Below are 72,089 nucleotides of genomic sequence, written 5' to 3'. Positions count from 1 at the left end.
GTCTCCGCTCCTCAGATCGAGGAGATCTCCATTATCACAACCGGGTTTTCTACGCTCACCCGAATAACGTTTACACCTCACAATATTGGTTTTCAACGCTCACCGATCAACGTTCACAATCTCACAATGTAACTACACTCCACACCCTCTAAGTGTTGGTCTCTAGCCCGTGTCCTTCCTCAAGTACTCGGAATTACCACCTCTCTCTAGGCTTTACTACCGACCCCACTCCTCTTGGAAGCAACCCCGTCTCTCACCACACACTCCTCTCAGTGTACTAATGTAATTCAAAATGAATCTCACAATAAGCACAATACAACAAATGATTGTTCTCTAATATGGATGAGAGCATAATGTAAACTCACACTTAATGATACACTCCCCACAACCCAAATTATACTATGTATGAAAATACTAGAAGCTCAATGGTTGTGTGTGTAAGCAAAAAGTAAAAATAAACAATTAAACTCATTATTGTAATCTAGCTTATGGAAATTAGAATCAAAATAATACATAGCTAGAATTGAGTTTAAGGAAACTTATTTATAGATCAAGAGAGAGAGAGAGAGAGAGAGAGAGAGAGAGAGAGAGAGAGAGAGAGAGAGAGAAGAGTAAGGAAACTTATTTATAGATCAAGAGAGAGAGAGAGAGAGAGAGAGAGAGAGAGAGAGAGGAGAGAGAGAGAGAGAGAGAGAGAGAGAGAGAGAGAGAGAGAGAAGAGTTGAATGCTCAAACACCAATGATGATCTTCCTCAAACTTTTGTGAAATTGTCTCCACAAAACAAACTCTCAAATGCTTAAAAGCTTTTTAAACAAACTTAAACCAAAACTCAACCCCTTGTTAAAACACCCTTAAACTAGTTTAAAACATTTCTCTTAAGTGATCATGAAAGATGATACCCACTCAAAACTTCAGCAAAACCCCAAGGAAATGACCAAAAGCCCTCACAAAAACGAATATGGAAAATAGACGTTACTATGCAACGGACACTTTATCGGTCGACTCATAAAAATCATGGGTCGACTTATAACCTAGCCATTATAGGCTAAAAACAGCTTATGGGTCGACTCATAAAATTCATGAGTCGACTCATCAAATTCATAAGTCAACTCATCATGCATGGGTCGACTCATGCAGTCATGTGTTGACTCATCAGAAACAAAACATACTTTCCAGCACAGTTTATGAGTCGACTTATGATAGGCATGAGTCGACTCAACCTGTCTAGGTCAACTCATGATGTTATGAGTTGACTCATCAAAAACAAAATGTAAACTACACAACAGTTTATGAGTCGACTCAACACTGTTCATGAGTTGACTCAAGACATGCACACAGCCTGTTTTAAACAGTACATGTCAACATAAAACAGGGTTTAAAATATCAAATAAATTTTAAAAAAATATAAAACTTTAGAAAATGATTGTAGACATGATAATACACATGTTACAAAAACTGGTTTTCAAAAAGCACCTCCCAAATGTGAAAACTCTTCATTTTTCAAAATAGTCCAAAACATGAAAGTACAAAACACATGTTTTTGATATTTTAGCTAAATCATATTTTAAAACTTTACAAAATGATTTTATAGACTTAATAAAGGATGTATATAGTGAAAGTTAAGTCTATAAACTAAAAACACAATACTTTTGAAAATACAATAGAATATGAAACAAATGAGATGTGTATAAATAAAATTCTTATTTCATATCTATAATACCAAAACATGTGTATATATATATATATATATATATATATATATATTATATATATATATATATATAAACCAATAAAATGTGTGTGTATGTAATTGAGATTAAAGTACTAACACACATAATATAAAACCTAAAACTAGATATACCCAAGCATGTGATCTTCAATGAAGCTCTTCTTGGTACACTTTGCGGATGAAGCTTAAACTTGGATCTTCAACTTGAATTGCATTGCATCACTCCACTATCCCACCAACCTCCATTTAATATGATCCTTGTGGCGCAATCCATCCATCCTCCAACATATTGTTTGTCTATAATGAATACAAAACACAAACACTAGACAAACAGTATTAGATGTAAATTGTTTTTTAAACATCATCAAAACAAAGAGGCTAACACAAAGAGGGGATCATTTTCAATATGAAAGAAAAGTAGGAATCCACGTCAGGTAGAAATCAACTTTACCTTTAGCCGCTGCAATAGATTCCGTAACTCTAACACTTGTACCAACTTCCTTCAATTTCTCTAAAAGTGCATGAAGCACAGAAATGATTAAAGGTGGTACAAATTCTAAATCATTTAACTCTTTGAATTGCCACCTGAATAAGTTAGTATCTATATTAGATATACTTGTGCTGGAGGCTGTTGGAGTGAATTTTGCAGTAGGATCGAGTTGGACCCCAGTATCCATGTTAGCCTTAGTATCTAGGGGCTCTTCACTTATGGCTTCATGCATTTGTTGAGTGAAGCCTGGCTCTTCAGAATGAACCAGCCCAGGAGAAGTTGGTTCATATGGGAGCTCACCCTCTTCGAGAACCCCTATGAATGAAAATTACGGGATGTTGTGAGTGAGCTTAAAGATGAAATGTTAGAAGCAACATAAGGGCGAAGTATTACCTCCTTCTTCCAGTGGGATGTCGCCGATCTCCGCTTCTTCAAATAAGGGCAGTGGAGTGCGAGACCTATGCACGACTTTCTTGATTCTCTTCATAGGTCGAGGTTCTTCAGAAGTGATAGGATTTTCCTATCGAAACTTGGTGCGCAACTCTACCTTAGGAGAACTTTGAATTGGGGCTTGAGCTAAAGGTCTGGATCTCTTTCTACCAACAAGCTTGGTTTTAGCGGGCTCTTCCTCTTCTTCCTCATCCCTACTCGGAACTTCCACTGTTATGCGGTGGGGATGTGTGAGAATAACTTTCTCCCTTGGCTTCTTTGGAGCTTCCGGAGACTTGGGCTAGTCGGAACGACGAGTTCTATGGGTGACGGGCGAGCTTGTACCCCCTCCTGGGAAGAAAGAAGGTAGGATACGCATCATAGCTTCCTCTTCATCGTCCCTTGCCTTTGTTCCTTTTCCCCCCAGCTTCACCTTCTTCTTCGGATGGCCAAGATACATCCGTGGAGAGTTCCTCTTCACCCTCTTCAGGATCAACGAATTTCTTCCCTTTGCCATAGGATTCGGCAGGTTTATTTCCTTTCCTAGAAAGTATAGCCTCTCGAACGACTTCAGTGGTGAGCCTTGCTACTCTTTTTTCCTCTAGCTCCAAGATTCTCTTCGTCTTAGTAGGTGCATTAGCGGCTATGAGCCACCTACAACATAAGAAGGTTATCTATAACTGAGGTTCTGAAGCAGGGAGATTAAATTTGGTGCCTGTGCAACCAGCTATGCTCCAAAACCATGCATGAGCTCCATCAATACGTCCTCCATGAACCCTCAATCTCCTATTCGGATTCTCGATATACAGTTGATCATATAAAAATTGTCGGGTGAACCGATAAAGGAAATAAGGCTCGATGCTGCAAGTGTTCTTGCCCTGGAAGATAAGATAGCCGGGGCGGATGTTCATCAGCCAACGAAAGCATCCCACATCTAAGATAGTCTTGCTTTTCCCGGGCTCATCCTCATCAACGAACAGCTCATTATAATGGCCAAAAAACTAAGGGAAGCACTTGACGAATTCCCAACATTTGTGAATTCTGAATTGCTGAGTCACCTCATACAATTGACGGGCTTCACACTTGAACTCCTCCAATGTTTTCAATAAAGGAACGTTCAAATCCGCAAATCCGACAGCCATCATCAAATCAGGTCGGTGGAGGACGAGCCACGCCATTAGATAAGTGTGTGGCAACTCAATCGTGGAAGTGGGGATGTCACTTGAATGCTTCCTTCCCTCCTATGTAAAGCTGGTGACGAAGTGCCTCAATCTACTGTGAATGACGACGATCATTGCGGGAAGTAAGGAGAGCTTGTACCTAACCACTAGCTCGATAGCTGGAAACAAAACTTTGATCAGCAGCGCTTCAGAGAGTTAGTGTGACACTATGCACTTCTTGAGCCATATGGCTAAGTATCCCGCCAAAAGAGTTGCCGGTTGGATTTGCCTTTTAGCATGCCACAGAAAAGTCTCAAACTTGGTACCTTTGGGAAACTTGTCTTCAGCCATGTGAGTGGTATAAGATTGAGCTTCTATTTTCTCTATCAACTTATTGATCACAAATGGGGTCAGAGGACTCAACTCGCAAACTTCATTGCCTGAATGATCTTCGTGGTGTTTGAATAAATAATCGGCAAATTGCTTCAGGCTGAGTTGAGGGAACTTCTTCTTAGCTTTCACATCTATACCTACTATGGCGATTTGATAGTGACAAGTTAGTTCCCACAATATGTCATATCGGGCGGAGCCAACCATCATCATCTGACTTAATTGTCGGTTGGTAGGGAAGTACCCCTGATAGGGTATATCCCTCGTTGGCAGTTTGGATACCTTCATCATCTCATGAAGGGGGAGGCCTAACTCTCCATTCTTGGTAAGGAAAGTGTTGGTATCCGGGTTGTAGATCTCAAGCAGTACGAAGAAATGGTTCACACTTATGGGGAGACCGTTCATGCTAGCTCGGATGGGGATATATAACCCTTCTCACTCAACTCCTGGCCCCATCAACCAAGTACATAACTCGTCATCCTTGTCCACCACTTATCGGCCGACAGCCATAGCACCGATAGCTCTTGATAGGCAACTCCCTGCCTAACCTTGCGAGGTGGTTCTTGACGGTGTTGGCCTTAATCATCAATTCATTCAGAGGCACTTCATCTTGTCCCAACACACTGGGATGAAGGCCGTGAATAAAGGCTCAATCACTGGAGCCCAAAGTCTTGCTCTGGCTAATAAACCCACAATGTACCCACTCCTGGTCCTCAGTTAAACGCCAGGACATCTCCCGTGTCATGGCAAAATTCCTCAAATGAGTCAAGGAGCAATGGTGCGGAATCATAGGAAGGAATATGAAAGCCAAGTCGTAATTGTTCAACCGCTGCTCCGAGCCACAAGCAAGGACATCGGGATCCTCAACGGAGTCGCCTAACATATAATTGGGCTTCCATAAAGGCTGAGTTGTGTCAGGATCCTTAGTAAGTGGCTCATTCGTAATCAGCCGTCATAATGTATGATGACTCCCCTCTCACACAAGCTTAGGAATTGCCTCTAGCCCGTTTATATCGAATTGAGGAGCCTCATCAATAATGGGCGTTTCATCAAAGGAGGTGTGTTGGGTCCTTTTGTTTTAATGATGATTTACAAACAATTTACTTCTAATGTTGTTTTATTAGTATTTGTATTTTGTATTTATTCTAGGCAAACAATATGTTGGAAGATGGATGGAATCGAGCATTCACGATCATATCAAATGGAGGTTGGCGGAATAGTGGAGTGAAGCAATGTAATTCATGTTGAAGATCCAAGTTCAGGCTTCATCCGCAAGTTTACCAAGTCAAGCTATATTGAAGACCTTCAAGCTTGGGTATATAGTTTATAGTGTTTGTAGTATAGGTTTATACTTATGTGTTAATACTTTAAGCTCATATTAATCACACACACGTATTTGTTCATTTTATCAAAATATAGGTGTTTTTGTGAAAACATTGTTTTATTAGTTTATAGACTTTAATATCAGTTTATGCATACTTTATTAAGTCTATAAATTCAGTTTACAAAGTCTTAAAAGTTTGTTTAAATCAATATGTCAAAAACATGTATGTTTAGTTTCATGTTTTTGGACATTTTTTACAAAATGATGATATTTTACAAGGTGATTTTTGAAAACCAGTTTTTGTAATATTTGTATTATCATGTCTACAATCATTTCTCAAAGTTTTATAATTTTTAGAATTTGTTTGCTATTTTTAAAGACAATTTGAAAATCAGGTTTCTACTTTAAACAGACAGTATACTTGTTATCAGTCGACTAGTCCGTCGACTGATGAAATCAGTCAACCGATCAGTAGACTGATGAAAGTGCCTGCAGTTGCCAAATGTTTCTGTTTTGTTTTGGTCGACTAACCAGTCGACTGATGATCCATCAGTCGACTGATAAAGGTCGTCAGTTGACTGATGCGCTGGAAAATACCTACAATGGTTAGCTCATCAGTCGACTGATGAAACCTGTCAATTGACTGATGGCCTGTAATGACTATATTTCCAGCCTTGGTTATTTTATCATTTTTGCTGGTTTTGCTTGGGTTTTGTGCCTTGGTTCTTGATCCTATATATACTCCTTGCCCTCTAACATTCTAAAGTAACCAAGAGAATTGTTTAAAACAAGTTTAAGGGTGTTTTGTGTTTGTTTAAAAGAGTGTTTAAGAGTTTTATTTGTGAAGCAATTTTCACAAGAGCTTGAGGAAGATCATCAATTGTGTTTGAGCATCCAACTCTTCTCCCTCTCTCTCTTGATCTATAGAGAAGTTTTTCTTAAACTCAATTCTAGCATTTTATATGTTTGATCTTAATTTCGTAAGCTAGGTTTCATATTGAGTTTAATTATTTTTTATTAAATCTTTTTGTTCACACACAACCATTGAGCTTATTGTATTTACATTCATAGTATAATTTGGGTTGTGAGTTTGTGACTTAGAGTGTGAGCTTACATAGAGTTCTTATCCTTTGTAGAGAACAAACTTTGTTGTATTCGTGCTTAATTGTGAGGTTCACTTTGTATTACACTAGTACACCAAGAGGAGTGTGTGGTGAGAGACGGGGTCGTCCCAAGAGGAGTGGGGTAGGTGGTAATACCTAGAGAGAGGTTGTAATTCCTAACACTTGAGGGAGACATGGGCTAAAGACCAACACTTAAATTGGTAGTTAGTGTAATTACATTATGAGTGATTGTAAAGTTTTCGGTGAACTAGAAAACTGAGTGTGAGGTGTAAACGTTATTCGGGTGAGCGTAGAAAACACAGTTTTGATAGTGGAGATTTCCTCGAGGTGAGGAGCGGAGACATAGGTCGTAGGGACCAAACTCCGTGATTATACCGTTTGTTTGCGTTTGTCATTGGCGTTCCTTTATATTCGTGCTTATTATTTATATCACATTTGTCAATTACTTGTTGTTTATATTGCCCTATCACTTTAGTAGTTTGTTTAGCCTTGTGTTACTTATATATATCCTTGCTCATATCTTGTTGAATATAATTCTTGCTAGGATATATTGTTAGTTAGTTTTAAATTGGCATAAATCGGATTAGATTGGCATAAACCCTATTCACCCCCTCTAGGGTTCCTTCCTAGTGGCATTAGGGGTCTTTCAAGGTGTAGGCGTCAGAAGTTACCTATAGGTTTTCGCACGCAGCTCGAGATGAAGAGAAGTTGATGAACACTATTATCAGAGTCAAAGAGGTCCATTCAATGCTATAAAGAAGAAAGGAAGTGCACGAAGAAAGTCGGCGAAGCATACGAGTCAAAGAAACATGCGAAACGGCGAAACGATGGAGAAACGACACAACCAGAGCTGTGTTTCTCACATAGAGTGCGAAACACACATGTGTGTTTTGCACTATGTGCAAAACACACCAAAGTGTTTTGCACACATGTGCGAAACACTCATGTGTGTTTCGCACCCCTGTGAAACACACAACACTGTTTCACCCGTTCAGCCTCCCGACGACATGTTTTTCGATAGATTTGCAGGATTCGTTCATTCTACAACCTCCCTTACTACCTTGGGGTTATCTTTAAATGTGATAAAGCCATTATTAACTAAAGATAAGGCCAAATTACAAATTCTTATCCAAAAACACGACAACCTAAGCTTATAAATACACCCCTAGGGCCCCTATACACAGGGAAATCAGGAATTTTGAGCTTTGAACCGAGTTGCTGACCTTGTGAGAGAAGAGCCATGAAATTCAGATCTAAAGGCGAGTTTTTGGTGAGTCATTAAGCATAAAGAAGAACCTTTGGAGAGATCTGCACGTTGTCACCTGTCCCCTTTAGATCATAATGTCATTTTGATCTTGAAAAGGGTATTTATCATGTATCATTGAGATATTTACTTCCATTCTTGTGTCTATAAGGGAACATGAATGATTGTTAGACCTGGGGGGGGGGGGGGGGGTGATTAGGGTCTTATGCTAATCTAATCTGATTTTATGCCAATTGAAACTTATTAACAAATATATTCTTGCAAGTTAGATATACAACTAGTTATGAGCAAGAATATACAACGTGAACAAAGGAATATATCCTAGCAATGAGATATACTATGAGATATATATGCAAAGATATGAAACAAACATAAGGGTAAACAATTTGAAACAAGATAGTGGGCAAACTAAATAAAGAGACAAAGGCGATGTGAGCAATGAGCACAAATAAGAATAAACGCTAAAGCACACTCAAACACAATCAAGTAATCACGGAGTTCGGACCTTCTGTCCTACGTCTCCGCTCCCCACTCCCGGGAAGAAATCCACTATCACAACCGAGTTTTCTACATTCACCCGAATAACGTTTACACCTCACACTAGGTTTTCTAGTTTACCGAAAACTCTATAATCATCACTCTTGCAATCCCACTCTACACCCTCTCAAGTGTTGGAACTAGACGTGTCTCCCTCAAGTGCTCGGATACAACCTCTACCTAGGTTCGTCAACCGATGCCACTCCTCTTGGGACGATCCCCGACACTCGCCACTGTCACGCCCCGTTTCCCAAAATACTCGGAAATCGGGACGTGAACAAGCCCGCGACGTATTAGATTGAGAAGAAATATACAATATCATTATTTTTCTCTTTTCTTTTCTTCTCAATCCAATACGCTAAGCGTCTAGAAATAAGTACAATGTGAAGTCACAGGTCCCCGATCACACATAGCAAGAATACAATGAACAGTTCAGAATGGAAAAGATACATATCACAAATGAATATCATCCAAGACATAATATTCGGGTCAAACATGCCCTTATACAAATATGAACAAATGAATACTGAAAAGATACAAAATACACTGATCAATAGAAATGGAAGGTAGTACAAAAGAAAACGGAGGACCAATAACTAAGCTTCAGCTTCTTCTGCTCCGTCTGCAAGGCACTCCTGCTGAGAATCTTCTGGCTCCTGGAGATCTCCTAGCTGAACTTGTTCTTCTCCTAAGTCTGACGTACACCAGAGAAAACAGGTGTACGTCAGGTGCATGGCGCACGACAAGACCCGACCCCACAAAACAAAAAGAGTGAACAAAAACCCAATGCGAAAACGAAATAACAACAGAAATGATAAAGAAACATGCAACGGAAATCCAATAAAATCAATCAAGTAACAAGACGATCATAAGAATCCGTAAATCAACCGGGTAACGAAATCATGCAGCTAGCGATCAAAATAATCATCCAAGTAACATGTTCATACACTAGATGGAATTAATACTTAAAAATCTACAACTCGAGACGTAGTACGTCGAGCGAAATAATCCAAACAAGGAAACCCTCATGTATATACCATGTGTCTCGAATTGTAAATAATTAAATATTAATCCCGATCTATGTACGAAAAGGAGTATAACCGGCCTACATCTCACAAGAATCATACTTAGCCAAGAATCGAGGTCAGGTAACTAACTATCTCATCACTCATCTCAAATAATCAACAATCTCAATATCCCTGCTCCTCAGACCCACCCCAGGCCGAAACAAGACGCTGCGCTGAGCCTCGGAAAACAATCAATAATCACAATATCACATCACCTCAGACTCACCCCAGGCCAGAAACAAGACACTGGCGCGAGCCTGAAAACAATCAATAATCTCGATAACACCGCACACCATCAGACCCACCCCAGGCCGACACAAGGCGCTGGCGCGAGCCTGGAAAATACATCAACAATCTCATATCCCAACTCCTCGGACCCACCCGGTGACTACACAAACTTCACCAGCGCGAGCCCGGAATATACATCAACAATCACAACCGCTCACACGGACCAAGACTTCTCATCCCAATTCTCGTAATTCCAGGTCACTACACACGGTGTTCTAGATCCTAACTGTGTCATACGGGTCACTATAGTCATAAACTCCTAATGATTCTCAATCATAACATGGAGCAATCAATCAATGCAACTAATCATGTGTAATAATATCATAATATTTCAGATAATCAAAATAATTATATAAATCATAAACAACAGCTACATAATCAGAAAATAATCTTTTTCTAAATTTAATTCATTTTAAATATTTCGGCTTAACAATTAATCTAAACTAATTCATTTTCCAAAATAATTTTTTTTAAATTATTATAATTATCTAAAAATGATTCTTTGCCGAACTAAATTCTTTTAATTCCTTATAATTATTCTGAAAATATCATTTATCACATATCCATTATGTAAATCAATATTGTTCACCAAACAACCCACGCAGATAAATACGACACAATTAAACTATGCCAATAAATTCATAAAAAATGTAAATAATTAAACTACGAAACAGGAGAGCGGGATCTTGCACATAAATAATCTGCAACAAATATAAGAACTGGAACGAAACTAAACAAGGATCAGGATCTTGCCTACGCGTCGAACAGATCGACGTTAGCGGTGCGGGGCTGGTTCGATGGGGCTGTCGATGAGGAGGAAGGGTTCTGTGGGTGGTTGCCGCGCGAGGAGGGAGCGTTCGACGGCGTCGTCGAGCTGCTCGGGTTGGCGTGGAGAAGAGGATCGCAGCGCATGCTGTTGTGGTCGATGCGGATCTAGACTGAAGGAGCAGAGGCGGGTTGGGGAGGAGCAGCGGCAAGAGGGTGGTGGCGCTAGTTAAGAGGCGCGGCGACTGGAGGTCGCTGCTGGGGCCGACGGTGAAGGGGGAACAGAGAGGGGTTGCTGAGGCGCGGGCAGCGGCGACGGCCAGCGGCGGTGCTCAGCGGGCGATGGCGCGAGCGTGGAGGAGGGCAAGGTGGCGTTCAGGGGTCCGGGCGGTGATATAGGCGGTGGTTCAGTGGACGGCAGATGGTGGTTAAGAGGGCGGAGGAGGAGCACGGCGAACTTGGGCCGTCGGGGCTCAGGCGAGGTTGAGGGAGCTGGGGGTTGAGCGGCGGGCGGAGGCAGGTCGTCGGCAGCTTTGGGGGTGTAGCGGGTGGCGTATGGCGAGGTACGGGTCTGATGGAGTTGCGGCGATGATGGCTGACACGGAACAGGGCGGCGAAGGGGAGCGTGGTCGAGGAGAGGCGGCCGGTGGTGGTTTGGGTGGTTGGCGGGCAGTGGGTTCGGGAAGGAGAAAAACGTAGGAAGAGCAGAGGCGTCAGCGGGTGGATGATGAACAGGAGAACGAAAATGAAAGAAATATATATATAGAGAGAGAGGGGTTTGGGTTAGGGTTAATTAAGTTAAAACGAAAATACTTAAAAATAAATAACTACTGGTGTTTAAAAATTCAAATTAAGTATGGGATAATTATCTACAATTAAAAACGTACATGTTGTGCTAATACAATAGTTGATACGAAATAGTCGAAATATACCCATATTGTATAATTAAACAAAAATAATTAATAATAAAAATATATTTACTTATTTTTAAAATCAAATAATTATTGGATAATTATCCACATAGAAAAACGTACTAGTTATACTAATATGATAGATAATATATAACAGTAGAAATAATACAATAAATTATACCAAAAACACGTAATTAATAATACAATGTATTATATGAAATAATTTGTAATAATATTAATAATACAATATATTATTTAAAATATTACGTAATAGTATTGGTAACACAACGGATTAATTCCAGAAATATTTACCACACAAAATAAATTTATAAATTTCAAAATCATTTAAATAAATATATAATCAGATTTTTAAATCATAGAAAATTATAGAAAATCGAGAAAAATACAAATACTCTTTTAAAAATCATAATTAAATATTTTAAAATGCTAAAAATTATTTTAACTAGTATCAAAATTCATGGTCCTTACAGCCACACACTTCTCTCGGTGTACAAGTGTATTACAAAGTGAATCTCACAATAAGCACAATACAATAAATGATTGTTCTCTAATATGGATGAGAACACAATGAAAGCACAACTCAATGTTACAATCTCTCACCAACCCAAATATACTATGTATGTAAATACTAAAAGCTCAATGTGGGTGTGTGTAACAATGAGTGAAATTAAATCTAAACTCAATATAAAACTAGCTTTAACAAGAATATGAAAATCAATAATAAAATTACTAGAGAAAAGAGTTAGAAAACTTCTCTATAAACACAAAGAGAGAATGATGAAATATTAAAGATGAACTCCTCAACAACTGATGTAAGCTCCTCTTTGTAAAAACAAACCCCAAACTTAAAACAAACTAAAACAGGCTTAAACCCTTGTTAAACTTTTGTTTAAAAACTTCTTAGATGATGTCTGGTAGAAGGGGTTTGAGGGGTTTATATAGGAAGAGAAACCAACAGCAAAAACCCCAAAGGAAAAGACCAAAAAGCCCAAGAATCAGAAATCAGATTCTGTATAAAAATAACCGTTGGGGTGAACGGTGGTCGACCGTGAAATTCTCGCGGTCGACCGCGAGCCACTTTCGAGCCTGAGAAATTTACAGAAAGTTAGACGGTCGATCGTGACGGTCGACCATGGGAATTTTCGAGCTGACGGTCGACCGTGGCGGTCGACCGCGAAAGTTGCTGATGTCTCCGCATGGAAAATCAAAGGCGCGGTCGACCATGGCGGTCGACCGTAAACTGACATATGGGAAAACAGGTTTGAAAATTAATTTTTCTGATTTTAAAACCCTGTTTAAAAATATCAAATAAATTCCAAAAAATATAAAACTTTGGAGAATGATTATAGACATGATAATAAACATGCTACAAAGACAAGTTTTCAAAAAGGACCTCCCAAATAAAAAATATCATTATTTTACAAAATAGTCCAAAACATGAAAATGTAAACATATGAATTTTGCTAAACCATGTTTTGAAACAATACAAAATGATTTTGTAGACTTAATAGAAGATGTAAACTATTGTTATGAAGTCTATAAATAATGAATATAGTATTTTATCAAAATACACATATAATACACTAAAACATGATTTCATAGAACTAAATAAAATTGATATTGATGAAATCATATAAATGCATATAAGTATGAAACAAAAATATGTTTTCCAATTGTATTCAATTGTTTCATAGTAAAACTTGAAACCTATCAAACCAAAACATATATGTATATATATAACTATATATATACAAAACCAAAACGTGTATGTGTGTATATGATTGAGCTTAAAGTACTAACACACATAATATAAACCTAAACTAAATATACACAAGCTTGTGATCTTCAACGAAGCTCTATCTTGGTACACTCGTTGATGAAGCTTGAACTTGAATCTTTAACGTGAATTGCAAGGCTTCAACCACTATTCTACCAACCTCCATTTGATATGATCGTTATGACACAATCCATCCAACCTCTAACATATTGTTTGCCTAGAATAAATATAAAACACAAACACTAGATAAATAATATTAGATGTAAATTGTTTGTAAATCATCATCAAAATAAGAAGGCCAACAATGATAAGCCTTCTTCACGATCAACCGGATTTGATTTTTAGCGGTCCACAGATCAACGAGTCCTCGGCACAAGCAAAGATTCCACGCAAGTAGCGATCGATGAACGATCCTACATGTGTTTCTAGGAAGTCTACTTTTATTTGTGTAAGAAAAGTCTTATAAAAAGGCTCCTTCTTGTTGAATCTGTAATTTATAAACAATTGTAATGGATTCTATCATGAAAAAGATTTCTGACGCAAACATGTGGGCGACCACAATGGGAGCCAACAGCTTCTCTATCGAGGTTGTCGTGTCGCAACCAGGAATCAAGATCCCGGTTGATGTAGAGTCGAGTATGAGTTCGACCAACAAAAGTTCGAGGAATACGTCTCATCCTCCTCCTCTAGATCCTCCTCCTCTCGCAAGTGTAGGAAGATCTCTTCTTTCAAAAAGGTTCGATGGTCTTTAGATCTTAAGACCCAGGGCGATAACTCTCGCCCAATCATTGTTGATGGTTCCTCTCACAATGCCCCTCTAGCATCCAATGAAGCTGGATCCGTGGCTCCTATTAACTCCTTTTTAGTTAAGGAGTTATCCGCTGAAGGCGCACCAGTTTTGATGAAGAGGGCTCGTCAGAGGCAACGCCAACATCTCACACGTTAGTTCGACAAGACCTTGGAGTAGGTTGACGAACTCTGCTATCATGCAAATCTAGAATTTAGGAGGCGTCAAGCGAATAAGCCGCCACCACAACGAGCAATTGACTCCTGTTAGCCCTTTTGTTTTGATGATGATTTACAAACACCATTATTAGTGCTAATTGGTTATTAAGATATATTGTAGATTACAATTCATTATCACCATTGATGGAGGAGTGGATGGAATATGAGCTACAACGATAATATCTAAGGAGGTGGAGGCAAAGTGATGAAGTAAAGCTTTCAAAGATCACTACATACATGAGAAGCTTCATCAACATAGAAGCAAATATCAAGACTTAAGCCATGTATTTATATGTAAGAGATATTTATAATTTTATTTTCTCTTTAGTACTTAATGTAGGCAAGCTGTTTGTTAATTACATTTGAAGCTCTTGGTATAACACATTTACACAGTTTCAATACTTGTATTTTGATATTTTTGCTAAAATAGTGATTTTCACAAATACAAGACCTTTTTGCAAAATTCCTTGTCAAACAAGTTTGTTATTATGTTTATAAACTATTTCCAAAGTTTCACATTTTTTAGAATTATTTACTATTTTTAAAAGACATTTAAAACTCATTTTCAAAACCTATACTGGCTGAAAAACTGTTATCAGTCGACTGATGCTTGAGATCAGTCAACTGATGAAACCCGCTAGAATTTTAAAAAGTTTTTGTTTCTTATTTGGTCGACTGACTAGTCGACTGATGATCTAATTAGTCGACTAATACATGAGATCAGTTGACTGATAAAATATGTCAGAATTGCCAAAAGTTTTTGCTTCTTATTTAGTCGACTAATAATCTCATCAGTCGACTGATGATCCTGTCAGTCAACTGATGAGCTAAAAATTACTTGTAACGGTCAGCTTATCAGTCAACTGATAAAACCTGTCAGTCGACTGATAAGCCTCTAACGGCTAGTTTTATACAGAATCATGTTTCTCGGTTTTTGGGGGATTTTGTCTATTTCTTTGGGGCTTGGCTGTCATCTTCACTTCTTATAAATACCCACTAACCCTGTTAACTTCAGTAACAAAGCAAGCATTGAAAAATCTCTTGAGTTTGTGTCTATTGTTCAAAAGAGCTTCAACTTTCATTTATTTTCACACCTTAAAATCTCACATCCCAAGCTTCACTTGCAATCTCTTCCCCTTGCCACTGGGCTGCTGTAAGAGAGAGCTTTTCTTTCATTTGTAACTATTGTGAGCTTGATCTCATGGAGATCTATTGTGTGGTTGTGAGATCTTAGTGGAGATCATTGTGTAGAGAAGTTCCGGCTTCCAAACCGGGTGTGTTAGTGGATTTTTCCTTGAGAGTGGAGAGCGGGGACGTAGGTCGGAGGACCGAACCTCGTGAACATACCGTGTGTCATCAATTGGCTAACTATTTCTAATCCCTACTCTCTTTTATTGTTATTGCTTGTCATATTTGTTTATAGTTTGTTGGAAAATCTTTTAATTGCATATTCATTATCCATAAACCCTATTCACCCCCTAGGGCCTTTCAATTGGTATCAGAGCAAGGTCTCTGCTATTTGTTAGGCTTAAACCCCTTAGAGAAAATATCTAAATGGAGGCTTCAATTAATATGCATATGCTAGAATGACAATCCAGCACTAGGCCACCCCTTTTCACCGGTAGCAACTTTGCCTATTGGAAAGCTAGGATGAGAATTTATTTACAGTGCATTGACCTTGATATCCTAGACATTGTGGAGAAAAAATATGTCAAGAAGCCTAGTAGTGAAATGACCGAGGGTGAGAGGAACTTAGCTAACCTTAATATTAAGGCCATGAATGCACTAATTTGTGGTCTTACCCCCAATGAATATAAGAGAGCTTCTACGTGTGCAACCGCACATGAAATTTGAGAGAAGTTATACATCACTCATGAAGGAACCCCCCAAGTAAAGGAGTCCAAGATGAGTGGACTCATGCATGATTATGAACTTTTTAAAATGCTTCCAAATGAATCTATCGATTCTATTTTTTCTCGATTCACAAACATCATAAATGAATTACATGGTCTTGACAAGGTTTTGGAGAATCAAGAGATGAATTACAAAATTCTTCGCTCTTTGATGCCGGCTTGGGAACCTAAAGCCACGGCCATCGAAGAAGCTCATGTCCTCTCAACTCTCACTCTTGATGGACTTATTGGCAAGCTCAAGGTCCATGAAAAGATGATCAAGGAGAAGGAAGAAGCAACCCCAAAAGCAACCAAGGAGCCACCCCAAAAATCAAAGTCTATTGCGCTCAAGAGAGCAATTGATGATTCATTCTCCTCGGATAGTGAAGTTGATGTCTCTAGAGAAGTGGCACACCTCTCTAGAAGGACATCAAAATTAATCAAAATGAATAAAACTTTTAAGAATCGATCTAACAACAAATTTCCTTCTTGTATAGGTAATGCTTTGAATGCAACAAACCGGGACACTTAGCCAAGGATTGTCCCAAGATTAAGGAGAAGTATTTGAATTACAAGAAGAAGAAGGTTATGTATGCCGGTTGGGATGAATCCGAACTAAGCGATTCGGATAGCGATGATGAGGGCGCCAAGATTGCTCTTCATGACTCAAAACATTTGTTTCATGGCTCATGAAGATGAGGTACAATCCGAAACCAAAAGTAAATCTCTTTATATGCAATGTGAACTAGAAGAGCTTTAAAAGAATTAAAATTTGAATTTAAAAGATTAGGAAAAGAATATTCCTCATTCAAAAAATTACTTGTTTCTTGTGACTCGAAGTTTGAGCAACTAAAATCCTCTCTTGCTCTAAAAAAAGAAATGATAGGAGATCTAGACTTTGAAAACAAACAACTAAGGTCTAAAATTGAGAGATTAGAAATTAAAAAGAATAGAAATAAATCTAATCATGCTTATTCTAGTCATCATCATGTTGATAGAAAATGGTATCATCAATCTCATGCTCCTTCATACAAGAAAAGGTTTTTGTGCACATATTGCATGAAATATGGTCATATCTCTACTCATTGTATGATAAAAAATAACATTGATCATTATGAGTTAATGTGGGTACCTAAGGGTACTAAAAATACTAACATCCAAGGACCCAAAGTTTGGGTATCTAAAGGTTCTATAACTTCTTCATATGTAGAAAGCGTCTCGCACAAGACGTAAGGAGTTGTGGTACCTTGATAGTGGTTGCTCATATCACATGACGGGCAACAAGGAACTATTTGCAACCCTATCAAGGATTAAAAGAGGCAATGTCTCATTTGGTGGTGATGAGAAAGGTAAAATTATAGGTATTGATAATATTGGTAAGATACCTTCTCCCATAATTAAGGATGTTTATTTTGTTAAAGGACTAAATCCCAATCTTCTTAGCATTAGTTAATTAAGTGACAAAGGCTTTGATATTTCTTTTAAACCGGATAAATGTATTGTTAGTATGAACAATAAAATCATTTTTGTTGCTTTTAGAAGATCTAATGTTTATATTTTTGAGATGAATGAGCTAATAGATCAAGATGTAAAGTGCCTTGCCGCGGTGGATGGGGATCCTTGGATTTGGCACAAGAGACTTGGACATGCTAACATGGAGTTAATATCTAAGCTATTCAAGAAGAACTTAGTAAGAGGGCTACCAAATTTAACCTATATTAAGGATTCTTCTTGTGAGGAATGTGCTAAAGGTAAACAAACTAAGAATTCCTTCAAATCCACAAATGAGGTATCCACTTCTAAAGCTTTATAATTATTGCATCTTGATCTCTTTGGACCCTTGCGTGTTGCCTCTCTAGGAGGTAAACACTATATTTTTATCATTGTTGATGATTTCTCACGTTTTACATGGGTAATTTTTCTTGCAAATAAAGATGAATGTTTTGAAGAATTTTCTCACTTTGTAAAAAAAATTAAAAATAAAAAAGATTTAAAAGTTGTTAAAATTAGGAGTGATCATGGTGGTGAATTTCAAAATAAATGCTTTAATGATTTTTGTGCTCATCGTGGTGTAACACATGTGTTTTTTGCTCCTAGAACACCCCAACAAAATGGTGTTGTTGAATGGAAAAATAGAACCATACAAGAGATGGCATGCACAATGATAAACTCTTTTGTATTGCCAAAATATTTTTGGGCCGAAGCCGTCAATACGGCTTGCCATGTTTTAAATCGTTTTTTGATTAGACCTACTTTCAAGAAAACTCCTTATGAACTCTTTTTTGGCAAAACTCCACATATTAGATATTTTCGTATTTTTGGTTGTAAATGTTTTATCTTAAATACTAAAGACCACCATGATAAGTTTGACTCAAAAATTAATGTTGACATATTTTTGGGATATGCACCTAGAAGTAAGGCTTATAGGGTTTTCAACAAGCGAACACTCGTTGTTGAAGAGTCTATAAATGTTACTTTTGATGAATCTGATATTTGTTTGCAAGATGGTTTGCCTAGGGATGATGATGATGATATTGAGGGAGGAATGGAGCTCTTGCAGCTAAATGAAAAACCCTCAACGGAAGCACCAAATTATGGGGAAAGCAAAAATGAACAAAATCAAGAAGAACTCCCCAAGGCTTGGAATTTTCACCGGATCATCCCAAGGACCAAATTATAGGAAATCCATCCAAAGGGGTTTTGACTCGGTCAAAAGCTATGAGTGAATGTGGTAATGTAGCCTTTTATCCTAAATAGTACCTAAACAAATTGATGATGCTTTAAAAGATGAGTTTTGGGTTTTAGCTATGCATGAAGAATTGAATAATTTTCAAAGAAATAATGTTTGGAAATTAGTTCCTAGACCAAATAATACTTCTATTATTAGAACTAAATGGGTTTTTAGAAATAATCTTGATGAGTTTGGCATAGTTACTAGGAATAAAGCTCGTTTAGTTGCCCAATGATACAATCAAGACTATGATGAAATTTTTGCACCGGTTACAAGATTGGAATCCATTAGGATGTTTTTACCCTTTGCTAGTTCCAAAAATTTTAAATTATTTCAAATGGATGTCAAAAGTGCTTTCTTAAATGATTTTATAGAAGAAGAAGTTTATGTTGAGCAACCCTCCGGCTTTATTGATTCTTCTTTCCTAAATCATGTATACCGGGTTCAAAAAGCTTTATATGGGTTAAAACAAGCTCCTAGAGCATGGTATGCTCGCCTCTCAAGTTTTTTTATTGAACATGGTTTTACAAAAGGAACAATTGATAATACTCTCTTTGTAAGAAAATGGTAAAATGATTTCATTTTAGTTCAAATTTATGTGGATGATATTATTTTTGGTGTCACTAATGAATCTTTGTGCAAGGACTTTTCTAAAGTAATGCAAGATAAATTTGAGATGAACATGATGGGAGAGCTCTCCTTCTTTCTCGGCCTCCAAGTTAAACAATCCAATGATAGAATTTTCGTATCACAAAGCAAATATGCTCGGGAGTTGGTGAAAAAATTCGGGATGGAAAGCTCTAAACATGCCCCAACTCCAATGAACACTACCATCAAGTTGGATGTGAATGATAGTGGTGAAAAGGTAGACCAAAAGCAATATCAAGTTATGATAGGTAGTCTCCTTTATCTAACCGTTAGAAGGCCGGATATCATGTTTAGTGTTTGTGCATGTGCACGTTTTCAAGCTTCTCCTAAAAAGTCTCATTTGATTACGGTTAAAAGAATTATTGATACAGGTGTATCTTCTCTTTGAAACTTAGCGATCCTCATGGGAGCTTGAGGATAGATGATTCTTATGATAGCATGAGAATAGAGGTGTCAAACAGTACAGGGGAACGTAGGTTGGAGCGAGGAACGAGGCAGAGAATCAAAGATTCAAAGAATCCAGATTTCAGCCTGTGAGTCGACTCATACGTGTACAAGAGTCGACTCATCAGGATGAGTCGACTCATGCCTGTCATGAGTCGACTCATGAAATGCAGCCGTTTTGTCAAAAGTTTCTGCTCGGTCGACTCATCAGTTTATGAGTCGACTCATCAGTCATGAGTCGACTCATATACAGTTTTGAGTCGACTCAAGAAATCAAGTCCTGTTAACAAAAGTTTCTGACCAGTCGACTCATCAGTTATGAGTGGACTAATATGAGGTCATGAGTCGACTCATAACTGTTCATGAGTCGACTCATCGGAGATTTTCAGATTCGTTAAGGACTCTATTTACGCATTTTCCTGTTTGGGTTGGGCTTGGTTATTTATCACTTTGCCACCCTCATTTGTACACCTATATAAAGGATTATTTTAGGGTTTAAAACAATCAGAGAGAGAGTTCAGTCAAGAGAGATTAAATTGTAATTGAGATTTGGAGAGTCTATTCTTCAATTCTAGAGTGAGATTGTGAGAGAATGTAAAGTGCATACTCATAATCTAGAGAAGGTATTTTCCTTCACCCAAAACCTGAGTTATTCTTGTATTCTTATTATTTTCTCCTCAACCCACCTTTGATAATTCTGCGATCAAAGGTGCTCGCACGGCAACTCGTATCAAGTTAGTATCAGAGCGATCAGATCCTGCGAAGGGGGTACCCTGTGTATGGTCCTGACTCGATCGTAATACAAGAAGCTTGGCGAGGTCCTTATTTCATTAGTAGAGGTCTAGAAGATAAGGAGGGAGAAGATGTCTGAAGCAGATAACTCAGCAAGACTTGACGCTATGGAGAAGCAGATCGAGACAATCAGGACTACTCTTACTCAGCTCGTGGGTCTCATCAATGGAGGGGACAAAAAGTAGGAATCTTCTTTGAAGTGTAAGAAAAAACTTGTTGAGTCCGATGAAGAACACGAGAAATCAGATTCAGAAGAAGAGGCCGAGGTTATTAAGTCTGCTTCATATACAGGAGGTAAGAATTATTACCAAAACTTGAAGATTGATTTCAAAGTGGAGATCCTTGTTTATGATGGGAGTGTTAATGTGGAGAAGCTCGATGATTAGATTGAGCGTATGGAGATGTACTTCACTCTCTACGGATATTCATCCAAGGAGAAGATCGTGTTCGCGGCATTGAAGCTTTCGGGGCACGCGTTGACGTGGTGGAAGTCCTATTGCAAACAGGAAAAGAAGGCAGCATCATGGAACAAATTCAAGGAGCTACTGAGGAAGCAGTTCTATCCTGTGGGGTTCCTCGAAGAGCGTTGGTACAAGTAGTACGGCTTGCGCCAAAGATTCAATCAGACCATTCAAGAGTACACGAAGGAGTTCCAGCAGCAGGCGATGGTTCTAAACATCGCAACAGATGAATACTCCATTTTTATGAAATACATGGTGGGTCTGAATGATTATATCCGGAAGAAGATGAAGCTGTTCACAGTCGAGACGATTGCAGAGGCGGGCGTGAAGGCAATTGCTATTGAGGGTAAACAGAAGAAGGGCAACGAAACGAAGGGTGATTCCAAACAGTCGGGAGGCAAGTCTAGTGGCTCTCAACATAAGGAAGAGAAGAAGAAGGGTGATTCGGGGAAGGCAGGATTGACATGCAATCACTGCAAGCAGACATGGCACGTGGTTGATCGTTGCTGGGAGAAGTACCCCCATCTGAAGCCGAAAGGGTTGAAGAAGAAAGAGGAGAAGAAAGCATACGTGATGGCGCAGGGTCCGAATGAGGTTCCCGGGATGACAGAGCCCAACAGTAGCCTCAACTTTATGGCGGGAAAAAAGGCCGCGAAAGAAGACTACGACCCGAGGGAGCAGCTCTTTGTTTTGAAGTTGCAGGTCAAAACCAGCTTGGTAGATACCATTGTAGATACAGGGAGTCAGAAGAACCTGATATCTGAAGCATTAGTACAGAAGCTGGGATTGAAGACAGTGAAGTATCCGAAGCCCTATCCATTAGGGTGGATTCAGAAGGAAGCGGGATTGAGTGTGGTGAACCAGTGTACGTTCAGATTTGCACTCCATGAGTCGTATATTGATGAGGTCACATGCGACGTGGTTTCGTTGGATGTTTGCCAAGTTATTTTGGGCAATCCTTACTTGTGGGATAGAAACGCGGTATATGATTGGCGGGCCCAAAAGTATACGTTCACCAAGGATGGCGCACAATTCATTTTTCGTTCGGAATCTCTTTCGCAGGAGACGAGTTTGGTGACAGTGACTCAGGCTAAGAGGTTGGTGAATGTGGGCAGGAAGTTCGTTATGTTGTTCATTCGGCCTTATGAAGAGCAGCTGAGTAGGATATGCTTGTCCACCTTGAGCAAGCTTCAGTGGGGAGATCTTGACAGTTTGAAGGCCAAGCATGCAGACTTGTTTTTGAAAATCATGGGACTACCACCACGGTGAAGTGTAGAGCATGAGATTATGTTGATCGGCGAGAGTTCCTTGCCAAACATAGGCCTATACCGCACATTAGTACAGGAGTCCGAGGAGATCAAGAAATAAGTTCAGGAGCTCTTAGAGATGGGAGTGATAGTGCCGAGTTGTTCACCTTGTGGGTCGCCAGTGTTATTGGTGCCCAAAAAGGATGGAGGCTGGCGCATGTGCGTAGATTACCGGGTGCTCAACAAGATAACGATCAAGAATTGTTACCCACTACCACGGATCGATGATCTTATGGACCAGTTAGAGGGAGCAAGGTTCTTCACGAAGTTGGATCTAAAGTCTGGCTATCATCAGGTAAGGATTCGGGAGGAAGACACTTGGAAGACGACGTTCAAGACCAAACAGGGCCTGCTCGAGTGGTTGGTGATGTCGTTTGGGTTATGCAATGCTCCAGCGATTTTTATGAGGCTCATGAATGATTTGTTGCGACCTTTCATAGAGGATTTTGTGATTGTGTACATTGATGATATTTTGGTGTACAGCAGGACCTAGGAGGAGCATCTTGTTCATGTGGAGAAGGTATTTAGAGTGTTGCAGGACGGACAGCTGAAGCTCAATGGGAAGAAGTGTGAGTTTGGGAAGGGCGAGTTGGTGTATCTCGGGTTCATCGTGGGGAATGTCCAGCAGAAGATAGATCCGGGTAAGGTGGCGGTGATCACGAAGTGACCGACGCCGAAGACAGTGACTGAGGTGAGAAGCTTCATGGGGGCTTGCCAGTATTTGCGCAAGTTCATTCTATATTTTTCAACTTATACGGCACCGTTATATGGCCTCACAAAGGCTAAGGTTCAGTTTGAGTGGGGAAAGATGCATGAGGAGGCCTTTCAGTTGCTGAAAAGTAAGATCTGAGAGGCACCGGTGTTAGCTTTGCCGAATTTGCAGCGGACTTTCGAGGTCGAGACCGACGCGTCTAGTTATGCGATGGGCGCGGTGTTGATTCAGGATGGGAAGCCAGTGGAATACCATTCTGAGATGTTTACAGGTGCTATTGCGAACTACCCGATCTATGACAAGGAGTTCTATGCACTTTATCAGGCGATTAAGCATTGGAGGGTGTACTTGTTGGGGAAGAAGGTGGTTGTGCACTCGGATCACAAGCCGTTGGAGTTCTTACATGCCCAGACGAAGCTACAGTAGGCGCGACACATGAAGTGGATGTCTTATTTGATGGCTTTCAAAATCATTATTAGGTACAAGAAGGGGGGGACAAACAAGTTGGCCGATATATTATCTCATCCGCCGGTAAGGGCTTTATTGGTGGCGACACGTATTTAGCCCTTGGTTCCTTTGGAGTATGTACAACTATACGCATCCAGTAGAGACTTCGGTAGTGTGTTCGAGCAGGCGAAGGCTGGTCAAAGGGGGGAGTATGCACTTGGAGAAGATGGCTTGTTGTATCGGGGGACATCACTATGCATTCCGGAGGATGGTGATACGTTGCAGTGGAACAGGGAAGCAAATACCTCGGGTGTGCAAGGGCATTTTGGAATTCAGAAGACGCTTCTCAATCTACGACGACATGTGTTTTGGCCACGGATGCTGATGATGTGACCAAGTATGTTGGAGGGTGTAAGTTATGCTGTATTTCGACGCCTTCTAACAGGAAGAGGGGATTGTACCTACCACTACCGGTTCCTTCTAGGCCGTGGGAGAGCATATCTATGGATTTTCTAGGAGGGTTGCCGACTACCAAGCGCGAGCATGACTATTTGTACGTTGTGGTGGACCGGTTCAGTAAGATGGTGATTTTGATTCCTTGTAAGAAGACCGTGACGGGAGCGGGTGTAGCACAGTTATTCCTTGAGCATGTGTGGAAGCACTTTGGGTTGCCGAGTTCGATTATTTCGGATCGGGATAGCCGCTTTCTCGGACAATTTTGGGATTCTTTGTGGAGTCTGATGGACACTAGATTGAAGAAGAGCACGACCTTTCATCCACAAACAGACGGGCAAATGAAGGTAGTAACCGGAATATGGTACATATGTTGCGGGGGTATAATTCCAGGCATCCCAAGACTTAGGATGAGAGCTTACCATATTTACAGTTTGCTTTTAATCGGGCGATTCATGGATCTTCGGGAAAGTCACCGTTTGAGACTTGTTATGGATTCTTACCGCCGAATCTGTTTGATCTCGTGTTTTCGAGTGAAGCTACGACGGACGGTAAGGAGGGGAATGAAAGACAACGTGCTCAGCAATTTCTGGAGAAGATTGCACATATTCATGCCTCGGTTGAAGCACAATTAAAGAAGTCACAAACAAAGTACAATGCGAAGCATGATCAACATCGGGTTCCTTATAACTTTAGCATGGGCGATATGGTGTGGCTGAAATTGAGTAAGGAGAGGCTAAAGGGAGAAGGGAAGAAGTTGAAACCGATACGTTATGGTCCATTTCAGATTCTCGATCAGATTGGCGATAACGCTTTCAAGCTCGATTTACCACCTTACTTAGGCTTGTATTCGGTGATCAATGCCGAGTACTTGAAGTTGTTTGAGCCTCCATTGCTGGATGATGAAGGTGATGACAAGGTGATCTTGCCGCATGTTGATGACTTGTGATTTGATAGAGAGGATCCGCTAAAGGAATATTGCAGTTTGGAGCGAAAGACGACCACGATGAGACGGGGGATGAAGGAGTCATTTCTCATTGGACATCAAGGTCAAGTTCCTAGCAAGGCTAAGTGGTTCAACAAGGAAGGAGGAGCTCGCGAGTTTCCTTACCTGAAGTTCTAACTTGAACGAGACTTTAAGTTCCTAAAGGGGGGACCCATGATACGGGTGTATCTTCTCTTCGGAACTTAGCGATCCTCATGGGAGCTTGAGGATAGATGATTTTCATGATAGCATGAGAATAGAGATGTCAAACAGTACAGAGGAACGCAGGTTGGAGAGAGGAGCGAGGTAGAGAATCGAAGATTCGAAGAATCCAGATTTTAGCTTGTGAGTCGACTCATACATGTACATGAGTCGACTCATCAGGATGAGTCGACTCATGCCTATTATGAGTTGACTCATGAAATGCAGCCATTTTGTCAAAAGTTTCTGCTCGGTCGACTCATCAGTTTATGAGTCGACTCATCAGTCATGAGTCGACTCATATATAGTTTTGAGTCGACTCAAGAAATCAAGTCCTGTTAGCAAAAGTTTCTGACCAGTCGACTCATCAGTTATGAGTCGACTCATATGAGGTCATGAGTCGACTCATAACTGTTCATGAGTCGACTCATCGGAGATTTCCAGATTCGTTAAGGACTCTATTTACGTGTTTTCCTATTTGGGTTGGGCTTGGTTATTTACCACTTTGCCACCCTCATTTGTACACCTATATAAGGGATTGTTTTAGGGTTTAAAACAATTAGAGAGAGAGAGTTTAGTCAAGAGAGATTAAATTGTAATTGAGATTTGGAGAGTCTGTTCTTTAATTCTAGAGTGAGATTATGAGAGATTGTAAACTGCATACTCATAATCTAGAGAAGGTATTTTTCTTCGCCCAAAACCTGAGTTATTCTTGTATTCTTATTGTTTTCTTCTCAATCCACCTTTGATAATTCCGCGATCGAAGGTGCTCGCACGAAAACTCGTATCAATTATCAAATATATTAATGGCACCTTAGATCTTGGCTTATTTTACCCCAAAATACATCTTTTGATCTTTATGGTTATTGTGATGCCGACTTTGCCGGTTGTAGGGTGGACCGCAAGAGTACGAGTGGTACTTGTCAATTTTTACGTAACTCCCTTGTATCTTGGGCATCCAAGAAACAAAATTGTGTTGTCTTATCCACTACGGAAGTGGAATACATTACCGCCGGCTTATGTTGTGCATAACTTTTGTGGATGAAACAAAATTTAGTTGATTTTGGCTTGCATTTTCATGACACAAAATTTTTTTGTGACAATACTAGTGTTATCAATATTTCAAAAAATTCCGTTTTGCATTCTAGAACCAAATATATAGATGTACGGCATCACTTCTTGCGTGACCATGTTGAACGGAAAGATGTTTCTCTTATCAATATTGACACAAAATCTCAATTAGTGGACATCTTTATCAAACCCCTTTGTGAAGTTGATTTTTTCCGAAATGAATATTCAGGCACGTGCATTCTTTAAAAAAAAATTATATTTTTGCCTATTTTTTCTTGCTATGATTCTTCGCCTTACAATTGTCATATCTATTCTTTTCTTGATCCACAATGTCATACCATGCTTAAGCACACATGGGTACCAAGAGGAGTGTAGAGGTGAGATATCGGGGTCAATTCCAAGAGGAGTGGGGTCGGTAGTAAAGCCTAGTGAGATGTAGTAATTCTGAATACTTGAGGAATGTGACACGGGTAGGCCAACACTTGAGGTGTATTGTGTGAGTTTTAGCATGCATATTGTATTTTTTTACCCCATTTTTGATGGTGACAAAGGGGAAGAGAAATCTCCTCATTTATGCACATAGTTAGGGGGAGCCTTATAGATAAGGAGAGCAACTATCTATAAGCCAAATAATCAATTTTATTTGCTCTTGAATAATGGTTGTTTATCATCATTAAAAAGAGGTAGATTGTTAGCCATTTTGTTTTGATGATGATTTACAAACACCATTGTTGGTGCTAATTGGTTATTAAGCTATATTGTAGATTATAATTCATTAGCACCATTGATAGAGGAGTGGATGGAATATGGACTACAACGACAATATCTAAGGTGGTGGAGGCAAAGTGATGAAGTAAAGCTTTCAAAGAGCACTACATACATGAGAAGCTTCATCAACATAGAAGCAAATATCAAGACTCAAGCCATGTACTTATATGTGAGATAGATTTGCTATTTTATTTTCTCTCTAGTACTTAATGTAGGCAAGTTGTTTGTTGATTACATTTGAAGATTTTGGGATAACACACTTACATAATTTCAATACTCGTATATTGATATTTTTGCTAAAACAATGATTTTCACAAATACGAGAACCTTTTTACAAAATTCCTTTTCAAACAAGGTTGTCATTATGTTTATAAACTATTTCCAAAGTTTCACATTTTTTAGAATTTATTTACTATTATTAAAAGATATTTGAAACTCATTTTCAAAACCTATACTGGCTGAAAAACTGTTATCGGTCGACTGATGCTTGAGATTAGTTGACTGATGAAACCCGTCAGAATCTTAAAAAGTTTCTGTTTCTTATTTGGTCGACTGACCAATCGACTGATGATCTCATCAGTCAACTAATACATGAGATCAATCGACTGATGAAACATGCCAGACTTGCCAAAAGTTTATGCTTCTTATTTCGTTGACTGACCAGTCAACTGATGATCTCATCAGTTGACTGATGATCTTGTCAGTCGACTGATGAGCTAAAAATTACCTGTAACAGTCAGCTCATCAGTTGACTGATGAAACCCGTCAGTCGATTGATAAGCCTCTAACAGCTAGTTTTGTACAGAATCATGTTTCTCGGTTGTTGGGGATTTTGTCTGTTTCTTTGGGGCTTGGCTTTCATCTTCACTTGTTATAAATATCTACCAACCCCATTAACTTTAGTAACAAAGCAAGCATTGAAAAAGCTCTTGAGTTTGTGTTTATTGTTCAAAAGAGCTTCAACTTTCATTTATTTTCACACCTTAAAATGTCACATCCCAAGCTTCACTTACAATCTCTTCCCCTTGCCATAGGAGTGCTGTAAGAGAGAGATTTTCTTTCATTTGTAACTATTGTGAGCTTGATCTCGTGGAGATCTACTATGTGGTTGTGAGATCTCAGTGGAGATCATTGTGTAGAAAAATTTCGGCTTCCAAACCGGGTGTGTTAGTGGATTTCTCCTCAAGAGTGGGAAGCGGGGACGTAGGTCGGATGACCGAACCTCGTGAACATACCGTGTGCCATCAATTGGCTAACTATTTCTAATCCCTACTCTCTTTTATTGTTATTGCTTGTCATATTTGTTTATGGTTTGTTGGAAATCTTTTAATTGCATATTCATTATCTATAAACCCTATTCATCCCCCTCTAGGGCCTTTCAACTCCTCCTCCAAACCATCAACCAACAAATAGGTTTGTGTCAAAAAGACTCGTTCAACTCTCAAGGAGCGCATCCAGAAGCGTCACGTACTTCTCGCGCATGTACGGATTCTTGTACAGAAGGCACAAGAATAACATATGGAAGAGGTGGTCAAAGAACCACCAAAATTGCACCAAGTATGGGTACAAAGGCCAAAACAACGCTGAAATCAACTCAGAAAATCGCTGAGACAACTCATGCAGGCCGAGACAACCTGAACTATCTCGCACCTGGGCGAGGTAGCACAGACTATCTCGCACCTAGCTAAGATAGTACAGACTCTCTCACGCAGACTAAGATCCCTGTAGGTGTCTCCTCGCTTTCGTCGGCCTCCATTCCCGCTCCATCTACTCCCGTACCTTCAGCATTGATTTGTCCAAATTCAAGGTTACAATGGCGGATCACCTTTGTCCTCTATATAAAGATTTAGGTGAAGCTCTTGTTAAAGAACACTTTGGTCCGGTGAATAAATCCCGAGTGACTCTTCAGACTGGGGGTTTGATAATCACATTTTTATTATAATTTTATACCCTCATTATCTATTTTATATGAATAAATATACCACTAATAATTGTTTTTATCTTTAAATGCAGGTTAATGAAGAATAAATAATATACCACTAATAATTGTTTTTATCTTTAAATGCAGGTTAATGAAGAATAAATCCCAAAAATCCCATTTCTCAACAAATGCCCTTGAGTAAATGAAGAAATGAAGCAAAAAAGAAATCAAGAAGCCCATTGGAAAATCAATTTGTTAATTTATCCAAAAGCCCAAAACCAAAACAATGAAGCATGAAGAAATGAAGCAAAGCTCAAAGGGAAATCAAGAAGCCCAATGGAAATTCAAAAAGCTAAACCAAAAGCCCAAGCCCAAAGAACAAAAGCTAGCTTCGGACAACAACCAGAAGAAGGTCCACATTGATGCCAGCACCAATGGGGACATCGATGCCAGCATCGAAGCCCGTATCGATGCCAGCATCGATACCCATATCGATGCTGGTATCGATACTGACGTACAGTTTGTTACGAATTAAGGGCTAAAATTTGTTATTTTTGGATAAGATTTCAATCCAATGGCTCTCATTCACTGATGTTTACTATAAATAGGGATAGAGAGTGAGGGGTTAGAGGTGTGAAAATTTTTGTAACTCCATTTGGAGAGGAGGGTTACTCTTAATTGAGAAGGCGTTCCAAATTTGTAACTTTTGTTACAATTAATAAAAAAATTTCTCCACTTTAAAATTTTCTTTTCTCCTCTTTGTTGAATTATGAAGATGGAGATGAAGAGCAATTTGAATGTTTGCATTTCTTTTATTTTTCTCTTTTATTTCTTTTTAGTAATTTTTTTATTGCTTATTAGTTAGATTTACATTCATGCTTGTAGTGTAGATTTATTTTCTTATCTTTTCATTTCTTTTTGCACTTTAATTTGTAGAGTAGATTTGTTTTCATGCATTTAATTTTTTTAGTCCTCTAGAAAAAAAATAAAAAGAAAATCCTAACTCACTTTCATAGGAATCGCGGTTGTATTTAGCGTATACAACAGGGTCGTATACGTCCTCCCAACAAATCGATTCATATAACCGCCTGCTTAGGGGTGTGTGTGGAAGACCAAGAGCCTGTTAAGGTCCCACGCTCATGAAGGTGTGGTTCCAAATGTGGGACTCCTGAGAACGCCAACAAGGTGTTATCTCTCCAGAAGAAAACATGTCTGTCAGACGATAATGTTATACCTAAAGATTCAAACCAACACCCGATGGGTTACTCAAGCCACAACACCGATGAGTTGTACTATCGGGCTGGGGGTACACACAAATCTTGAAAGAGAAGTATCACAGAATCAGACTCTCACTATCCTTGTGAGAGGATTATCAGGTTAGTATTATCAAAGTGTAGCTGCCCCAAGACCGCTCTACGGAGGGTCTCGGTATTCAAAAGGAACTCCACTGAAGTGCCCAAATCTAAGTCAAGACGCTTTCACAAAATAATATCAGTCGATCAGGATGATGAACTCCCAGAAGTCACCATCAACATGGCCGATAAAGGAAAGTCAACATGGCGTTCCAGTCCCGATCCTTTTCCAGGGGCGTCCCAGCGTCTCACATGGCTATAGTCGGGAACTATCAGACCCAGGCCAAATAGAGGACAATCCTTAGATGATAAAGTGTCAGACGCTTGTTCTGCGGTTGCTTCTGATAATATAGTATCTAGCGTGGGACAAACTCGAGAAGCGTTCATAGTCACTACTGAACAAATGGCTCGACTGCTTCAAGAAGCCTTAGCCAAGAAGAAAGAAGAATTTAAAGCCAAAATGGAGTTGACCATGCAACGCATGAGGGTGTTACATGAACAATAGCTTCAAGCCTTATTAAATCAGCTCATTAAGTCTAGTCATCGCAACACTAGCAATCACGTAGATAGCGACTTAGAAATGGAGGAAAATCACAACGCTGATACCCCCCTCAACAACAAAAATTCTAGGAGTGGTCCCATCAATAATAATAACACTAGGGGTGGTCCAGTTGAGCCTCCTCAACATCCTCAGCAACCCCTAAATGAAAATGCGGGCGAGGATTAGAAGATGAAGGACCTCGAGAGCAAAATCAATGCCTTGATATTTGCTCAGGAGGTGAAGAAGACCGGCATCCTGTGTCCATACCCGAGAGAGTGGAAGTCAATTTCATATTTGATGAAGTTCAATCTAATTAACTTCACACTGTTCAATGGGAGAGGCTCACCTACTTAGCACCTGATTTATTTCAAGTCCCACCTGGGCGTGATCTCTAGCAATGAACCTCTGATGGTCCGATCAATCGTTGGAACCCTTCCTTGAGCCGCCTTCGATTGGTACCGCCATCTCAAGGTGGTGAGTGTCAACAGTTAGGATGACATGGAAAGCCTGTTTCTCACCAAGTGTTGATCGGAATGCTCTTTGATGAGAAGCAGAAAGACATAGAGTAGGTAAATAACTTCGTCAAACGCTTCCGAAATCAGGTAATGAATTGCCGAGATCCGAACACAGAGGAGTTCATTCTCCAGAATTATCATTATAATCTCTCCTTAGATGTGCTAGAAACCATGGGAGTAGCACCATCCAAAAGTTGGAAAGAGTTGAAGGTACACAGCGAACAAGCTAAACGATTCCTAAAAAGGAAGAAGGCGGAGAGAGGCCAACCGGCGGCACATCCTCCGAAGCAAAACTTTATTCCTCATGGTAGAGGTAAGGCACGAGCAACTGCGTTAGACTTAAATCAAACATTCCAACTGTAACCACAATAGCAAGCGCCACAACAGTCACCGTCTCAATGGCAACAACGTCCTCAAAGGCAGCAGAAGACTTCTGAACCAAAGTTCCCAAAGGAGTACTCCTTCAAGGAAGATGAAGTTCCTGCTATTTTCAAATACCTTTTGGATAACAACAAAATAAAGTTGCCTCCAGTCACTGGCCATGAGGAAGCCAAGAGGACGACGGATCCAAGATATTATGCATTCCATAGTTGGGTCCATCATCCCACTAAGATGTGCTACACCCCCAAGGAAAAGATCCAAGCCTTGATTGACGTCGGGATTATCAATGTAAAGCAGCCTAAGGAAAAGAAGGTGGGTACAAATGCAGTAACTATCATCTTCGGCTCTATCACCTTAACATGGTTCCAACCATAATCCGTATCGAAAGTGGAAATGAAGACCGTCAATGATGACCCTTATGGACAATGCCAGAAAGGGCTTGTGCCGCATACGGTCTCTAATGGCGAAATTCTTTGGGTCCATCCAGATATGCTTGAAGATGAACAGTAGGCGGGATCCTCTTCTAAAAAGAAGTCCAAGGGTAAAGGCAAATCGTGTTGCCCCGCCTCAGCAATCCCAGAGAAAGATGTGTTGGCCTCTTTATTTTGATGATGTTTAACAAATAATTTACCACTAATGTTGTTTGTCTAGTGTTTGTGCTTATCTATTTTAGACAAACAACATGTTGGAGGATGGATGGAATTGCGCATTCACGATCATATCTAATGGAGGTTGGCAAAATTGTGGAGTGAAGCCTACGCAATTTAAAGTTAAAGATTCAAGTTCAAGCTTCAACCGCAAGTGTACCAAGTCAAGCTTATTGAAGATCAAGATTGCTTGGGTAACATTTAGTTTAGGTGTTATATTATGTGTGTTGGTACTTTAAGCTCAATATAATATGCACACACATTTTATTGGTTTCTTTGTATATATATATATATATATATATATATAGTTATATTTATATACATAAGTTAAGTTTTGGTTTCTATGTATATCAAGTCGTATATATACATACATGTTTTAGTTTCCAAGTATATATAAATATGAAATTACATCCTTTATATTTATTTTTTTGGTTTTTCAAGTTTAAATATGAAACAATTAAATATAATTAGAAAATACATTTTTGTTTCATGTTTATTCAAGTTTAAATATGAAACAATTAAATATAATTAGAAAATACATTTTTGTTTCATGTTTATATGCTTATATATGATTTTATCAATATCAAGTTTGTTTATATGCTTATATATGATTTTATCAATATCAAGTTTATATTTAATGAAATCATATTTATTATTTTTAAAATGTTTGCAAAAATATGCAATTTTGTGAAAATATTGTATTCTCAATTTTTGGACTTAACAATAATTATATACATCTTTTATTAAGTCTACAAAACCATTTTGTATTATTTCAAAACATGGTAAAGCTAAAATGTCAAAACTCATGTGTTTATATTTTCATGTTTTGGACTATTTTGTAAAAAGATAATATTTTTCATTTGAGAGGTCCTTTTTGAAAACCAGTCTTTGTAGCATGTTTATTATCATGTCTACATCATTTCCCAAAGTTTTATATTTTTTGGAATTTGTTTGATATATTTAAATAGGGTTTTAAAATCAAAAAAATAGTTTTTCAAACCTGTCATATTGCATATATCCGTTTGCGATCGATCTCCACGGTCGACCGCCCCTAAATCCAAAGACTCAGCATGTCTTTTGATGGCTCATAGTTGACCGTAACGGTCGATCAGATGCAGTCCAGAGAGTTTTACGGTTGACCGTCACGGTCGACCGTCTGTTGTCCAGAGCCGTATTTAGTTTTTGTTGTTGTTCACGGTCGACCGTGAAATTCCCACGGTCGACCGCCAATCGCCCAACGGCTATATTTGTACAGAATCAGATTTCTGATTCTTTGGGCTTTTTGGTCTTTAGTTTGGGGATTTGGCTGTTGTTTTCTCTTCCTATATAAACCCCTCAAACCCCAACTACCAGATAACCAAGAAAGTTTTTTAAAACAAGTTTAGTTTGGTTTTAAAGTTTTTTTAGTGTTTGTTTAAAAGAGTTTTGTTTGTGAAGAAGTTTTTCACAAGTGGAGGAGATCATCTATATTCCTTGGGCTTCATTTTAATCCATCTCTCCATCTTGTTTCTCAGAGAAGAATTTCTAAACTCAATATTAGCTTTGTATTAATTCTTTGTTGTTTATCATTTTTATTAAGCTAGGGTTTACATTGAGTTTATGATTAATTTTCTCATTGCTTACACACACAACCATTGAGCTTATTGTAGTTGCATACATTGTATAATTGGGTTGTGGGGAGTTGTAACAATTGAGAGTGAGCTTAATTAAGTTCTCATCTAGGGAACAACTATTGTTGTATTCGTGCTTAATTGTGACTCACTTTGTAATACACTTGTACACCGAGAAAAGTGTGTGGTGTGAGTCGGGGATCGTCCCAAGAGGAGTGGGGTAGGTAATATACCTAGAGAGAGGTTGTAATTCCTAACACTTGAGGGAGACATGTCTGTGACCAACACTTGATAATGACACATGAGATCCCACAATGTGTGGTAAATGTCGGGAGAGGCTCTCTTTATTTGATTCAGTTATCGGCCGAGAGGAAAATACTCTTGATATGGATGATCACTCATAGGCAGTCCCAAAACATTCTGAATCTCATGAAGGGCCATCCCTAGCTCTCCATGATGAGTCAAAAAGGTGTTAGTGTTGGGATTGTAAAGCTCCAACAATGCCAGGAAATAGTACAAGCTAATCGACAATCCATACATGCTGGCACGTATCAGAGTATATAATACATTATTCTTCAGCTCATCACTCCAACACCTTAAGAGCTTAAACTATGTAGACTCCAGCTAACGTATGAGTATAAACTGTGTCAACGCCAGTCAACACATTAATAATTTTGCTGAAATAGGGCTCAGGAAAAATTCTAGGTCAGAGGATAATTTTGGGGAGTTCAATCGTGATTCAGATACAAAATCTTAACAAAGATAACCAGTTCAACATCTATTCAATGACACAAGCTAATTCAGATATCAAAACACCAGTTTCAGTTCAAGATTTTGAGAACAGTCAAATGATAAATGCAGCACCGGAAGAATTTCAGACTATTTGATAAAATACTTAATAGACTAAAAGCTGGAGAATACAACAAATTGAAGGTTGGGCTTATCTTATCCAAAGTATTCCAGACTCCTCTATAAAAGAACGAGGCTGAAATACTTTGGAGGGGGTATCTGTAGGCGTCAAAAGTTACCTATTAGTTCCCGCATGCAGCTCGAGACGAAGAGAAGGTGATGAACACTATTATCCAAGTCAAAGAGGACCATCCAATGCTGTAAAGAAGCAAGGAAGCACACGAAGTAAGTCAGCGAAGCATACGAGTCAAAGAAAGGCGCAAAGCAGCGAAACGACGGAGAAACAACACAACCAAAGCTGTGTTTCGCACACAGAGTATGAAACACACCTAGGTGTTTTGCACTATGTATGAACCACACCAAAGTGTTTCAAACACATGTGTGAAACACTCATGTGTGTTTCGTACCCCTACAAAACACACAACACTGTTTCGCCAGTTCAGCCTCCCGACAACGCGTTTTTCGATAGATTTGCGGGATTTATTCATTCTACAGCCTCCCTAACTACCTTGGGTTATCTTTAAATGTGGTAAACCTATTATTAACTGAAGATAAGGCCAAATCATGAATTCTTATCTAAATACATGACATCCTAAGCCTTTAAACACACCCCTAGGGCCCCTATACACAGGGGGATCGAGAATTTCGAGCTTTGAGATGAGTTGCTGACCTTCTGAGAGGAGAGCCATGAATTTCAGATCTAAAGGCAAGTTCTTGGTGAGTCCTTAAGCATAAAGAAGAACCTTTGGTGAGATCTGCACCCTGTCACTTGTTCCTGTAAGATCATACTGTTGTTTTAATCTTGAGAAGGGTATTTATCTCGTATCATTGAGATATTTAACTCCATTCTTGTTTCTATAAGGGAATGAGAATGATAAGCCTTCTTCACAATCAACCGGATCTGATTTTTGGCGGTCCACAGACCAATGAGTCCCCAGCACATGCAAAGATTCCATGCAAGCAGCGATCGATAAATGATCCTACATGTGTTTCTAGGAAGTCCTCATTTATTTGTGTATGAAAAGTCTTGTAAAAAGGCCCCTTCTTGTTGAATCTATAATTGATAAACAATTGTAATGGATTCCGTAATAAAAAAGATTTTCGACATAAATAGGAGGCATACGCAATGTCGCTCTGACCACTCACTGCATGAGGAGAAAACGACGTCGGTGGGAAATCTACTGCGACGAACAAAAGGGGGATTGTTAGACGCAGTTGAAGAATAATCCTAAGGCAAAAGAAGGAGTTAAAACTTATCTCGCAAACATTTGCAAGACAAGGGCACTGTCCTACAGCTTTCGAGACAACCACAACTATGTCGTATATGCGAGACAGTGTACATTGTCTAAGAAACTACAAGGTAGTGCACCCTGCCTTGTAAGTTACGAGATAGTGTAAAACTATCTTCTTTGTCGTTGAGCATGTTTTGGCCAAGCAAAACACGCCTATAAAGCGTCGATCCCTACAAACGAGGATACCAGCTCTTCTCGAATGCCTCGTGAAGGAGAACAAATGAGGAAACCTAGTCAAAATCTTAACTTTTGAATTGACAAAAGCATAAAAGCCTACCTCCAAAGGATGAAGTCGTCGTCTCCTCTTTCTCAGATGATTAGGTAGCAGATCTACCCTTGGTTGCCCTTGATCTCTTTGGAGACATGATGAAAAGAGGGTTTTGAGAGATAATTCAAAACAAAACTCAAAGAAACCCGAAATCAAGAGGGCAAAAGTCAGTTTATGATCAAGGATTAAAGGGAATTGAGTATGAGTGAGAAGGAACAAGGAGAAAGAGATGAAATTGTTGAAAGAGGTTTCAAAACCCTAGAGAAGATATTTTCCTTTTAAGATCAAAGATTAGGTAGAAGAAAGGAAGGGGTTTTGTTAACTCTTTTTATAGGGTTATGCAGTGAATTTGAATTCAGGGAGGCAGCTAAAAGATAGCCAAAAAAACTCCAAACATCCCAGACTTAAACCCCCCGACCTAACTATCTTTCTTCATGTGAGACAGATGACACTGTCTCGCACATGCAAGACAGTGTAAGCTGTATCGCACACACGAGACAGTTCAGATTGTCTCACACAAAGGATCAACCAGTGAGCGTCTGATGCATTCTCAGCTTGTCTCCGGAGCATTTACTAAACTCCAATGAGTATACGAGTATAATTGCTTCTCTGTTAACCTTTGACTAGTATACAAGGTTAAACTACTCCCTATCCTCCGAATAGTATATGAGGTTAAACTGCTCCATATACCCCGATGAGTATACGAGTATAAAACTGCTTCTCCATGCTCCAATGCCTTAAGAGCTTAAATTGTGTAGACTCTGGCTCCGTATGAGTATAAACTGTGTTTACACAACAATAGAAGTCAGCGTCAGGCTATACACCAGTAGTTACTCTAAGATTTGGCTCAAGATGGTTCTATTCCAAAATTACCCCTAGGAGTTCAACTGCAAATCAGCTACGAGGTCCTCACAAAGGTCATCAATTCAATGTCAACTCAATGACATGAGCAAGTTCAAATATCAACAAGTTAGCTCTAGTTCCTGATTTCAACAAATTGTCAGCAACATCGCAATACTAGAAGTCAAGAAACTGAAGCCGTTTATGGGTCCTTCTACATAGTCTAACGTTAGGCAAAAGCAGGGCTTATCTTGTCCAAAGTATTTTAGACTACTCGATAAAATACTGAGGAGTCCAAAAACATTGAAGATGGTATCTGTAGGCATAAAAAATTACCTATAGGTCCCAAACACAGCTCAAGACGGAGAGAAGACGAAGAACGTTATCATGTAGGCCTGAGGATATCATACAATAATAAAAGGAAGCAAAGAAGAACACAAAACAATGCGACAGAAGGACTTGGAGCTGTCTCACAGTTGGTGAGATAGTATCCACTGTCTCGCCAACTACGAGACAACCTCTCATGTTTTCTTACAGTTTTGTGACTTTTTACGGGGACCATGTGGCTCCATAACTATTGGGAAATGTTCATTGACGTTAATGGACAGTTATAGCCGTGAAATATGCCCACTAATCACAAAAATTATGGCATTTAACACAATTTAAGTAGTGGGACAGTGGTTACAAACTGGCTGGACCAACCTCATTTAGACGAGAAAGTGTACACTATCTCGCCCAAAGCAGATAACCATCACAAGTTGTTTCAGCTTCTTTTTGATGGTTACGACTTCCAAAGGCTATAAATGCCTATCTACACACTTTTTCACGGTAGCAAGCATTGGCAAGAGAGCAGATAGCAGAAAGAATCTAACTTTTGGTGAACTTTGAGAGCAAGAGAGAGTTGTAATCCACTCCCGGGCATCCTCAAAGCCTTCTGTTGTTTCCTTGAGTTCAAGCTTTGACTTGTTCTCAAGAAGAGTGTTCATCTTACTTTGTTAAGATATTCACTTTAGTTTTTGTTTCAACGTCGAAACATTAACTTTTCGCCTTCTTTGCATCCGACTTGGAGCGTTGACTCGGTGGTCCACGGATAACGCATCACTGGCACAGGCAAAGATCCCACGCAAGCAGAGGCTACTACATAGGAGTTTCTGCGTGTGTTTTTGGGGAGCACCAATTTTCTTTCAATGTAAAGAGTGGAAATTTACACGTGTAAAGCCATTCCTTGTTTCTGTTGAAACGTTTTAATGGAAACTACAATGAAAATCGTTCCCGACACAAACACCCTCATATACAACGTACATATATCCATGTACGACTCATACTTCGTGTGTGCGAACAAAACTCTTAAAATAAAACAAGATGCACCAAACAGTCCAGACCAGTCGACCGATCATGTGTCATCAGTCAACTGATGGCTTGCATAACCGTGCACAAAACTTCCTTGATCGGTCGACTGGTGGTCTATGACCGGTCGACCGATAAGAGCAAAAACCAAACCCTGCTAAAAAATCAACGATCGACTGATCATCCTTGATCGGTCGACCGACGAGATGTCAAAACATAGTTTTTAGCCTTTAACTAATATTCTAATAAATTCATTTAAATCAAAATTTTTTCAGTAAAACTCATGTGTTAAAACTGGTTTAAGGAAAATTAAGGTTTATTCTATTGCATGAAATTACAAATATGAATTTGTAAATAAATCGAAAACCCTAACACATTCATATATGTAAGATCATGATGAAAACAACTAACTTTAATCAAAACTCTTGTTAAATCACATTCAAAACTCAAACCCACATTTGGAAATCCGTTTTATATCTTTTTAAATCAACAAGATTAGATCTTTATATCATACGGTTCAAAAAGAAGTTATCTTTATACATAAACTAGGTTTAGAAATCCGATAAAACCATTTAGAATAAAAAAGAAACAGGGGATGTGTTTGAAGGAGATGAAACTCACCTCAAACGTCATGCTGAAACTCCCAAACACGCGTGAGCACGATCCTCCTTCACTAAAGCCGCGGATCTCGGCCTCCTCTTGATTCTTGCTTCTTAAAGCTCTCAAAACTCTCAAAAAAAATTATAGGGTTTTTGAGGGGGAGGGTGGCTTTTGTTCACGTGAAAATATGAAGAAAGAGAGAAATTTTGGGTATATATACTCATATATATACTAACAAACCCGAACCAAATCAATTTGACCCAAAACCAAAACAGACTGCGAAACTGCCTTTTGCACCCGTCTGTCGACTGGTGGCTTGCCATCGGTCGATTGACAAGCCTCTATCGGTTGATTGATGGCTTGCCATTGGTCAATAAACCAGAGACATATTCTGCCTATAGGTTTTTTGCACCCCGTGCATGTTTTCACTCGTTTACACTTATATACATACTTAATCGATCTCAAATCAATTACTAACGCACGCATTCATCAATAAATGATATTTATCTTAATAAAAACTCATTTAATGTTATTTTCAATAATATTTCAAAATTTACGGGGTTTTACATTCTTCCATATGCCACCTCATTTTCTTAGCAGTGTCTTTATTCATATACAACCCTTTTAGTCGAGGTATCAAGGGAAAATGATGAAGGATTTTTCCTGGAATCTTCCTTTGCTTAAGCACATACGTTACTGTTCCTTGTGTGGAATAATTTTTGTGTTGTACCCACTGTGACACTTCACAAATTGGGCACTCCTGAAGGTCTTTGTTATCCTTATAGTAGAGGATACAATCATTACTGCGTGCATCGATCTTTTTGTAATCTAGTCCTATAACGGAAACAATCTTATTTGCATTATTATAATTTTTTTGGTATACTCTCTTTTCCATTTGGAATCACTTTTCTCAACAATACAAGCAACATATTAAAATATTTATCTGCCATTCCACTAAGGGACTTTATATACAAAAGTCAGAGTATAAATGATAATCTGGTGAACTCGGTGCAACCCTCATACAAATTATTTTCATTGTCTTCTATTAATTTCATTATTTGCACTAGCTCCTCAGGATCATTCACACCTTCATCGTTTTCTGCAACTTCAACATCCTCGGCATCATTAATTTCATCTACATTAGGTATCATTAACATATTAGCAAGATCATTTGTGTATCATCTATCCTCCCTTCAAACGTTTCGGTGTCCGCCATCAATTCCATTTCTTCAAGACATCCTTCCCCGTGAAACATCCAATGTTTGTACTCCTCATAAAATCCTGATATTAAGTGTCTATGTAAATCACTTTTATTCACCAACACCAAATTTTTACATTAACAGTAGGGGAAATACATGACATCACTATTTATCTTTCTTGGGTGTGCCAAGGAGAACTGTGTGAAGGAATTTATTTCGTCTTTATTTCGAATGTCCCTCCATCTCTCAATGTTAGGAATATCAATCCTAAGTCGACTCATGAACGTGCACAGGCACTGTTCATGTATGAAATCTGAGTATTGAAGTGCCTTAAAAAATAGCAAATGAATTTCAAAAAATATAAAACTTTGGGAAATGTTTTGAAAATAAACATGTTACAAATAGTCCAAAAAACATGAAAACTCAACAACACATGATTTTGACATTTTGACTTAAACTAAAGTTTGAAAACTTTTGTATGGCTTTATAGACTTAGAAAACGATACAAACCAATATTGTCAAAACTATAATCCACATACACAATATTTTCTCAAAAATGATGTTTTGCATAATATATGCATTTTACAAAAAACAAAATGATAAATATAAAACGTATGAGTATGTATATGAATATATTTATTGTTTCATATTTGTATAGCCAGACCAAAAACAAAACAATAAATATGAAACATGTAAGTATATAAATAAGTATATTTATTTCATATTTATATAAACTTGAAAACCAAAAAATGTGTATGTGTGTATGTGATTGAGCTTGAAGTATCTACACACAAAGTATAAACCCTAAGCTATAAAAACTATACCTAAGCAATATTAATCTTCAATTAAGCTCATTTTGGTTTGCTTTGCAGATGAACCTTGATCATGAATCTTTGACTTGAAATGTGTTGGCTTCATTCCACTATTCTGCCAACCTCCTTTTGATATCATCGTGTAGGCTCAATCCATCCAACCTCCAACTTTGATATTTGTGTAGATTAACTAACAAAACAAATGTAAACACTCGACGAACAATGTTAGAAATTATTTGTAATCGTCAAAACAAGATTAGGGAGTAGGCTCATAACCATGAGTCTAACAATCTCCCCCTTTTTAGGATGACAAACAATCTACTCAAAGAGGATATAAAATATGCACGAACCATTATGAATATGTAATGTAAAATCTTCATGCATAAAGAAAGCAAGATATACTCATAATAGACTTGTTTCTTCCCCTTTGTCAACATCAAAATGGGGAAAACAAATAAGAATTAAGAGAGCAAAAGCCCCCTACAAATAAGCATAGGTGAGTATTAAATGAATATAGGGAAGAAACCTCCCCCTATCAGAATGCGACAAAGAAAATATGCAATGAAGGCTAAGGCAAACATGTGAGTGAGCATAAAAACATGCTCATCGTAACTCACATACAAAGAGACCAAGTAAACACTTACATATGTATCATTAAGAGAAAATGTCACAAGGGTCTAAAACAAAAAAATTTCAAATATCAAAATCAAAAATCAAAGATCAAATGATTTGTCAATAAATCCAAAATTTTATAAATTCTCAAAACATAAGTCATGATAGTTTGAGAACACACACACACACACACACACACACACACACATACATATATATATATATATATATATATATATATATATATATATATATGAAAATGGTGTCTTAATACATAAACATATATAAATTTATGAAATAAAAATAATGAAAAACATGAGAATCATGAAAAATATTTTCAAATTAAAACAAAACATGAGAACCATGAGAATCATGACAATGATGAAAGTTCAAATGAAAATCAAATCACTCATATGAAAATCGTAAAACCAATCAAATAAAAATCATATATATAGTTACAAATCATGATCAAAAGAAACTATGAATCATGATTTAAACCATAATCTCATAAAACAAACTAATATTAATTTTCTTCATATTCGACAAAAGCCAAGAGAGGTAACCATATCAAGCTCTCTAAGCTTGTTACAACCCATATAAACATTTAGCACCCGGTAAACATGATTTTCAAATAAATAACCAATAAATCCGAGGGGTTATTTAAACACAAACCTCTCATCAAAATCAAAGTTAATAAAATAAAAACAAAAGAATTGACCAAATAAAATTGTTTTCATTTACAAAAATTTCAAAACACGTTTTTCAAAACCAAGAAATAAAAAATAAAAACACTAAAAATCTTGTTTTTAAATTAAAATTTTTTTAGCACCCAAGCATTCTTGGTGCCGAAAGATTTAGGGACGTGATCATTTAAGCTCAAAGCCCTAGGGTTATGAACCCATTTGTGCGCATTTAGTGCACTATTCTGGTTATAACATTAATTACTCAAATGACCCTTCCGATTGTAATATGTGCAATGAAAGAGACCCATTTATTTTTGTGGACCATATGGATGTGCACGAGGAATATTTGCAAGTAAAGATGGTCTTTTAAAATCATTTTTCAAATGTGAAGTATTATTAAACAAATGTGGTCTATTTGAAACATTTTGCAAAGTAGGAACCTTTTGCAAATCAAAATAAAATTTTGCAAGATATCCAAATCTACCACAAACATCATACTTAAACTTATGTGGTCTTTTAAAATCATTTATCAAATGTAAAATCCTTTTAAATCAAAGCAAAATTTTGCCAAATGGCCAAAACGTCCACAAAGATCACATTTGTACACATGAGCATACTTATGATTAACAATAGGTGCATGTGCATGTGTGTGTGATGATGAAGAAACTTTATAAGATGCACAAGGAGCATTAATATTTTTATGTTTATGTACATCATAGAAAAATTTAGCTAACTAGCCTTTTCGGCTGCAAATAGAATATTTGTAAACTTTGTTATATATGTGTGCATGGTGTATGAGATGTTTAGAAGTAGTAGCATAAGACTTAGCACACATATCCATAAGTTTCTTATTACTATCAATGCATGTATTAATAGTTGAATCTAAAGATGAAATATGATTTTAATGTTATTCAACTCATCATTAGGCATAGAAGTATTGGCAATAGAAGTAGAAATAGCATGATCATATTCATTTCTAATATTTTCTACTTCTAGCATGGCATTTTCTTTCTCATGAATTAAGCTAGCAACTTTGGAACTCAAGGTAATATGATCCAATTTTAATTTTTTATTATTTTCTTTTAGGATCACATTCGCTTTAGAAGTAGTATCAATTTTTTTAGATGCTAGTAATTCATGATCAGATTTTAAAGTTACATGCTTGCTTTTTAAATCAATAAAAATTTTATACAACTTGGTTTAGGCATGCATTAATCTATCATATGCACATGCGAGTTTATTAATAGAAAGTTCATTTTTGAAATCCGAATCACATACCACACTAGGGCTATCGCCTAGTGGCTGAGCGCATGATGATGATGCTTCAACCTTACTTGTAGTCGATTCCGCCAAAGCGCGTCGAATCTCCTTCAAGTCCTCTTGATGTGCTTCTATAAATTTCCACAATGTATAAGTATTATCAAATGAATCAAGCTTGTTCAAAAACGATGAGTCAAAAGTGTTAAGCAAAAATTCTAACAAGAGCTTATCCATTGTAAACATTTTCTTGTCATTTTTGCTCCACTTGGATTTCTCCAACATGGGCACAATATAAGCACAATCGATAATTTCACATAAATAGAAATGTTTAGATCTAATAAAAAGTTTAAATGTAACACACCATTGAGCATAGGGGAAACCATCTAATCTAGGAGAAACATTAATGGCATAACCTAAACTAGGTGCACCATTCATGTCCATAATAAAATATGCAAGCAATATACAAAAATCTCAAAACTAGATTAGCAAGATATAATAACATGGATCTTTGATTCTAGGTGGTAAAGCCACAAATCAAGAGCACCAAGCTCTGATATCAATTGAAAGCACCCTAGAGGGGGTGAATATGGTTAATGCTAATCTAATTCGATATTAATGCTAATCTAAAACTTATTAACAAATTATCCTAGCAAGAATGATATTCAACAAGATATATGCAAGGATATGTAATAAAGGGCAAATAAACATAAAATGATATAAACAAGATAGTGGACAAATGAGCAATCCAAACACAAGAAAAATGATCACAGAGTTCGGTACTTCCGACCTACGTCTCCGCTTCTCACTCCCGGGGAGAATCCACTATCATAATGGGTTTTCGACGTTCACCCAAAAACATTTATACCTCACAATCTCGGTTTTCTAGCTCACCAAAAACTTTCACAACTCACACTCTCGCAATCACACTTTGCACTCTCTAAGTGTTGGTTTCTAGCCCGTGTCACCTTTCTCAAGTGCTCGGATTTACAACTCTCCATAGGCTTTACTACCGACGCCACTCCTCTTGGAATCGACCCCGTCTCTCACTACACACTCCTCTCGGTGTACAAGTGTATTACAAATTATAACTCACAATGAAGCATAATAAAAAGATTTTTTCTCTATAATAGATGAGAACTTAATGTAAGCTCACTCAATCACACCACTAACCGAAAATATACAATGTATGAAAATACTCAAGCTCAATGGTTGTGTGTGAAACAATAAATAACAATAATACTAAACTTAAATCAAACTAGCACAAATATATATATAAGAATCCAAATGTAAATATGCTAGAAGATAAGTTTAGAAAAACTTCTCCAAGAATCAAGAGTGAAACAGATGAGATGAAAGCCCAAACACGAATGGATGATCTTTTCTTCCTCTTGTGAAAATCTCTTCACAAATAAAACTTGTAAATACACTTAAACCAAACTTAAACACCCTTAAACTTGTTTTTAAAACTCTCTTGGTAGTTAAAAATAGTTATGGCAAAGGGGTATATATAGGGTAGAAGAAATCAGCTCAAGAAAACACCAAAAACATCCTAAAACATTAAAATAATCAAAATCTGACAACTAGCCATTACTGTGCAACGACTAGTTCATAAGTCGACTTATGTCTTATGAGTCGACTTGTTTCAGCTGTAAGTCGACTCAGCAGATAAAAACTACAAACAGGAAAACAATTCATAAGTCGACTTAAAAGAGATTACAAGTCGACTTGTAGCAAATCGACTTATAGGATACATGAGTCGACTTAGCAGAAAGATTTTGTATTTTCCAGAGCAGTTCATAAGTCAACTTATCAGTCTTTATAAGTCGACTTATGAACGTGACAGACACTGTTCATGTATGAAATTTGAGTTTTGAAGTGCCTTAAAAAATAGTAAATAAATTCTAAAAAAATATAAAACTTTGGAAAATATTTATAAATATGAAAATAAAAATGTTACAAAAAGAAATTTTCAATTTACACCTTCCAATTGAGAAATCTCTTTATTTTTCAAAATAGTCCAAAAAAGATAAAAACTCAACAACACATGATTTTAACATTTTGACTTAAACTAAAGTTTGAAAACTTTTGTATGGCTTTACAGACTTAGAAAAAGGTACAAACCAATATTTTCAAGTATATAATCCACAAACACAATATTTTCTCAAAAATGACATTTTGCATAATATAAGCATTTTACAAAAAAAAATGATAAATATGAAATGTATGAGTATGTATATGAATATATCTATTGTTTCATATTTGTGTAGCTAGACCAAAAACAAAACATTAAATATGAAACATGTAAGTATATAAACAAGTATATTTATTTCATATTTATATAAACTTGAAAACCAAAAAAATGTGTATGTGTGTATGTGATTGAGCTTGAAGTATCTACACACAAAGTATAAACCCTAAGCTATAAAAATTATACCCAAGCAATCTTGATCTTCAATTAAGCTCATCTTGGTTTGCTTTGCGGATAAAGCTTGATCTTGAATCTTTGACTTGAAATGTGTTGACTTCATTCCACTATTCTGCCAACCTTCTTTTGATATCATCGTGTAAGCTCAATCCATCCAACCTCCAACTACGATATTTGTGTAGATTACCTAACGAAACAAATGCAAGCACTTGACGCACAATGTTAGTAATTATTTGTAATCATCAAAATAAGATTAGGGAGTAGGCTCATAACCATAAGGCTGATAGATTAGACACTTTGGTCGAGTACGGAGAAGTGATGGCGAGATATGGACTGGTGGCTGCGTCAACACCCACTTTACAGGTGTCGGTTGGTGACTAGAGGGAGGATCTCCTCAGCACTAAATGAGAAGTGAGAGGGAGTATGGGCTGGTGGCTGCGTCAGCATCCACTTTATGGTGTCGGTAGGTGACTGGGGGAAGATCACTTCAGCATTGGAGAGATCATCTCAGCATCGAAAGGAGAGTGATCAGCAGCGTGGTAGAGCCCATGTGATATGATGAGTCACGAAGACTATCGGGGCTAGGGTCACGATAGGATCTGTCAAGTGTTGACCATGGTGCTGACATGTGGCCAGAGGGAGAAGCCCGAGGCAGATATTATCCTCCAATTTAGCATAGAAGTAACGCCAATTGAGTCGTCCTCATAAGTCATTGAATAAAAGGTCGAGTGGGCTCCAGGCGAGTCGACATCGACAAGAGGGTTGACTGATCATGCCTCTTGAGTCATCATGAAGAGTATTGACTTGATGAGTCGACCAAGTTAGGACCTCCGCTAGGCTTAGGCCACCAAGATGGTTGGGGCCTTGCTTGCGGAAATAAACTCACCTGTTGTTTGTCAAGGAGTTACATTTTGGCGAATGAGAGTACCATGTCATTTCAAACAGTGACGTTTCACTTGCTCAATAAAGGCTTATGGATACTCATGAAACGACATCCTCTCGGCGAGCAGTCGACCAAGCATTAGTCGACCCTCAATGACCAACTATTAATTTCAAGAATGCTCCTCAGGCACATGTCTTAAGAAGTTTAAACACCAACTAACAAATTGTCGGCCCAATTAGTTCTATTGATCCTATACTTAGACCAAAAACCAAAACATCAGACTAGTTACTCCAATTCGAGGCATATCGCTGTTAGGTCTCATATTTATGAACCTACTATCTAATCTAGTTTTATGATTTACAAACAATTCCTGACCTTGTTTTCTAGTATTTGTGTTTACTAGATATACAATGAGCCTTAACGATGATATCGTGAAGGTTAGAGGATATAGGAATGAAGTCGTCACACATTCAAGTCAAAGATCATCTATCGTCTTATTCCCACACAAAGATCAAGCGCCAAAGAAGATTTTTTAGCTTGGTACATTAGTCTAGGTTATACTTTATGTGTTATGCTTAAAAGCTCAATTCTTATGCACACACATTATTTCTCGTTTTATCGTATTATGAGTCGTTTTGAGAAAATAACGTATATTTGGATTATTGACTTACTAAGTTAGTTTTACATCTTTTCTAAGAACATTAATCTATTCAAAAGGATTCCAAAACTGGTTTGAAATCATTTTGTCAAAATCAAGTGTTTAAACAAACTCGTATTCTTGAGATTTTGCAAAATGATGAGTTTTCACAAACAAAAAATGATATTTAAAAAATTTCTTTTCTAACATGTGTGTTTTCATCAGAATAAATATTTCCCTAAGTTTCATAATTTTTAGAATTTATTTACTATTTTTAAACATACTTTGAAAATCAAGTTTACTATTCAAATATGTACTTTGAAAATCAAGTTTACTATTCAAATATGTGTTGTGCACGTTTTTCGGTCGACCGAATGTTCAAACCAGTCGACCGATAAATGGCTCTACATTTTTAATATTGTTTCTGCTTAGTCAACTAACCTTTATGAGTCGACCAAAGAGTGTTATCAGTCGACTAATTATTTGAATCAGTCGACCGATTGTTTCATAATTGTAGCCAACTATCATCTTATCAGTTGACCGATTCACTCATCAGTCGACTAATTTGACTATAACGGCTAATTTTCTGTTAGCTTCATTTGAGAGGTTATAAATACCCCTCAACTCATTTTTTTGTTTTAACAAGTTTTTACAAGGTTTTCAAGAGTGTTTACACCAGTTTATTTCCAAGTTTTGGTGTGTTTGTTTATGTGAAGAAAGTTTCACAAAGAGAAGGCCTTCAATTTCGATTTTGAGGAGTTCAACCTCAAATCTATTCTTCTACATCTCTTTGCTTAGATAAGTTTTTCTAAACTCATTTTCTAGCTATTTTATATTTTTAATATCATATATAAGCTAGATTAAATTAACTTTGATTTCATTTTCTCATTGTTTTCACATATACAAAAATTTGAGCTTTTGTATTTCACATATAGTAATTTGGGTTGTGAGCGATTCATTGAGAGAGCTTAATATTTTGTTCTCTTCCTTGTTAGATAACAAATCCTTTGTTTGCACTTATCATTGTTGAGAACACATTGTAATATACAAGGACACTTAGAGGAGTGGTTGGAAAGAGACAGGGTTAATTCCAAGAGGAGTGGGTTGGTAGTAAATCATAGGGAGAGGTGATAAATCTAAACACTTGGGAAAGTAACACGAGTGATTCCAACACTTAGAGGAGTGTCTTGTGGGATTGACAACCTGTGATTGTAAAAGTTTTCGGTGAACTTTTTGGAACCGAATTGTGTAGTATCTTTGAGAGATAGTGGAGAATCTCCTTGAGGTGAGGAGAAGAGATATAGGTCGAGGGTTGACCAAACTCGATGAACATATCCTTGTGTTTGTGTTTTGCATTAGCGTATTTTTCACTTGTGCGTATCTTATATCGCTCATTGTCTTATCATTTATTGCATATTATCTTTTGCACATCCTTGCACATCTCTTTGTATATCATACTTGCCAGGATATTAGTTAATAAGTTTTTAATTTGGCATCGATATCGGATTAGATTAGCAAATATCCTATTCACCCCCCTCTAGGGTAATTTCAATCGTTTTAACAAAAGATGAGGTAACCCTCGAGCCAACAGATAAGAGTTTTCAAGTCTATGCTAAGGCCAAGTCATTCAAAAAATACATAAAGAATGCACAACACAAAGAAGCAATTTCAAGTGCAAAAAATATTTCTTCATTCATTGATAAAATCTCTTTACAGAGCTATAATGTATTTAAACATAAAACAAAAGTACAGAAGAGAGAAATCTCGAAGTCCATTCCAGCTTCTAAAGTTGGAGGCGGTGAACTCCTAGGTGCAGTCGGCGGAGGGGTAGAGCAGTCTTCTCCATCATCCAAGTCGCCCTCATCCTCGTCCAGATCATGCCATCCCTTAGTTCTTTCACCTCTTTCAACTCGTCCAAGCAATTGGCAACAAGAGGAGGATAGTGGAAGCGATCGGGTGGGCTCTTTATCTCAACCGGGAGCTCCACTGACAGGTAATCATACCCGACTTTGTAGTCTATCGCTACTTCATCCTTCCTAGTAAAACTTTTGCGATATTCATCGATGATCTCCTGGTGATAGGACTCAGACTTGAAATGGGCAACTTCTTTTTGAAGATTGACGAGCACTGCATGCTCCTCGCCTAGCCAACACCTTGCGTACACAGCCACCTCTTACTCCAATATGGCCAACACCTCAGCGTGATCCCTTTTTAAGAGAACCTCTTCCATCATTTCGACCCTTTTCTCATTCTCCTCCAGCTGCTACTTGAGTCTGTCGACTTCAAGAACACTTGGGCCGGCATCTCCACAGCTTGTTCCAAGCAGGCCTCTTGATCGGCCCTTAGAGAAACAACTTCCCTAAGGAGCTTCTGATATAGGATCCACATCCGCTGCATCCGACCATACAAGTCCTGCTCCAGTAGAGCCCCTCGAATGAAATATCTATGAAGGAAATTGTGGAGACCAATATCAAAAACCCCCTGAAGATACTTCTCATCCTGAGGGAGGCTAAACCTATTGATTGCCTTTGATTGGATCCGCCGAGACCCAAGGACGGTTCCTCGGACATCAAGATGGCGTTCAGCCTCAAAACAGAACTCTGCTTCCGGCTCCTGTCCATGTCGAGCACCAATAGAAGTAAGCCTGATGAGGTACTCCTCATCTTATCCTACTCTTCCTCTCCGACATCAGCCACGTGGTGAGGGAAGGGATATTCTAGCTCGGGAGGAGGCACTATTATGACGCCCCTGGGTTCACACAAGGCTGCAGTCCAATGTGAAACCAAGAATGTCAAACCTGTTATACACCACACCATGCAATAACATGTTTTACCATCACAATTACTATCTCTCTAGTAGAGTCAATAACAGTTGTAGGTACAAAAACAAGTGAAAAAAAATACAAGATTCAAGTGATGAAATAATAGAGATCAAATTAGTATTTCATCATCTAACATACTGAAGTACAAGTCAAAGTCTGAAAATGAATAAACTGGAACTTCTTAACAAGTCTCAAATACAAATATCTGAATAAAAGAAAATAAGATACACAGCCTTTACAACTTCTAGAATAAACTCTCAAATGTCTAACAAAAGTCTACAATGGAGCTCGAAAGAAAATATAACTAAAATAGACAGCTAAAGCTAAAGGGCATCGCCATCAACCTGCGACTCTCCGGGCTCCTGGCTCGTTACCAGAAAGCGGGAGGGACAACGAGCATCAAAGCGCTAGCGAGCAACATCACAACCAACCCCAAGGGAAAAGGGCTCGTTGTGTACAGAAAATACAGTTTTAATATATATATATATAAAATCACTAATCCTATCTAGGTAATTACAACATGAGCATAAGTACGTCGAGCAAAATAGTCCAAACAAGGAAACCCTCATGGATCTACCATATAGCTCAAATTGTAAATACCTATGTATAAGAGGATTTTAGTATTTAGGAAATTACAACACGAGCATAGGTACGTCGAGCGAAATAATCCAAACAAGGAAACCCTCATATATATACCTTGTATCTCAAATTGTAATTCCCCAAATACCAAACCCAAAGTCTAATACATGAATAATAATAAAAAGAAGGCCACACATCTCAGAACCTAAAATACTGCGTCATATCGTAACTCACATAAGTGTTATGTCCAACCTATGCAAGTATCAGTGTCAATTTCAAGGTCTATATTGATGTCCAACACATGGACTAAAACTAGATGTAGTGGATGTCCAACACATAGACTGCATATGAAGATTGTCCAACATATGGACTGAATGTGATAAATGTCCAACACATGGACTACACATCATAATTGCCTAACACATGGACTAGATGAAATATATGAACAGATGCATATACCCTAATTTCTTACGTGTCTCGATGTGCAAACCTAAACTCGTGTCCGCAGGTCATCTCACATGTAAAGATACAGGTTAAACAATAATTTCTAACACCTGTTATTCGAGGCGACTCCTCGTTCATATTAAAGCACGCAACAATAATAAACAAACATAACAGTTTTAGTTAAACTGAAATAACCCAAACAGATCGAAACCGAGGAAATCTAGAAAATTCCTCATCAGTCGACTCATGAGTCGACTGGGATTGGTTGACTCATTGGACGACCAGAACAAAACACAAAACTGTAAATTTTTCGTCAGTCGACTCATTGGTCGACTCATAAGTCGACTCATAAGTCGACTCATGAGTCGACTCATTGGTCGACTGATTAGAAAATCCCCAGTTTTTCTGCATACGATGGTTATCTGCAAAAACATTAAACTAAAGTTCATTTCGTCGTGTCAAGCAACATATTTCTGATTCTAACATATGTGTATCAACAGAAACGAGAGATTTGCATGTAATATCTTACATTAAAACCCTAAACATATTTATACATGTTTAAAAACGTATTAAAAACATTTAATCACATGAAACCCATGTTTGAAACTAATTCCAGATCTGGATCTATATTACAAAAACGTTGGTGAGCTTTTTACTAATTGAAAAATTTAGATCTTGCAGCTTATAATGTAAAGCATCTATTTTTATTTACAAAAATACGTTTTTGGCTCAAAAATCCGAAATAAAAACTCAATGAAAACTATACAAACAGTGGGTGAGGGCTGGGCGAGATGTTACTCGTCTCTGATATGCTAGAACAACTCCTAAATCCGAGAGAGGATGATTCCCTTTGCTACACCTCGCCAAAACCCGCTGAAATCCTCCGAAAATCCCCCAAAAATCGCCAAAAACGAACTAGGGTTTGAGGGGAGAGAGGGGCTAGGGTTTTCTCTGGGATCTGATGAGTTTTGGGGTTGGTTTCGGGTAGGAGAGATTTTATATAAGCGGTCAAACCCGAAACAAAACCAAACCAAACCCGCAAAAGAAAAGAAAAAATTGGAAATCAGCCTGTCAGTCGACTCATAGGTCGACTCATCAGTCGACTCAATGGTCGACTCATAAGTCGACTGAGCAGACATTTCCCAGATCCGTGCATGTTTTACTAATCTGTCAAAACCAATGCACAAAAACTCTATATGATTACACTCATACTTCTCTAATAACTTGTTATCAAGTATATCCATGACCTCAAGTCATTTACCACAATAGAATTATTTATCACTAATAATTCATATATACTTCTAATAAAAATACGGGGTTTTACATTCTTCCCCCCTTAAAAGAATTTCATCCTCGAAATTGAGAAATCATACTCAAACAAATAATATTACTCTAGACAAGCATATAACGATATTTATATTTAACAATCCAAGATGACTATATTCCCACTCAACCCTTAATCAAATGGAACTAGTACGTCGGGCGAAAAATCCAAACAAGGAACCCCCATATATATACCATGTGTTCCAAAAGATTATGAATTAAGCAAAAATATCCTCATTCTAGCGTTAAATCTAAATATAACCACATAATTATTCACACACATAACTCAAGCCACTTCCTCTATAGATGCAGGAAGTCACGCTGCATAGCATAATTCGCGCTCTCGAAAATCTTATACGAAGTCTATACTTAACCCTCTAAAATGTAAATACCCCCACTTAACCCCTAACTAAATGGAACAAGTACATCGAGCGAAAAATACAAACAAGGAACCCCTCATATATATACCATATGTTCCGAGTACTTAGGAGATAAGTGGTAATACCCTCATTTTAGCGTTAAGTATAAACATCGCCATAATTGAATTTATAAGCCATATATAAATCATAGAAAAGATTTAATTTACCTGCTCAAACATGTGTGGATAGTCACGACGCATGTCCTCTTCACGCTCCCAAGAAATCTCTTCAACGCCTCTTCGGTTCCACTAAACTTTCACCAAAGGAATTACCTTGTTTCTAAGCCTCTTGTCCTCCCTGGAAAGTATACAAACTGGAATCTCAATAGTAGTCAAATCCTCCTGAAGCTCAATCTCTGGTGCATCCAATACTCGCTGCTGCTCCTCATCATGCAAGTGTTTCTTGTGCATAGAAACATGAAACACATTGTGTATACTAGACATCGATGCTGGAAGATCTAGTCTGTATGACACAGCTCCAATGCGCTTCAAAATCCGGAAGGGTCCAATATACCTCGGTGCAAGCTTTCCCCGTCTCCCGAATTGCTGAACGCCTTTCATAGGCGATACCTTCAACATAACTGAATCTCCAACCTGAAACTCTAAGGGTCTTCGTCTCTTATCTGCATAGCTCTTTTGTCGACTCTGAGCGGCTAAAATCCTATCTCTGATCAATCCTACCTTCTTAGTAGTCTGCCTCACAAGCTCTGGTCCAAGCATTAAGCTATCATTTGGCTCTGCCCAACATATCGGTGATCTACAAGGTCTCCCGTACAATGCCTCATATGGGGCCATACCGATCGTCACTTGATAACTATTGTTATAAGCGAGCTCTATTAGTGGAATATGCTCCTCCCAGCTACCTTGAAAGTCTATGACACAAGCCCGCAACATGTCTTCCAACACCTGATTCACCCTCTCCGTCTGACTATCTGTCTATGGGTGGAATACACTGCTGTAAGATAGTCTGCTGCCGAACGCATCCTGGAAACTCTTCCAAAAATATGAAGTGAACACCAACCCTCGATCCGACACAATCGTATCAGGAACTCCATGAAGTCGGACTATCTCCCGAATAAATATCCTCGCATACGCCTCAGCTGTATATGTAGTCCTCACTGGAATAAAATATGCTGACTTCGTCAACTGGTCCACTATCACCCAAAAAGAATCATTCCCCTTCTTCGACTTCGGCAACCCTACAATGAAGTCCATAGAAATATCCGTCCATTTCCACTCTGGGATGGGTAAGGGTTGAAGTGTTCCTGCTGGTCTCTGATGCTCTGCCTTCACCTGCCGACAGGTAAAACACTTAGCCACATACTCTGTAATATCTCTACGCATACCGCTCTACCAAAAGTGTCTCTTCAGGTCGTTGTACATCTTGGTGGTTCCTGGGTGCACTGTATATCGAGTACGATGGGCTTCATCAAATAACTCCCTCTTCAGCTCGGCACTGGATGGCATAACCAATCTACCCTTCATCCGTAGGCCTCCATCTGCTCCAATGGTCCAATCAGCTTTAGGCTATTTAGAAATCTCCTCCTTTCGGATTTGAATCCAAGAGTCTTCCAGCTGAGCTTTGACAACTATGATACTCCAAGATAGCTGTACTGACACAGCTCCTAAAAATGCACTGGTTCCACCAATCTCGGGTCTGAAATCAAACTGGCTAAGAGTAAGAAGATCTCTATACAATGTACACCTCAAAGCCGAAACCCGATGTCGACGCTTCCTGCTTAAAGCATCTGCTACGACGTTCGCCTTCCCCAGATGATACTGAATCGCGAACTCGTAGTCCTTGATAAACTCAATCCATCTCCTTTGTCTCTAGTTGAGTTCCTTCTGAGAGAAAAGATACTTCAGACTCTGGTAGTCTGTGAACAACTCAAACTGCACTCCATACAAGTAGTGCCTCCATGACTTTAGTGCAAATACCACTGCTGCTAATCCAAGTCATGAGTGGGATAGTTTTGTTCATGCACTCTCAACTGCCATGATATATATGCTACTACTCTCTGAGTCTGCATCAATACACCTCCTAAGCATGCCAACGATGCATCTGTGTAGACGACGAACGTCCTGTCGCTACTCAGAATAGTCAAAACTGGTGCTGAAGTCAACTTAGTCTTCAAGATATCAAAGGCCTTCTGGCACTCCACACTCCAAATAAACTGTACACCCTTCTTCGAAGGCCTTCTGGCACTCCACACTCCAAATAAACTGTACACCCTTCTTCGTAAGGCATGTAAGTGGCATCAAAATCTTCGAGAAGTCCTGGATGAACTTCCTGTAATAGCTGGCTAAGCCCAAGAAGCTACGAATCTCTATCACCATCTTCGGTGCTTCTCAATCAAGAACTGCTGTAACCTTAGCTGGATCCACTGCTATGCCCTCTCTACTAATGATGTGGCCGAGAAATCTGATTTCTAAAAGCCAAAATTCACACTTGCTGAACTTGGCATATAACTGATGCTCCTGCAGAGTCCTCAAAGCTAACCGTAGGTGCTGCTTGTGGTCTGCCTCCGATCTCGAATAAATGAGGATATCATCGATAAAAACAATCACGAAATGATCTAAGAAGGAACGAAAAACCCGGTTCATCAAGTCCATGAATACCGCGGGTGCATTGGTCAGTCCGAATGGCATGACCATGAACTCGAAAGATCCATATCGAGTAAGAAAGACGGTCTTGGGAATATCCATCTCCCGAACCCACAACTGGTGATAACAAGAACGAAGATCAATCTTCGAGAAGATCTATGCTCCCTGCAACTGGTCAAACAAGTCATCAATCCTAGGTAATGGGTACCTATTCTGGATAGTGACCTTGTTCAACTCTCTATAATCAAGTAATGGGTACCTATTCTGGATAGTGACCTTGTTCAACTCTCTATAATCAATGCACAATCTCATACTACCGTCCTTCTTCTTCACGAATCTCTATAATCAATGCACAATCTCATACTACCGTCCTTCTTCTTCACGAAGAGGACCGGTGCGCCCTACGGAGAATGACTCCGACGAATAAAATCCTGAGCTAACAACTCGTCTATCTGGGTCTGAAGCTCCCTCATCTCAGCTGGTGCTATGTGATAGGGTGCGCGAGATATCGGGGCTGTGTCTGGCTGCAACTCAATACAGAACTCAACCTCTCTCACAAGAGGTAGTCTAGGTATGTCCTGAAAGACATCCTGATACTCTGAGATAACTCTAGTCTTCAATAAATCAACACCCTGATCCCGTCTCATTACCTCCTCGATGTACGCCAGAAACGACTCCACAAAACGGTTACCCTGAGAGGTTGCTACAATCATCTCGGACCCATCGGACGCTCACAAATTGACTGTCATTGCAAAACAATCAATACTAACATGGTAGGAGGACAACCATTCCATACCAAGGATGACATCGAACTCGGATATATACAATACTATCAAATTGACAACGAACTCCGACTCATCTAAACTGATAGTGCACCTCCTACAAACGCTCTCCAAAAGCGATATCTCACCTAAAGGGGTAAAAATTGATAAAGGGGTGTCTAATGGCTGAGCTATGAGCTGGAGTCTAGACATAAAATTATACGAAATGAAGGAATGCGAAGCTCCCAAATCGAAGAGAATATGGGCGGGAAAAGAATTCATAAGGAACGTACTCTCCACTACTACTCCGCTAGCTCCATGATCACACGGTACTACCACATATACTCTGCCTATGACTGGAGTCTGCTCTACTGCTGGTGCTAGAGAATACGGAACTAACTGCCCCTGAGGAACCTCCTGAACTGCACGAACCTATCCCTCAGTCTTGTGAGCTGCTGGCGGTGCCTCAAGCCTCATCTGCTGGCCCTGGCCTCTGCCCTAAAGTCTCTGCTACTCTGGTTTGGGCCCTTTCCCTGCTGAGCTCCTGCTGGTGCGCTGCAACACTCCGATGCCTTATGCCCGACCTTGCGGTAGTTATAGCAAAATCCCTGGAACTTGCACTGCTGATGCGCTCTCTGATCATGCTGGGGTCCCTTCTTATGAAGACCTTGCTGCTACTGCTAGGATCCAGAAAAAGGTCTCTTGTTCTTCCCCTTATCCCCGGTCTGTCCTGCCTTGGTCTTCCCTTCCTTATCCTTCTGGAACATGGCAGTCTCAATCTCCTGTGAGGTGGCGGCCTCTGCTACCTCTCGAACTGAATAGAACTTGGAACATGGCAGTCTCAATCTCCTGTGAGGTGGCGGCCTCTGCTACCTCTCGAACTGAATAGAACTTCTTCAAAATGAGGTATCGACGAAGATTAGGGCGGAGCCCTGCTAGGAACATCTGATCCTGTCGCTCTCCTGTCTGCCACATGCCCGTGAAGTGCAGCAACTCCATAAATTTGCTCTCAAAGTCTGCCACTGACATGCCCCCCTGAGTTAACCGGGACAACTGAAGCTCCTTTCCAGTCCGTGCTGCAGAAGAAATATACTGTCCATCGAAGAAATAAACAAAGTCCTCCTATGTGAGGGTCATCCGGTGCTCTGGGGTGAACTGGAGTCGATACCATCTCCCGGCGTCTCCCTTCAGACTGTAGGATGCCAATCTCTGCTTCTGTACAGAATCCACATTAAGTATGTTGAGGGTCTCCCTTCAGACTGTAGGATGCCAATCTCTGCTTCTGTACAGAATCCACATTAAGTATGTTGAGGGTGTTACTCACATCTTCCTTCCACTTATGGGATGTAAGAGGGTCTGATGACCCCTGAAACTCCGGTACCCTCATCTTCTAGTACCTCTCTACCATACGGAGCCAAGCCTCCTGCTCTGTGGCTCTATCCAGAACTGCTGGTGGAATAGCTGCAGGGGCAGTCTTTGGGGGTCTCTCGCTGATGGGAACGGCTGGTATCCCTTGTGGCTGATCTGCTAGTGGTGGTGGTGGCGTTGGTAGCGCGACATGATTCGTCACAAGCTCTTCAATTGCTGCCATCCTAGCTATGATGGGAGCCATAAGGTCTATCAGGTACTGGGGAGCCTGCTGCGGCTCAGATGGTGCCTGTTGTGGCTCCGGGGGGGGTTGGAGCTTGCTGTGGCTCAGGTGGAGCCTGCTGCGACTCTACCTATCTAGCTCTCCGAGTACGAGGTCTACCACGTCCTGCCATCTCTCTAATCATAAGAAAATGAGAATTTATGTGTCAAAATAGACATACACATACATAGCATATAACAATATGATTTTCATAACAATTTAGTATTCACACAATTACTTTAAATTTACACAAAATAGTTATCACAAAAAAATATCCTCAAATTTTGAGGTATACGCATATATCGTCCTCACTCATACTAGGGAATCCTTACGGACTTTATACATGAATCCTAAGAAACTCTATCCTAGCACCACGACTCGACACAGGATGATTCTAAGGATACTGGAACTAGAGCTCTGATACCAACTGTGATGCCCCTGGGTTCACACAAGGCTACAGTCTAAGGTGAAACCAAGAATCTCAACCCTGCCATACACCACACCGTGCAATAACATGTTTCACCATCACAATTACTATCTCTCTAGTAGAGTCAATAACAGGTGTAGGTACAAAAGCAAGTAAAACAAAATACAAGAGTCAACTGATGAAATAATAGAGATCAAATTAGTATTTCATCATCTAACATACTGAAGTACAAGTCAAAGTCTAAAAATGAATAAACTGGAATTTCTCAACAAGTCTCAAATACAAATATCTGAATAAAAGGAATAAGGCACACAGCCTTTACAACTTCTAGAATAAACTCTCAAATGTCTAGCAAAAGTTTACAATGGAGCTCGAAAGAAAATATAACTAAAATAAATAGCTGAAGCTAAAGGGCATCACCATCAACCTGCGACTCTCTGGGCTCCTGGCTCGTTACCTGAAAGGGGGAGGGACAACGAGCCCCAAAGCGCTAGCGAGCAACATCACAACCAACCCCAAGGGAAAAGGGCTCGTTGTGTACAAAAAATACAGTTTTAATATATATATAATCACTAATCCTATCTAGGTAATTACAACATTAGCATAAGTACGTCGAGCGAAATAATCCAAACAAGGAAACCCTCATGTATCTGCCATATAACTCAAATTGTAAATACCTATGTATAAGAGGATTTTAGTATTTAGGAAATTACAACACGAGCATAGGTAAGTCGAGCGAAATAATCCAAACAAGGAAACCCTCATATATATACCTTGTATCTCAAATTGTAATTCCCCAAATACCAAACCCAAAGTCTAATACATGAATAATAATAAAAAGAAAGCTACACATCTTAGAACTTAAAATACTGCGTCATATCGTAACTCACATAAGTGTCATGTCCAACCTATGCAAGTATCAGTGTCAATTTCAAGGTCTAAACTGATGTCCAACACATGGACTAAAACTAGTGTAGTGGATGTCCAACACATGGACTGCATATGAAGATTGTCCAACATATGGACTGAATGTGATAAATGTCCAACACATGGACTACACATCATAATTACCTAACACATGGACTAGATGAAATATATGAATAGATGCATATACCCTAATTTCTTACGTGTCTCGGTGTGCAAACCTAAACTCGTGTCTGCATGTCATCTCACATGTAAAGATATAGGTTAAACAATAATTTCTAACACCTATTATTCGAGGCGACTCCTCGTTCATATTAATGCACGCAACAACAATAAACAAACATAACAATTTTAGTTAAACTGAAACAGCCCAAACAGATCCAAACTGAGGAAATCTGGAAAATTCCTCATCAATTGACTCATGAGTCGACTGGGATTGGTTGACTCATCAGACGACCAGAACAAAACACAAAACTATAAATTTTCTGTCAGTCGACTCATTGGTCGACTGAGCAGAAAATCCCCAGTTTTTCTGCATACGATGGTTATCTGCAAAAACATTAAACTAAAGTTCTTTTCATCATGTCAAGCAACATATTTCAGATTCTAACATATGTGTATCAACAGAAACGAGAGATTTGCATGTAATATCTTACATTAAAACCCTAAACATATTTATACATGTTTAAAAACGTATTGAAAATATTAAATCACATGAAACTCATGTTTGAAACTAATTCCAGATCTGGATCTATATTACAAAAACGTTGGTGAGATTTTTACTAACTGAAAAATATAGATCTTGCAGCTTATAATGTAAAGTATATATTTTTATGCACAAAAAAACGTTTTTGGCTCAAAAATCCTAAATTAAAACTCAAAGAAAAATATACAAACAGTGGGTGAGGGCTGGACGAGATGTTACTCGTCTCTGATATGCTAGAACAACTCCTGAATCCGAGAGAGGATGATTCCCTTCGCTGCACCTCACCAAAACCCGCTGAAATCCTGCGAAAATCCCCCAAAAATCGCCAAAAACAAACTAGGGTTTGAGGGGAGAGAGGGGCTAGGGTTTTCTCTGGGATCTGATGAGTTTTGGGGTTGGTTTCGGGTAGGAGAGATTTTATGTAAGCGGTCAAACTTAAAACAAAATCAAACCAAACCCGCAAAAGAAAAGAAAAAACTAGAAATCAGCCCGTCAGTCGACTCATAGGTCGACTCATCAGTCGACTCATTGGTCGACTTATAAGTCGACTCATAAGTCGACTGAGCAGACATTTCCCAGATCCGTGCATGTTTTGCTAATCTGTCAAAACCAATGCACAAAAACTCTATATAATTACACTCATACTTCTCTAATAACTTGTTATCAAGTATATCCATGATCTCAAGTCATTTACCACAATAGAATTATTTATCACTAATAATTCACATATACTTCTAACAAAAATACGGGGTTTTACAACTATCTCCTCCTTGACCGGCTCCTTCCCTATGTGAGTTGACTCATGATGGTGACTAGATGACTCTCCTCCTCAACTCTTTTTTTGGCTCTCTCTTCTTGTGAAGCCTTGGCCTATTCTCCCAAAGATGACTCATCTACGCGGAAGATGTCTGCGTCAGTTTGTTCAGCCGTTACATGTACCTCCTATTCCTCACCTTCCCCTTAAGATACTTGTTCCATGTACCTCCTCCGTCGTCTTTAAACAAGGGTGGGAGCAGCCTCCTCCTTGGCCTCCATTGGAGGGATGTCTCGGCAAAGACGCTTTGCCGGCCTAACAGACGTCTCTCCTAGGAATAAGCTGTAGGAACAGTAGGTGCCAACATTTCCTTTGATACCCCTATGATGAGAGCTGAGGCTCTATCATAATCTTCATCAGCGAAAGGCTCATTCGACACTCGGTGACCTGTAGGGCAGATTTGTCGAGCAGGTCCTTGAACTGACGAGAGCCAACATATGCCTTGACCATGTCGAGCTCGACCCTTTCAGTGGTAGATAGTGTTAGGTCTCGTGTTTTGATAATGATTTACAAATCTTATTATTGGTACAAATTGCTTGTCAAGTGATCCTACATAGGATATGTTTATCAAGCAACATAGTGCCATGTAAAGGATGATGGATGGATTTGCACAATAACGATGATATTCATGGAGGTGGAGGCAAGTTGATGAAGAAGCCTTAAACGCTGAAAGATCTATTCAAGCAAATATCTATTCAAGAAGAACTTTAAAGTATATACTCAAAAAGAGCTTCATCAATAACAAAATTTAGCAAATATCGATATTCAAGATTGAATACATTTGTAATCGATATTTGTATTTTACTTCTCTCTAGATCATAATTGTAGGCAAGAAATAAATTTGATAACTCTTGAAGCATTAGGGGATTATACACACACACACACACACACTTCAAAGTACATTTTGTGACAAAATCTTCAAAAACCATTTTAAACAAAAATTTGTTTGAAGAAAATACTTTCTATCCTTAGTATATTATATATTAAAGTATTTTTTTCAAAGTTTCTCTTTCAAATTTAGAGGCGGTCGACCGAACAGTCATCAACCGGCCGTTAGAGGCGGTCGACCAAACGGTCATTCAGTCAACCGGCCGTCTTTTTTAGTCGACCAGTCGACTAACCGTTTTTTCTTTTTTGGTAATGGCTATTTGATTTGATTTGATTCTGAGATGATTTGTAAACATTTTTTAAGGAGATTTAAGTTGATTTGAAGCTAATAAGATTTAATTTGGAGATGATTTGGTTGAGAGGCTATAATTAGTCCTCAAGACCTAATTGATTTTTAAGAAAAATGATTTTTTAGATTTCAATTGATATATATTCTAAGCTTATTTTCTATACTTATTCTCAAGCCTTTTATCATCTGAGTTTTTCACTTTCACATCCTCACAATCCTAGTGCTTCAATACTCTATCTCTTTACTCTTGTCATAGGATTCTTGTAAGAGAGATCGTCATAATAATCTTTGTACTGGTAGGTTTTGTGTGGAGAGTTAGATCTCGAGGAGATCATTGTGTAAGAAGTTTCGGCTTCCAAACCGGATTGTGGAGTGGATTACCATCGAGAGAGGTGGTCGGGGACGTAGGTCGAGAGTGGCCAAATCTCGTGAACATATCGCTGTCTTCGACTGGCTAACTATCTCTCACCCTCTCCTCTATATTTTGCTAATTATTATATTTTGTGTCTTTGATCGAATTGTTTTTTCATTAGTTGTGCATTCTGTTTGATTATCCTATTCACCCCCCTCTACGATACTTTCAAATAGCACACCCCCCGTGAGCCCATTCCTCTTTATCTCAGGCCAATTAGAGCAGCCCAGCTCTAGGTCGTCCCCTACGACCCAGACGAATTTCTCCTTCCAATCCTTATGAGAATCAGGAAGATTGGTGATGAGTTTGAACCTCCTCACCATCTGAAAATGGAAAAATGAGGCTCTTTTTGAGTCACCTTCACGGTCACCAAACGGCCGAAGACTTTCAAGGAAGGCCTAACCCCTAGCCAGTGACAGATCACAATGAACCCCACTAAGACCCTAATGGTGTTTGGCTTCATCTGCGTCGAAGATACCCCTACTGCCTCAAACACTTGATTGAGGAAGGGGTGCAGGGGCAATCTCAAACCACACTCTAGATGACTCACATAGAGCGGATTCTGCTCTAGCCCATGATCAAATATGGTTTCCGACCTCATCGGAGCATATAGATCGTATACCTCAGGGATGTCGAACCTTTTAGACATTGTCTCCATCTATGGGAAAGTCACTTTAGAGTGAGTCCTCTCAAGAAGAGCTCGCCGATTAACTGGTTCAGAAGCCATCAAAGATTGTTGAGAAGAACACTTGAAGAGATGAATAGAGAAGATCTTGAGTTCTCTTGAGGGAATTCAAAAAGACAATAGCCACATCTTGCGTGGCCTTGTTTCTATAGATAGGCAGCTGATTTTGATAACTGCCAAAATTTGAACCATCAAATCCAGCTGTATCCAATGACTGAGATTTATTTTCGGATTCCGAAACACCCTCAGAGATCGAGGCGTAGCCTTCACCTTGAATAGCCCATAATCTATCATAAAAAAAGAGTTGCTATAGTAAAAGAGATGTAGGATGATGTCAGCCACGTCGATTAAGAAGAAACTTCTTAGTTTTCTTTCAGAGCACCTACGTCTGTTCGAAGTGATTCTTTATCATATTTCACTCGGGCCCAGCTAAAACCGACTCCAAATGAAAGGGGCCAATAGTTATGGTATTCCCACTCGTCAAAATGTAAATCCTCACCAAACAATGGGCGGATGTATTTCTGCAAGCAAGGCCCCAACTAGCTTGGTGGCCCAAGCCAAGCGGAGGTCCCAACTTGGCCGACTCATCAAGTCAATACTTATCATGAAGACTCAAAAGGCGGGATCAGTCGACCATCTTGTAGATGTCGACTCGCCTGAAGCCCACTCAACCTTTTATTCAATGACTTACGAGGATGACTCGATGGGTGTTACTTCTCGGCTAAACTAGAGGATAATATCTGCCTCAAGCTTCTCCCTTTGGCCACATATCAGCATCGCGGTCAACACTGGACAAGTCCTATCATGACCCTAGCCCCGATAGTTTTTATGACTCGTCATATCACATGGGCTCTACCACGCCGTTGATCACTCCCCATTCGATGCTGAGACGATCTCTCTAATGCTGAAGTGATCTTCCCCCAATTACCTACCGACACCCATAAAGTGGGTGCTGATGCAGTCACCAGCCCATACTTCCTCTCACTTGTTATTTAATGCTGAGGAGATCCTCCCTCTAGTCGCTAGCCGACACTTGTAAAGTGGGTGCTGACTTATTTAATGCTGAGGAGATCCTCCCTCTAGTCGCTAGCCGACACTTGTAAAGTGGGTGCTGACGCAGCCACCAGCCTATACTTGGCCATCACTTCTTCATACTAAGCGAAAGTGTCCAATCTACCCTTCTCCAATAATATATATATATATAGGTACTATTCACCTTTTACTGGGGGAGCTATTCCAAAGAAAAGATAAGAAGAATAACTCTAATTTCTGCTTCTTCTTCCACTCAAGTTTATCATCTAACTTGATCGTTGGAGATACAATGAGGGAACCAATCTCCATCCTCTCATGAGTTTCTACATGTGCAAATTTTTCAGCTCTCCAATTCAAAAACTAGACATAAAGTCAGAGAAGAATGTGGTCCCCTCATCAATCTCATCTAACTCATCGAAGTTATCCTATCCTTGATACGTACTAACTGGTGATCACTAGTACATCAACAGTGTTAGACCCTAGAGGGGGGTGATTAGGGTCTTATGCTAATCTAATCCGATTTTATATCAATTAAAACTAATAACAAGTTATCCTAGCAAGAATGAAATACAACAAGATATATGAGCTAGGATAAGCAATATGAACTAATGAATATATCCTTGCAAAGAGATATACTATATGAGATATGCAAGGATATGCAAACACAAGGGTAACATAAACAAATGTAAACAATGTAGTGGATAAGCTAGATAATGAGACAAAGGCGATATGAGCAATGAGCACAAATGTAAATGAATGATAAAGCACACTCAAACACAATCAAATGATCACGGAGTTCAGACCTTCCGTCCTACGTCTCCGCTCCCTACTCCCGGGGAGAAATCCACTATCACAACCGGGTTTTTTACGTTCACCCGAATAACGTTTACACCACACAATACGGTTTTCTAGTTTACTGAAAACTCTACAACTAACACACTCTTGTAATCCCACTCTACACCCTCTCAAGTGTTGAACTAGACGTGTCTCCCTCAAGTGCTCGGTTATAACCTCTCCCTAGGTTCGTCAACCGACATCACTCCACTTGGGACGATCCTCGACTCTCGCCACACACTTCTCTCGGTGTATAAGTGTATTACAAAGTGATCTTACAATAAGCACAATTACAATAATTGATTGTTCCCTAATATGGATAAGAACACAATGAAAGCTCACACTCAATTGTTACAACTCTCACCAACCCAAATATAATATGTATGAAAATACAATAAGCTCAAGTGGGTGTGTGTAAACAATGAGTGAAATCAAATCAACTAAACTCAATTAAAGTCTAGCATATAGAAATTATGAACAAAAATGATAAATAGCTAGAAATAGAGTTTAGGAATTCTTCTCTGAAAATCAAGTTGGAGAGGAGGATTAAAATGAAGTTCAAAACACTGTAGATGATCTTCTCCATTTGTAAAACAATCTTCACAAACCAAACAGACTTTAAACCCAACTAAAACCCTTGTTAAAACTCTTTAAACTTCTTTAAAACTTTTCATTGGGTTACTGAGATAGAAAGGGTTTGGGGGTTTATATAGGAAGAGAAAACCAACAGCAAACCCCAAACAAAACAACAAAAATCCTAGAAAACCAGGAATATGATTCTGTACAAAAAATAGCCGTTGGGCATACGGCGGTCGACCGTGGAAAAATTGCGGTTGACCGCGAAGGTCATAGAAACAGAGAAAACAAATAGAACAGGCTACGGTCGACCACGGCGGTCGACCGTGAGAACTTACAGACTGACGGTCGACCACCACGGTCGACCGTGAAAGTTTCTGCTGACTTCTCAAGAAAAAAACATGGACACGGTCGACCATGGCGGTCGACCGTGAACTGATATATGAAATTTCAGGTTTTGAAACAGTTTGCTGATTTTAAAACACTGTTTAAAAATATCAAATAAATTTCAAAAATTATGAAACTTTGGAAAATGATTGTAGACATGATAATACACATGCTACAAAAACTAGTTTTCTAAAAGGACTTCCCAAATGAGAAATATCATTATTTTGTAAAATAGTCCAAAACACGAAAATGTAAACATATGAATTTTGACATTTAGGCATAAAATATGTATATGATTATTCTTAAGTCCAAAAACTAAGAATATAATATTTTTACAAATACAATAGAAAATAAAACATATGAGTATGTATATGAAAATATATTTGTTTCATATCTGAGTAGTTAAACCAAATCACAATAATAAATATGAAATATGTAATTTCATATTTATAAACATAAAAACCAAAACTTATGTTATATATATATATATATGACTACATATATATACAAGGAAACCAATAAAATGTGTGTGTATATAATATTAAGCTTAGAGTATCTAACACACATAATATAAAACCTAAACTAGATTACCCAAGCCGATCTTGATATTTAATAAGCTTGACTTGGTACACTATGCGGATGAAGCTGAACTTGGATCTTGAACTTGAATTGGCTTGACTTGGTACACTATGCGGATGAAGCTGAACTTGGATCTTGAACTTGAATTGTATAAGCTTCACTCTACAATATCCGCCTCTTTACAGCACCGACGACCTCTTTACATCGCTGATGGCCTCTTTACAACACCGACGACCTCTTTACAACGCTGACGGCATCATCCCCGACAACAGTTGCTGTCAGTAATGTAAACAACGCTGATGGCAAACACCGATTAAGGATGTTGCCATCAGCAATCATAAGATTTCTACTATTGTAGGCATAGTGAAGAAGACCCTTAAAAAGAATGAAGAGTCGACGTAGGATTTTGATTCGAACCCCTAAAGATTTCTCATATGTTTCTGTGTTAGTTTGCTTTTTTGTTTTTCACTTATTATATTTTTACTGCATTTTCTAGATCTTATTGAAAAATTATAACAATCCTATTCACCCCCATCTAGTCTTGCATACCAATTCAAACACAAACAACTACTAAAATCAAAGCAAAGGGTTAGCCACAAGTGAATCATAGTGGCGATAAAGCTGATGGCTTGTTTGTTCGAGGAAGATCGAAAGAAATGGGCTTTGGAGGTAATAGGTATAAGTTGAAGCACAGGAATCTGACCTACAAATATTGCAAGAAGAAAGGGCATATCAAGACCAATTGTTACAGATTAAAGAATAAAAATAAACAAGAAGAGTATGAAGAAAATTCAAAGGAGGACACCGCAGAAGTTGATATTGCTGAAGATGTGATTTTGTTGGCTATAGATGATATAAACAAGAGCATGAATGATTGGATTTTGGATTTGGGTTGTTCCTATCATATGTATCCTAATCAAAACTGGTTCACCACTTATGAAGCCCTTGATGGTGGAGTTGTTCTTATGGGGAATAACGCCTCATGCAAGACTATTGGGAAAGGCACAATTCAGATTAAGATGTATGATGGAGTCATCAAGACTTTGGCAGATGTTAGGCATGTTCCAGGTTTAAGGAAGTATCTCATCTCTTTGGGCACTCTTGATAGCATTCGGTGCAATTTTTTAGGTGAAGGTGGAGTTCTTAGGATCACAAAAGGCTCTTTTGTGATTATGAAAGGAAAGAAGATCGGCAGCATGTATGTTTTATGGGGTTCTACCATTACCGGCTTGGCTACAGTTGCATCATCGATGTTAAGAAATGATACTACCAGCATATAAGATTTGGTCATATGAGTGAGCGCAGATTGACTGGGTTGAGTAAGAAGGGTCTTTTATGTGGACAGAGTACAGGAAAATCGGGATTCTGCAAGCATTGGATCTTTGGGAAGCAGAAAAGAGTCAGCTTCAGTATGACAGTGCATCAAACTAAGGGTACTTTGAATTATATGCATTCAGATCTTTAGGGACCTTCTCAAGTTGCCTCGAAGGGTAGTAGTTCTAGATATTTATGTTGACCCTATAGTTTTGATGATGATTTGACAAACAATTTATTACTAATAAGTTTTCTAGTATTTTTGTGTTTATGTTCTCGTTTCAGGTATTTCAACACGCGTCAATCAAGCGTTAAAGATTCAAGTTCATCTGCGTGGATTTACCTAGGTATATGTTTAGTTTACTTACATATATTGTATGATTATATCTAAGCTCAATATATACACTTAACATGTTTTTTTGACGTTTTCTGTCATATAGATGATTTTTCATTAAACGGTGTTAAAATATCTTTATCCCTTGTTTACAGCTCTTTCATACTTCATTATATACATATAATATATGCACAATATATAGATGAATATTTACAAGTCCTATATCAATTTTCACTTTCATAAAAATACAGGTTTTCTAAGCAGTTTTCAAAAATGGGTGGTTTTCACAAACAAAAATTGATTTTCCAAAAATTCTTTTTTAAACATGTTTATTTTATCATTTAGAAACTTTCCCCAAAGTTTTATTATTTTTGGACTTGATTTGATATTTTTTCTGGATTTTCAAACTAACCCCAAAACCTGAAAATTTACATATATCAGAATTCGGTCGACCGGTACGGTCGACCGACTGTTGTTCCGTTTCTGAGTAAACTTCCAGAGAGCCCTCTGATCGACCGGAATTTATATCGAACGACCGAAATTTCCAATTCGGTCGACCGCTTTTTCCGTCGGTCGACCGACGGCTTTAAAACTTCGTTTCTCTGAGTTTTTGAACTAATCGGTCGACCGTACCGGTCGACCGACGAGTTGTCAGAATGAGCCTAACGGCTAGTTTTTCAAATGGACTTTTTGGTCTTTTACTTATTTCTAGCTGTTGTATTGGGGTGCTATATATACTCCATTGCTGCTCTTCTTCTAAAAAATCCAAGAAATCCAAGTTTGTTGTTTTTAATCGCGTTTAAGAGCTGTTTAAGAGTTGGTTTCGCTAATCAGTTTTTCAAGAGAAGTTTTCTACAAGAAGAGGCCTTCAAATCTTATTGAGGTCACCATTTCCTCAACTCTTCTTGTTTATTGAGAAGTCTTCTAAACTCTTTCCTATATAGCTTATTATTTTTCTTGTTTATTGAGAAGTCTTCTAAACTCTTTCCTATATAGCTTATTATTTCACTTTCATTTGATTAAGCTATATTCATTGAGTTATATTTATTTTCATTCACTATTATCACACACACTTATTGAGCTTGATATTCTCATATTATATATTGTGGGTTGTAGTGTGGGATTTAGTGAGTGTGAGCTTTATTGTGTTCTCACTTGTTAATTGAGAACAAATCATTGTATTGAACCTTTATTTGTGAGATTCACTTGTAACACACTTGTACACCGAGAGAAGTGTGAGGAGAGAGAGACGGGGTCAAATCCAATAGGAGTGGCGTCGATTGACGAACCTAGGGAGAGGTTGTAATCGAGCACTTGAGGAGGAGGACACGGGCTAGGTTCCTACACTTAGTGTGTAAAGTGTGATTGTTGAGTGATTGTGTAGTGTGAGAGTTTTCGGTGAACTTGTAAACCGAGTGTGTAGAAGTTCCGGCTTCCAAACCGGATTGTGATAGTATAGTGGATATAGAGGTGAGGAGCGGGGACGTAGGTCGTGGGGACCGAACCTCGTGAACATATCGTGTGTTTGTGTTTTGTTTGGCGTACATATTATTCATCTTTATTGCTCATATTCATATCATATTTATTCTTGCTAGATCAAATTGATCAATATAATTTTAATTGGTATTAATTGGGATTAGATTAGCATAAGACCCTAATCACCCCCCCTCTATGTCTAACAATAGTCAAGATGAAGACCTTCTATATTAATATTAAACTGTTGAGGTGATTAATATGTGAGTATAGTCTCATATCGGATAAGATAAGAAAGAGCGATGAGTTTAAATAGGAGTTTGGGTCATACCTGACAGCTATAGCTTTTTGGTTAAAATTGATTCCGAACTTCTGTTTAAGGCCCATCAACTCTAGATTGAGCCCGATTTCTCCTCCAACATAAACTACTCATGCGTAAAATCCTAAACAATAGAAACATTACTGATCATTTTCATAGAATGTGATATTCTGGATACTTGTTCTTGAATATAGATAATTTTATTGTTTAACATGAACAAACTTTTGTTAGAATATTTGATTAGTGCCTTTCACTCATCGTTTTCTAACAAATTTGCTAATTTTGATAGTGCTCACGCTTTATGGAAATTTATTGAAGCACATGAAGGGAAATTGGAGGCTATTCAATAAGCATTGGAAAATCTTGCTTTGAGCCCTAAGGAAGCCTCATCCCCATGTACATTACCACTAGGTGATAACCCTAGTGAGGTATGCGATAACGATGATATTATTACTTTTGATGAACTTGCTCTTGAGTTTGAAAAATTACACAATTGCTATATTGATGTAAAGAGCAAGTATGTTAATTTGAAATCCATTCATGAAACACTAGCTACTAAGTTCAATTTTATTGCAAATGAAAATATAATTCTTAAAGAATGCAATGAAAATTTGAAAACTGAAAACGCTAGTTTGCTTCATGAAAAACGTGATGCTATGTTAGAAGTAGATAAATTAAAATCTATGATGAGTAAACTAGAAAATAAAACATATGAGTATGTATATGAAAATATATTTGTTTCATATCTGAATACAATGATGAGTTGAATCAAATGAGAAAAAGAATATCTACCTTAGATTCAACACTAAATACTTGTATTGCTAATAATAAAAAGCTTATGGACTTATGTGCAAAGTTCAATGTTAATTCTTCTAAGAAACCTATTCACTATGCACATATGTATGACAAAATTCACAAATGTTCTATTTGCGGTCTTAAAGGCCATTTAGCTCAATTTTGTCATAATGCACCAAAAATTGATAAGCCTATTCATGATTGTGCATCCCATCAAGCTTCTTCATCACATACACATGTACACACACATAGTGTAAATCATAAACATGCTCATGTGTATAAATGCCAAGTTCTAGTGGTACCAAAATGATGTGGGTACCAAAAAGACTTACATAGTATTTTTTTGGTTTGATTTGTTTTATTGAATAATTGATTTTTTTTTGCTTAAATGACAAATTATATTCTTTTGTCAAAATAAATTATTTATATGTTTTTTTAGTCAAAATCATTTATATATACGTTATAAAACCTTTAATATGTTATAAAACAAATTTCCAAAAGGTTTACTTTGAAAAATCTCTCAAAAACAAATTTTCCCTTTACCTGACTCTTTTACCCTCCCTTGGTCGACCGACCCGGTCGACCGACGATCTTTCTGTAATTGATCCGGTCGACCGCGTCGGTCGACCGAATTAAATTTCTAGAGCGAACTTTGTTTTCTTTATCGGGTTTTTTGGTTGTGTTATTGGATTCTATTCTTAAACCCGAACTCTACATCTCCCTTGATCTATCATCCTCTCAATCCCAGTCGTTGTCTTCTCTCCCAAAACACCCGACCCCTCTTCTTCCTCCT

The sequence above is a fragment of the Asparagus officinalis genome, chromosome 10, assembly GCF_001876935.1.
Source record: "Asparagus officinalis chromosome 10, Aspof.V1, whole genome shotgun sequence".
In the NCBI taxonomy this organism is placed as follows: Eukaryota; Viridiplantae; Streptophyta; class Magnoliopsida; order Asparagales; family Asparagaceae; genus Asparagus; species Asparagus officinalis.
The sequence above is the reverse complement of the archived record's forward strand: the minus strand, read 5'-3'. Positions refer to the sequence as shown.